At 43.9% G+C, this 72,089-nt stretch overlaps 1 protein-coding gene and 1 non-coding gene across 2 annotated transcripts; one reads left to right on the top strand and one right to left on the bottom strand.

The window, feature by feature from the left end:
* The first annotated feature begins 36,250 nt into the window (after positions 1-36,250).
* LOC123144940 (protein SHORTAGE IN CHIASMATA 1 homolog) lies at positions 36,251-43,932 on the top strand. The gene is made up of 10 exons (XM_044564214.1): positions 36,251-36,627; positions 36,790-36,873; positions 36,967-37,056; positions 37,146-37,202; positions 37,287-37,373; positions 37,846-39,803; positions 40,403-40,610; positions 41,107-41,841; positions 41,959-43,455; positions 43,541-43,932. Exons 1-10 carry the CDS (start codon positions 36,340-36,342, stop codon positions 43,658-43,660), a joined length of 5,124 nt encoding a protein of 1,707 aa, XP_044420149.1. The 5' UTR covers positions 36,251-36,339; the 3' UTR covers positions 43,661-43,932.
* Positions 43,933-45,636: 1,704 nt separating this feature from the next.
* On the bottom strand, positions 45,637-45,708 carry TRNAP-UGG (transfer RNA proline (anticodon UGG)). Its single transcript has one exon. It is a non-coding gene; the product is annotated as a tRNA-Pro (tRNA).
* Between the last annotated feature and the right edge of the window lie 26,381 nt (positions 45,709-72,089).

Below are 72,089 nucleotides of genomic sequence, written 5' to 3'. Positions count from 1 at the left end.
TATAACGGCATGAATACTTCATAAATTATAGATACATTGGAGACGTCTCAGCGGTCCACCCACATATCAAATTATCAAAGTAGAGAACACAAATCAAACCAACATGATGAAAGTGACTAGATGAAATTCCCGTGTATCCTCAAGAACGCTTTGCCTAAGAGACCGTTTTAGCCTGTCCTTTGCCTCAAAAGGATTGGGCTACCTTGTTGCACTTTTGTTACATTATCGTTACTTGCTCGTTACAAATTATCCTTCTATCAAACTACTCGTTACTTATAATTTCAGTGCTTGCAGAGGATACCTTGCTGAAAGCCACTTGTCATTTCCTTCTGCTCCTTGTTGGGTTCGACACTCTAACTTATTGAAAGGACTACGATTGATCCCCTATACTTGTGGGTCATCAAACCTTGCAACCAAAATACAAGAAATCTCTTGTGTCCCCAACACACCCAATACAATGGCAAATTGTATAGGTGCACTAGTTCGGCGAAGAGATGGTGATACAAGTGTAGTATGGATAGTGGATATAGGTTTTTGTAATCTGACAGTAAAAAAAACAACAAGGTATCAAATGACAAAACGGAGCACAAATGATATTGCAATGCTTAGAAACAAGTCCTAGGGTTCATACTTTCACTGGAACAATCTCTCAACATAACATAATTGAATCATATAACAGTCCCTCAACATGCGAAAAATAATCACTCCAAAGTTCTTATTAAGCAGAGAACATAAGATGAAATTATTTGTAGGGTATGAAATCACCTCAAAGTTATCCTTTGTGATCAATCTATTGAGCTATTCCTATAAGTGTCACAAATAGCCCTAGAGTTCGTACTAAAATAACACCATATCATACACATCAATCAACGCTAATGTCACCTAGATACTCCAATGTCACCACAAGTATCCATGGGTCAATTATACGATATGCATCAAACAACTTCAGATTCATAATATTCAATCCAACACAAAGAACTTCAAATAGTGCCCCAAGATTTCTACCGGAGAAAGTAGGATGAAAACGTGCATCAACCCCTATGCATAGATTACCCCAATGTCACCTCGGGAATCCGCGAGTTGAGTGCCAAAACAAACATCAAGTGAATCAATAGAACACCCCATTTGTCACCACGCACTGGTACGCGTCGGTGCTATACAAACGGTTTTTAACCCCTTTCCGTGACGGCATTTGGAACCGTCGCCTAGTGAGTGACGGTGATAGGGGGGTCCTTCCTACACGACCCAGAAACCGTCGGGGATAGGGAGCCAAGATGCATATACAGTACTCCTACTCGTTTGTGCTCGCATTGCCATCGCAGTCAGTATTCTGTGGTGCTACGTTTACGATGCGCGGCCCATCACATACGGTTCACTATTATAGAACGTGTATGATAAGCATACAATCAGACACATTCGTTTTTCCCAAACCGTATGCGATAACTAATTAAGAATGTTAACTAATCATCGTACGAGTGTCGGACAGGATTACAAAACGGCAGACCGTCATAACATCGTCGTACACGACAATTATCGCACACGCTATTTTGTGGTGCAATGTTTACGATGCATACTTCATCAGAAACAGTTCATGGTTGCGAATCGTGTACGATAAGGCAACTAACACAAATGTTTACTTTGCCCGCACCGTTTGTGATATTGTTTGACATCGCACACGCTTTGCAAACGGCAACTGTGTGCATGCTTGCACACGTTTCCTCTCTGTGAACCGTCTCGGATTATGGTGTATATCGCAAATGTTTGTGTTTTACCAACCGTGTGTGCCGTAATGACCTGGAGAGCGTAATTTCACCGTGTTTTAATTGCTGCCATTTCAAATTGTACCGGATTTGAATTTGAATGTATGCTACAGCTTTATTCATATCCATCAGGTTCAAACAACCAATGCATTATTCGATTCATAGGTACATATTATCAACAATTACATAAGAACCAGATAAAGAATGATGAACCATAGTTGTATACTCATACTATTAAAGACGGTAAAGAAAGAGGCGAAATACATTCTGGTTGCTGAACAAGGTGAAGCGGAATGCCCATATTGTGCCCTCCTGCATGCAGAAGGCACGCACGACTCTAGCCCAACCCCTTGTGATGGCCGACCACGCATCCTTCACGGTCTTCATGAAACCATCTAGATAATCATCATGTTCTGGTAGAAATACTTTAACCTTTGCATGCTCACCAATCATGTAGTTTGAGAGGTAATCTTGAGTAAACTGCTTTGGCAACCACTGCAAAGGAAAAAGATTCAAACATTGTCATCTAACACAACTCATTATGGGCAGTAAAAAGAAGGCTGTAGAGTTCTTACTTACCATCCTGCAGTTCGCTGTTATCTTGGATAAAGTGTAAACAAATAGTTTAACTGCCATCTTTGGACCCATTTTACTAACAATCTTTATCAGCTTCCTCACTTGATGCTGGTTCATCGATATCTCATTGCCCCATACGCAGAAAGGGTCGAAGCGCGGATCTTTACCAATGACATATGTACCTAAAAGCACCAAGTTAATATTAGATGCTAAACAGCAATTGCATAATGATGTACTACAACACTCTTTTATAATATCTTATAACATCCAATATACTCACATATTAGATGAATTAACATCTTATATTATGGGTCGGAAGGAGTTTAGTGCATTCTTACAAATTATTGGTTGGTTAACTGTTGTTGTATCCAGGGTTACAGTTAGTTTGATCTAGTTCGGCCTCAAATAGCCCTAAAGTATATCTAAACATGAGGGCTAGTTTGGGCTAGTTGCATCTATAACCCACCAATAAAAACTATCCAACCCAAGAGGTGCTAATTGGAGCTAGTTCTCCTAGTGCATTTATTGTCAATCTAACCCTGCCATCCAAACAACTCTTTGGATGGAGTTAGTTCAGGGTTAGTCATGAGCTAGAAACTAACTCTAACCTCTAGCTAAGTCGAGTATCCAAACAGGGTTTTGTTGTTGTTGTTGTTGTTGCTGCTGCTCTTCTACGTATATCTAGACATCATCAGAACATTAATGTAACACTCTTCCTTATTGCTATGTAGCCTAGGATTGCATATTTAGACATTAAGTACAGTGCATGTTGCTATGTAGCCTCAGATATATTAAATATGGCCCTAGTTAACCTAACGATAAATGGGTTGCAGATATATTCAGTTAAAAGTCCGATTCACCGATTAGTCCCTTATCAGCCCCCGGCCTATACGGTACCAGATACCGATATCCTGAACAGTGAGCATATATAAGCCATGGGATGAAACTAACCTCGATGGGAACGGCAGACGTTCCCAAAATTGTCCTATGTAGGTACATCGAGAAGCATGTTAAGCACAACAGGCTAAACATCAAGCAAAATTATCCATGGCAGACAAAATAATCTCCAAAAGTTAGCTTTAGTGTGCAGGTTTAAGCATGCTAGTAAAGCAAAACAAGTGGAAAGGTGTGTTAACTGCAACAGGCCTAACATTTAACAAGAAGCAAACATAGTCATTCAAACTGGTATTGTGCCAGTCTAAGTACACTAGTTATTGTTAAATGAAAATGGAAAGGCGTGTTAACTACAAGATGCAGCAACCAAATGTAGTCATTCATAGTGGTATTGTTGAAACTTGTAGTGATGAAATTGAGCTGCACAGTTCATACTTGCACATATAGAACATCACGTTGTGAATAACTGGAATAAACAAGGCATGCTACGAACAACCAAAGATTGCATTTGAAACTGGACATATGCTAACTACAAACAACCGAACAATCAAAAAACTTTTAAAGAGGCATATGCTAGCTATAACAGGCTTAACAGCAAGCAAATATATGCATTCCTATCGGTATGTTTAAAACTGGATTGATGAAATGTACTGCACAGTAAATAATTGCGTATATAGAGCATCACATTGTGAACAACTGAAATAAACAAGGCATACTGCAAACAACCAGATATAGCAATTAAAATCGGGCATATTCTCACTACACTACAAAAGGGACTCGAGAAAACAAATCATGGATTTCGCCCTGTGAAGAGGCACGGCAAAACAAATCATGGGTTTCTTCACTTGTCACAGATGGGCTCGTTCCCGTGGGAAGAGCATGGACCCTGGATGTGCTCCATGTTGCCGCAGATGGGCTCCTTCCCCTTGGAAGAGCACGGCTATAGGGTGCCCTCCCTGATGTCGCAGACGGATGCTTTCCCCTTGGAAGAGCAGATGGGCTCTTTCCCTTGGAAGAGCCGGAGAGGGTGCCCTCCTCGTGGTCGCCGTCGATGAGGTCTGACTTGGAAGCTGTGGATCCCAAGCCAGCGTCGCAGAACATGTCCTTCAGAAATGACAAAAGGGGCTCGATGGCGATGTAGGATGGCAAATTGTTGACAGCGAGCCAGAGGAGATCAACGGTGGGGCCATGGATGAGATCGACGGTGGTTGAACCCGAGGCGTTGGGGGTGGGCCACTTACACTACTAGGAAAAAGCCTAGTAGTAGCGCGGGTTAGACAGCTAGTAGTAGCGCGGGTGCCCGCGCTACCACTACGGCGCTACAGCTAACTTGTAGTAGTAGCGCGGGTGCACCCGCGCTACTAGTACGCCTGTTAGTAGTAGCGTGGGTGCTACCCGCGCTACTACTATTAATTTCAAAAACAAAAAAATTCTCGATCCCGTACATGATGTCAATGGCAGCAATGGTTCGATCCAGCGCCAGCAGGGGTCACTGGAGGTGCGGAAGGGCGGCGGCTGCTGCAGAGGGCCCGGATCCATGGCCGAGCAAGGCGGTGGCGTGGGGCTCCTCTTCGTAGCCAAGGCAGTGAGCTCCTGGTCGTCCATGGCGACGACCTGCATGGGCAAGGACATGGGAGGGTGAGTTAATCCAGAGGGAGAGAGAGAGAAAGAAAAACAAGGAAGAGAGGAAGGAGATGGAGGTAGCAGCGGGGATGGTCGCCGGTGGTGAGGTGCTCCATCGTGGTGGCATAGAGGCGAGGGGGAAGACGAGCGAGCTCCTGGATGCCAGCGACGCGGGGAGGTGAACTCGTGCCATGGAGGAGGAGTTGTGCTTGGGCAGGAGCACCATAGGAGAGCCTATGGAGAGAGGGGGGGAAAGTGAGGGAGAGAGGAGGAATTCGGCCGAGGATATGGGGACTTCACCTACCTCGTACTTAGTAGTAGCAAGGGGTATAAAACCGCGCTACTACTATCAACTTAGTAGTAACGCGGGTTTATACCCCTCGCTACTACTATGGCATGTCCCGGGGGGCACGGTAGAGACCGCTTAGTAGTAGCGAGGGTTAAAAACCTGCTCTACTACTATCAGCTTAGTAGTAGCGAGGGGTAAAAATCCGCGCTACTAGTAAGTAGGAGTAGCGAGGGGTAAAAACCCGCGCTACTAGTAAGCTTCTGCCTATAAGATTTTCCCTAGTAGTGTTAACATGTGACATAGCCCGCCTCAGGCCGTTGCTGTCGATAACCTCGATGTTGTAGTCGGCGGCCGAGACATGTCCACATACTCTAGCCCGCTGCTTGAGTGCCTGCCGCCAGTAATGGTCGTCAGCTTCCTCGGCGACGTCGAATGAAGAGACCGCGATACACCTCTTTTGGGCCAGTCGCTCCTCGAGCTCCACGGGAAGCTTAGCCGGGCTTAGGCTGCGACGCTCTGGAGTGGGGGATGGGGATGGGGATCTGTGGGAAAGGGGGCGTTTGGCAGGCGTCATCTAAGAAACTCAAGGCGGCCTGGGTATGGAGATCAGTGGGTAAGCTGCACGGGCAAATGGGCAGATGTTGACAAGGGAGGCCTTGCGGCAGCGGCGGGGACCTTGCTAGGGTTTCGAGCGAGGGAGGGGTGTGTGTGTGTCTGTGCGCACGCCCGAGGAGGTTTTGATGTGTGTGTGTGTGTGGAGGGGGGTGTTTGAGCAAATGACGCGGGTACTAAAAATTTTACTACGCGGGAGTCAAACGCGGTAGTGAAATGCTGGGGCTATTGAAAATTTTGATGATGGTGCATCGCACACGGTCCAGAGATAACAACCGTGTGTTATGAAACAGAAAAACCCTCGAGCCGAACAGATATTTTTGAGGGATGCAGACGGGATTGGGAACAAGAAACAACACACACGGTCGAAACACAATAACCGTGTGTTATCAAACAGAAAAAAGCTGCAGGCGGGTAGATATTTTTGAGAGGGGAAGCCTCATGGAGCCCAATGCACACGGTTAGTTTGAGTGAACTGTGTCTGTTGCGTCATCCGACTTGTCTAATGTTCATAAATTTGGGGGAAAATGACGCGAGAGAGGGTCAGAACACGAACACACTTCCATGTGGACCAAATTTATGTATGAAAAGGGTGGTTTGATTTTCAAATACCAAATGCAACTTCGATGTGGCACCTATCTCGCAAAGTGCACGGTATTGCTTGCCCCCACCCCCTCGTGTCGGCACGAAGGAATCCTAAGCTACGAATGCATGCCCCCTCCCCCCAACCGAGGTTCACCTAGCAAAGTGCGAAGTAGCTAGCAGCCCCCCTCCCTCGTGTCGGCACGAAGGGAATCCTAAGCTATGAATGCATGCCCCCCCCAACCGAGGTTCACCTAGCAAAGTGCAAAGTAGCTAGCAGCCCCCCTCCTCATATCGGCACGAAGGGAATCCTAAGCTATGAATGCATGCCCCCCAACCGAGGTTCACCTACCAAAGTGCGAAGTAGCTAGCAGCCCCCCCCCCTCGTGTCGGCACGAAGGGAATCCTAAGCAATGAATGCATGCCCCCCCAACCGAGGTTCACCTAGCAAAGTCTGAAATAGTAGCTAGTAGCCCCCCTTGTGTCGCCACGAAGGGAATCGTAAGCTATGAATGCATGCCCCCCCCCAACCAAGGTTCACATAGCAAAGTGCGAAGTAGCAGCCCCCCCCCCCCACACACACACTTTCAGTCGGCGGGCCAGAGAGGCATATCTCACCAAGATGGATCGTAAAACGGACCAAGAATAATCCACCTTGGTCGTACAACCTCTCTCTTATTGTTGATCAAAGTGATGGCCGTCCATGCGACCCCGGAGATGGGCTAGCTCGCCAATAATAACGCAAGTAGCTAGTCCCAAAAGACAACCACTGCATGCGTGTGGTCCAAACATATGTATGGAGAGGTGTGTTTTTGAGTAACAATGGAACAACTTGATGTGGCACCGTGATTTCAAACTAGAAATCCCCACACAGAGTGAGGGTTAGATTGACGACGCATATGTATGTTACACCACACTTCAAGCTAATGACGGGGATTCATGCATGCATGCGTGCATAGTATATGCACTCAAACTTAATTAGGTCTGAATCTCACCATGACCTATACTATGATAACACAAACCAAATGAAGAATCCGCCATGGTAACCTATCTTGTTGTCGGTCAAGGTGATCATGGATGTCCACGCGGGCCCACGAATATATAGGCTTGTCGCCGATAACCACGCGAGGGAGTGTACCGTTCGAAGGCAACCACTACATGCGTATGTATGGAGGTGATGCGTGCATGCATGTTTGAATACCATTTCACATCATTGATGTGGCGCGTGCGTAAAAAATTGTACACTAGCTCCCCACACAGAGCGAGATTGGTTCATGACGTGTCATTGTACTAGCCACTTTGACTCGTTGGGAGGGATTCTTGCGTAGACATGCATGTGTGTGTGTTCAAACTATATCATGTGTGTCATCCCAGAGCATGACCTATATATATTGTATTACAAGCAAAAAATAATCCACTCCTAAGTCAAATTAACCTCTCTTGTGTTGTCACGCAAAAAGTAGTGATGGACCAAGTGGGCCCACACATGGAAAGCATCGATATCGCTGATAACCGCTTAAGTGGGTGCGAGAGGACAACCACCACCGCTTTGCATGTGGGCCAAACATATATATGTTGAATACCAAAAATGCACAACTTTGATGTGCCACATGCCTCAAAACCGTAAACCATGCACCCATACAGAGCGAGGTTCATGAACCGTACTACATATGATGGTCCCCTTCCCCCCTCTTCACCGCATACTATATGCTCCTGCCGTAATATGTACACCATATGATACACATCAATCAACCCTAATGTCACCTAGATACTCAAATGTCACCACAAGTATCCATGGGTCAATTATACGATATGCATCAAACAACTTCAGATTCATAATATTCAATCCAACACAAAGAACTTCAAGTAGTGCCCCAAGATTTCTATCGGAGAAAGTAGGATGAAAAACGTGCATCAACCCCTATGCATAGATTACCCCAATGTCACCTCGGGAATCCGCGAGTTGAGTGCCAAAACATACATCAAGTGAATCAATAGAACACCCCATTGTCACCACGCACTGGTACACGTCGGTGCTATACAAACAGTTTTTAACCCCTTTTCGCGACGGCATTTGGAACCGTCGCCTAGTGAGTGAGCCAATATGCATATACAGTACTCCTACTCGTTTGTGCTCGCATTGCCATTGCAGTCGGTATTCTGTGGTGCTATGTTTACGATGCGCGGCCCATCAAAAACGGTTCACTATTATAGAATGTGTATGATAATCATACAATCACACACATTCATTTTTTTCCCAAACCGTATGCGATAACTAATTAAGAAGATTAACTAATCGTCGTACGAGTGTCGGACAGGATTACGAAACGTCAAACCGTCGTAACATCGTCATACACGACAACTATCACACATGCTATTTTGTGGTGCAACGTTTACGATGCATACTTCATCAGAAACGGTCCATGGTTGCGAATCGTGTACGATAAGACAACTAACACAAACGTTTACTTTGCTCGCACCGTTTGTGATATTGTCTGACATCGCACACGCTTTGCAACGGCAACTGTGTGCATGCTTGCACACATTTCCTCTCTGTGAACCGTCTCGGATTATGGTGTATATCGCAAACATTTGTGTTTTACCAACCGTGTGTGCCGTAACGACCTGGAGAGCGTAATTTCGCCGTATTTTAATTGCTGCCATTTCAAATTGTACCGGATTTGAATTTGAATTGAATGTATGCTACAGCTTTATTCATATCCATCAGGTTCAAACAACCAATGCATTATTCGATTCATAGGTACATATGTTCAAGAATTACATAAGAACCAAATAAAGAATGGTGAACCATAGTTGTATACTCATACTATTAAAGACGGTAAAGAAAGAGGAGAAATACATTCTGTTTGCTAAACAAGGTGAAGCAGAATGCCCATATTGTGCCCTCCTGCATGCAGAAGGCACGCACGACTCTAGTCCAACCCCTTGTGATGGTCGACCACCCATCCTTCACGGTCTTCATGAAACCATCTAGATAATCATCGTGTTCTAGTAGAAATACTTAAACTTTGCATGCCCACCAATCATGTAGTTTGAGAGGTAATCTTGAGTAAACTGCTTTGGCAACCACTGCAAAGGAAAAAGATTCAAACATTCTCATCTAACGAAACTCATTATGGGTAGTAAAAAGAAGGCTGCAGAGTTCTTACTTACCATCATGCAGTTCGTTGTTGTCTTGGGTAAAGTGTAAACAAATAGTTTAACTGCCATCTTTGGACCCATTTTACTAACAATCTTTATCAGCTTCCTCACTTGATGTTGGTTCATCGATATCTCATTGCCCCATACGCAGAAAGGGTCGAAGCGCGGATCTTTACCAATGACATATGTACCTAAAAGCACCAAGTTAATATTAGATGCTAAACAGCAATTGCATAATGATGTACTACAACACTCTTTTATAATATCTTATAACATCCAATATACTCACATATTAGATGATCTAACATCTTATATTATGGGCCGGAAGGAGTTTAGTCCAATCTTACAAATTATCGGTTGGTTAACTGCTGCTGTATCCATGGGTTACAGTTAGTTTGATCTAGTTCGGGCTCAAATAGCCCTAAAGTATATCTAAACATGAGGGCTAGTTTGAGCTAGTTGCATCTATAACCCACCAAAAAAACTATCCAACCCAAGAGGTACTAATTGGAGCTAGTTCTCCTAGAGAATTTATTGTCAATCTAACCCTGCCATCCGAACAACTCTTTGGATGGAGTTAGTTCAGGGTTAGTCAAGAGCTAGAAACTAACTCTAACCTCTCGCTAAGTTGAGTATCCAAAAAGGGTTGTGTTATTGTTGTTGTTGCTGCTGCTCTTCTACGTATATCTAGACATCATCGGAACATTAATGTAACACTCTTCCTTATTGCTATGTAGCCTAGGATTGCATATTTAGACATTAAGTACAGTGCATGTTGCTATGTAGCCTCAGATATATTACATATGGCCCTAGTTAACCTAACGATAAACGGGTTGCAGATATATTCAGTTAAAAGTCCGATTCATCGATTAGTCCCTTATCAGCCCCCGGCCTATATGGTACCAGCTACCAATATCCTGAACAGTGAGCATATATAAGCCATGGGATGAAACTAACCTCGATGGGAAACAACAGTCATTCCCAAAATTGTCCTGTGTAGGTACATCGAGAAGCATGTTAAGCACAACAGGCTAAACATCAATCAAAATTATCCATGGCAGACAAAATAATCTCCAAAAGTTAGCTTCAGTGTGCAGGTTTAAGCACGCTAGTAAAGCAAAACAAGTGGAAAGGTGTGTTAACTGCAACAGGCCTAACATTTAACAAGAAGCAAACATAGTCATTCAAACTGGTATTGTGCCAGTCTAAGTACACTAGTTATTGTTAAATGAAAATGGAAAGGCGTGTTAACTACAAGATGCAGCAACCAAATGTAGTCATTCATAGTGGTATTGTTGAAACTTGTAGTGATGAAATTGAGCTGCACAGTTCATACTTGCACATATAGAACATCACGTTGTGAATAACTGGAATAAACAAGGCATGCTACGAACAACCAAAGATAGCATTTGAAACTGGACATATGCTAACTACAAACAACCGAACAAACAAAAAACTTTAAAAGAGGCATATGCTAGCTATAACAGGCTTAACAACAAGCAAATATATGCATTCCTATCGGTATGTTTAAAACTGGATTGATGAAATGTACTGCACAGTAAATAATTGCATATATAGAGCATCACATTGTGAACAACTGAAATAAACAAGGCATACTACAAACAACCAGATATAGCAATTAAAATCGGACATATTCTCACTACACTACAAAAGGGAATCAAGAAAACAAATCATGGGTTTCGCCCTGTGAAGAGGCATGGCAAAACAAATCATGGGTTTCTTCACTTGTCACAGATGGGCTCATTCCCGTGGGAAGAGCATGGACCCTGGATGTGCTCCATGTTGTCGTAGATGGGCTCCTTCTCCTTGGAAGAGCACGGCTGTAGGGTGCCCTCCCTGATGTCGCAGACGGACGCTTTCCCCTTGGAAGAACAAATGGGCTCTTTCCCTTGGAAGAGCCGGAGAGGGTGCCCTCCTCGTGGTCGCCGTCGATGAGGTCTGACTTGGAAGCTGTGGATCCCAAGCCAGCGTCGCAGAACATGTCCTTCAGAAATGACAAACGGGGCTCGATGGCGATGTAGGATGGCAAATTGTTGACAGCGAGCCAGAGGAGATCAGCGATGGGGCCATGGATGAGATCGGCGGCGGTTGAACCCGAGGGGTTGGGGTGGTCTACTTACACTACTAGGAAAAAGCCTAGTAGTAGCGCGGGTTAGACAGCTAGTAGTAGCGCGGGTGCCTGTGCTACTACTACGGCACTACAACTAACTTGTAGTAGTAGCGTGGGTGCACCCGCGCTACTAGTACGCCTGTTAGTAGAATATTGGGTGCTAGCCGCGCTACTACTATTAATTTCAAAAACAAAAAAAAAATTCTCGATCCCGTGCATGCTGTCAATGGCAGCAATGGTTCGATCCAGCGCCGGTAGGGGTCGCTGGAGGTGCGGAAGGGCGGCGGCAGACCAGATCCAGCGGCGGATGCTGTAGAGGGCCCGGATCCATGGCCGAGCAAGGCGGTGGCGTGGGGCTCCTCTTCGCAGCCAAGGCAGTGAGCTCCTGGTCGTCCATGGCGACGACCTGCATGGGCAAGGACATGGGAGGGTCAGTCAATCCAGAGGAAGGGGAGAGAAAGAAAAACAAGGGAGAGAGGAAGGAGATGGAGGTAGCAGCGGGGATGGTCGCCGGTGGTGAGGTGCTCCATCGTGGTGGCATAGAGGCGAGCGGGAAGACGAGCGAGCTCCTGGACGCCAGCGACGCGGGAGGTGAACTCGTGCCATGGAGGAGGAGCTGTGCTTGGGCAAGAGCACCATAGGAGAGCCTATGGAGAGAGGGGGAGAGTGAGGGAGAGAGAGAGAGGAGGAATTCGGCCGAGGATATGGGGACTTCACCTACCTCGTACTTAGTAGTAGCAAGGGGTATAAAACCACGCTACTACTATCAATTTAGTAGTAACATGGGTTTATACCCCTCGCTACTACTATGGCATGTCCCGGGGGCACGGTAGAGACCGCTTAGTAGTAGCGAGGGTTAAAAACCCGCGCTACTACTATCAACTTAGTAGTAGCGAGGGGTAAAAACCCACGCTACTAGTAAGTAGTAGTAGCGAGGGGTAAAAACCCACGCTACTAGTAAGCGTCTGCCTATAAGCTTTTCCCTAGTAGTGTTAACCTGTGACATAGCCCGCCTCAGGCCGTCGTTGTCGATAACCTCGATGTTGTAGTCGGCGGCTGAGACATGCCCGCATACTCTAGCCCGCTGCTTGAGTGCCTGCCGCCAGTAATGGTCGTCAGCTTCCTCGGCGACGTCGAACGAAGAGACCGCGGTACATCTCTTTTGGGCTAGTCGCTCCTCGAGCTCCACGGGAAGCGTAGCCGGGCTTAGGCTGCGACGCTCTGGAGTGGGGGATGGGGATGGGGATCTATGGGAAGGGGGTGTTTGGCAGGCGTCATCTAAGAAACTCAGGGCGGCCTTGGTATGGAGATCGGTGGGTAAGCTACACGGGCAAACCGGCAGATGTTGACAAGGGAGGCCTTGCGGCGGCGGGGACCTTGCTAGGGTTTCGAGCGAGGGAAGGGTGTGTGTGTGTGTGTGCACGCACGCCCGAGGAGGTTTTGGTGTGTGTGTGTGTGTGTGTGTGTGTGTGTGTGTGTGTGGAGGGGGGTGTTTGAGGAAATGATGCGTGTACTGAAAATTTTACTATGCGGGAGTCAAACGCGGGAGTGAAATGCCAGGGCTATTAAATTTTTTGATGATGGTGCATCGCACACGGTCCGGAGATAACAACCGTGTTATGAAACAGAAAAACCCTCGAGCCGAACAGATATTTTTGAGGGATGCAGACGGGATTGGGAACAAGAAACAACACACATGGTCGAAACACAATAACCGTGTGTTATCAAACAGAAAAAGCTGCATGCGGGTAGATATTTTTGAGAGGGGAAGCCTCGTGGAGCCCAATGCACACGGTTAGTTTGAGTGAACCGTGTCTGTTGCGTCATTCGACTTGTCTAATGTTCATAAATTTGGGGAAAAATGACGCGGGAGAGGGTCCGAACATGAACACACTTGTATGTGGACCAAATTTATGTATGAAAAGGGTGGTTTGATTTTGAAATACCAAATGCAACTTCGACGTGGCACCTATCTCGCAAAGCGCGCGGTATTGCTTGCCCCCACTCCCCTCGTGTCGGCACAAAGGGAATCCTAAGCTATGAATGCATGGCCCCTCCCCCCAACCGAGGTTCACCTAGCAAAGTGCGAAGTAGCTAGCAGCCCCCCTCCCTCGTGTCGGCACGAAGGGAATCCTAAGCTTTGAATGCATGCCCCCCCCCAACCAAGGTTCACCTAGCAAAGTGTGAAGTAGCTAGTAGCCCCCCTCCCTCGTGTCGGCACGAAGGGAATCCTAAGCTATGAATGCATGCTCCCCCAACCGAGGTTCACCTAGCAAAGTGCGAAGTAGCTAGCAGCCCCCCTCGTGTCGGCACGAAGGGAATCCTAAGCTATGAATGCATGCCCCTGATAACCCACAAGTATAGGGGATCGCAACAGTTTTCGAGGGTAGAGTATTCAACCCAAATTTATTGATTCGACACAAGGGGAGCCAAAGAATATTCTCAAGTATTAGCATTTGAGTTGTCAATTCAACCACACCTGAAAGCATTAATATCTACAGCAAAGTATTTAGTAGCGAAGTAGTATGGAAGTAACGGTAACGCTGGCAAAAGTAACAGTAGCAGTTTTTGTAGTAACCATAACAGTGTCAACGGAAAAGTGATGTCTACTACGCAACCTTCTTCTTGTAGACGTAGTTGGGCCTCCAAGTGCAGAGGTTTGTAGGACAGTAGCAAATTTCCCTCAAGGGGATGACCTAAGGTTTATCAATCCGTGGGAGGCGTAGGATGAAGATGGTCTCTCTCAAGCAACCCTGCAACCAAATAACAAAGAGTCTCTTGTGTCCCCAACACACCCACTACAATGGTAAATTGTATAGGTGCACTAGTTCGGCGAAGAGATGCTGATACAAGTGCAATATGGATGGTAGATATAGGTTTTTGTAATCTGAAAATATGAAAACAGCAAGGTAACAAGCGATAAAAGTGAGCGTAAACAGTATTGCAATGCGTTGAAACAAGGCCTAGGGTTCATACTTTCACTAGTGCAAGTTCTCTCAACAATAATAACATAATTGGATCATATAACTATCCCTCAACATGCAACAAACAGTCACTCCAAAGTCACTAATAGCGGAGAACAAACGAAGAGATTATGGTAGGGTACGAAACCACCTCAAAGTTATTCTTTCTGCTCAATCTATTCAAGAGTCCATAGTAAAATAACACGAAGCTATTCTTTCCACTCAATCTATCATAGAGTTCGTACTAGAATAACACCTTAAGACACAAACCAACCAAAACCCTAATGTCACCTAGATTCTCCATTGTCACCTCAAGTATCCGTGGGTATGATTATACGATATGCATCACACAATCTCAGATTCATCTATTCAACCAACACATAGAACCTCAAAGAGTGCCCCAAAGTTTCTACCGGAGAGTCAAGACGAAAACGTGTGCCAACCCCTATGCATAGGTTCATGGGCGGAACCCGCAAGTTGATCACCAAAACATACATCAAGTGAATCGATAGAATACCCCATTGTCACCACGGGTATCCCACACAAGACATACATCAAGTGTTCTCAAATCCTTAAAGACTCAATCCGATAAGATAACTTCAAAGGGAAAACTCAATCCATTACAAGAGACTAGAGGGGGAGAAACATCATAAGGTCCAACTATAATAGCAAAGCTCGCGATACATCAAGATCGTACCATCTCAAGAACACGAGAGAGAGAGAGAGAGAGAGAGAGAGAGAGAGAGAGATCAAACACATAGCTACTGGTACATACCCTCAGCCCCGAGGGTGAACTACTCCCTCCTCATCATGGAGAGCGCCGGGATGATGAAGATGGCCACCGGTCAGGGGTCCCCCCTCCGGCAGGGTGCCGGAACAGGGTCCCAATTGGTTTTTGGTGGCTACAGAGGCTTGCGGCGGCGGAGCTCCCGATCTATTCTATTCCCCGATGGTTTTAGGGTATATTGGTATATATAGGAGGAAGAAATACGTCAAGGGTGCCACGAGGGTGGAGGGCGCGCCCCCCTGCCTCGTGCTCTCCTCGTTGATTCCCTGACGTGCACTCCAAGTCTCCTTGATTGCTTCCGTTCCAAAAATAACTCTCCCGAAGGTTTCATTCCGTTTGGACTCCGTTTGATATTCCTTTTCTACGAAACACTGAAATAGGCAAAAAAAACATAAACTGGCACTGGGCTCTAGGTTAATAGGTTAGTCCCAAAAATATTATAAAAGTGATTAATAAAGCCCATAAACATCCAAAACAGATAATATAATAGCATGGAACAATCAAAAATTATAGATACGTTGGAGACGTATCAAAAAGTAACTAAGCAAAGATCAATATGTGAAAAGCTCGTAGGCAATGGATCAATGATGGATAATTACGTCGGATGCGATTCCTCATGCAACAGTTGCAAGATAGGGTGACACAAAACTAGCTCCAGTTCATCAATGTAATGTAGGCATGTATTCCGAATATACCCATACGTGCTTATGGAAAAGAACTTGCATGACATCTTTTGTCCTACCCTCCCGTGGCAGCGGGGTCCTATTGGAACTAAGGGATATTAAGGCCTCCTTTTAATAGAGTACCGGACCAAAGCATCAACACTTAGTGAATACATGAACTCCTCAAACTACGGTCATCACCGGGAGTGGTCCCGATTACTGTCACTTCGGGGTTACCGGATCATAACACATAGTAGGTGACTATTGATTTGCAAGATAGGATCAAGAACTCACATATATTCATGAAAACATAATAGGTTCAGATCTGAAATCATGGCACTCGGGCCCTAGTGACAAGCATTAAGCACAGCAAAGTCATAGCAACATCAATATTAGAACATAATGGATACTAGGGATCAAACCCTAACAAAACTAACTAGATTACATGATAAATCTCATCCAACCCATCACCGTCCAGCAATCCTATGATGGAATACTCACGCACGGCGGTGAGCATCATGAAATTGGTGATGGAGGAAGGTTGATGATGACAACGATGGATTCCCCTCTCTGGAGCCCCGAACGGACTCCAGATCAGCCCTCCCGAGAGAGATTAGGGCTTGGCGGCGGCTCCGTATCGTAAAACGCGATGAATCTTCTCTCTGATTTTTTCTCCCCGAATGTGAATATATAGAGTTGGAGTTGAGGTCGGTGGAGCCTCAGGGGGCCCACGAGGCAGGGGGCGCGCCCTCCACCCTCGTGGACAGGGTGTGGGCCCCATGGTGTTGATTCTTTCGCCTGTATTTTTTATTAATTCTAAAAATATTCTCCGTGAAGTTTCAAGTCATTCCGAGAACTTTTATTTCTGCACAAAAATAACACCATGGCAATTCTGCTGAAAACAGCATCAGTCCGGGTTAGTTCCATTCAAATCATGCAAGTTAGAGTCCAAAACAAGGGAAAAAGTGTTTGGAAAAGTAGATACGTTGGAGACGTATCAACTCCCCCAAGCTTAAACCTTTGCTTGTCCTCAAGCAATTCGGTTGATAAATTGAAAGTGATAAAAAAACTTTTACAAACTGTGTTTGCTCTTGTTGTTGTAAATATGCAAAGCCAGCATTCAGGTTTTCAGCAACGATTATGAACTAACCATATTCACAATAACACTTAGGTCTCATGTTTACTCGTATCAATGGCATAATCAACTAGCGAGCAATAATAATAAATTTCGAATGACAACACTTTCTCAAAACAATCATAATATGATATAACAAGATGGTATCTCGCTAGCCCTTTTTGAGACCGCAAAACATAAATGCAGAGCACCTCTGAGGACCAAGGACTGACTAGACATTGTAATTCATGGTAAAAGAGATCCAGTCATACTCAATATAAACTAATAGTAATGCATGCAAATGACAGCGGTGCTCTCCAGCTGGTGCTTTTTAATAAGAGGGTGATGACTCAACATAAAAGTAAATAGATAGGCCCTTCGCAGAGGGAAGCAGGGATTTGTAGATGTGCCAGAGCTCAAGTTTTGAAATAGAGATAAATAATATTTTGAGTGGCATACTTTCATTGTCAATATAACAACCAAGAGATCTCGATATCTTCCATGCTACACACATTATAGGTGGTTCCCAAACAGAATGGTAAAGTTTATACTCCCCCACCACCAACAAGCATCAATCCATGGCTTGCCCGGAACAACGGGTGCCTCCAACTAACAACAATCCTGGGGGAGTTTTGTTTGCAATTATTTTGATTTGAGCATGGGACTGGGCATCCCGGTTACCGGCCATTTTCTCGTGAGTGATGAGCGGAGTCCACTCATCGTGAGAATAACCCACCTAGCACGGAAGATATAGACAGCCCTAGTTGATACATGAGCTATTCGAGCATACAAAACAGAATTTCATTTGAAGGTATAGAGTTGGGCACATACAAATTTACTTGGAACGGCAGGTAGATACCGCATATAGGAAGGTATGGTGGACTCATATGGAATAACTTTGGGGTTAAAGGAAGTGGATGCACAAGCAGTATTCCCGCTTAGTACAAGTGAAGGCTAGAAAAAGACTGGGAAGCGACCAACTAGAGAGCGACAACAGTCATGAACATGCATTAAAATTAATAAACAATGAGTGCAAGCATGAGTAGGATATAAATCACCATGAACATAAACATCGTGGAGGCTATGTTGATTTTGTTTCAACTACATGTGTGAACGTGTGCCAAGTCAAGCCACTCGAATCGTTCAAAGGAGGATACCACCCTATCATATCACATCACAACCGTTTTAATAGCATGTTGGCACGCAAGGTAAACCATTACAAACTCGTAGCTAATTAAGCATGGCATGAGCAACTATAATCTCTAATTGTCATTGCAAACATGTTTCATTCATAATAGGCTGAATCAGGAACGATGAACTAATCATATTTACAAAAACAAGATAGGTCGAGTTCATACCAGCTTCTCTCATCTCAATTAGTCCATCATATATTGTCATTATTGCCTTTCACTTGCACGACCGAACGGTGTGGATAATAATAATAGTGCACGTGCATTGGACTAAGCTGGAATCTGCAAGCATTTAATACAAGGGAGAAGACAAGGTAATATGGGCTCTTGGTTAAATCAACAATAGTGCATATGAGAGCCACTCAACATTTTCATCATGGTCTTCTCCTCTCCACCCCCAAAGAAAAGAAAAGAGATAAAACTATTTACACGGGAAAGCTCCCAACAAGCAAAAGAAGAATGAGAAATCTTTTTGGATTTTCTTTTAATTACTACTATTACAGACATGAAAAGTAAACTAGCTAAAAGCTACGACTAATTTTTGTTTTTTGTTTTTCTTAAGGTTATTCAAACACACAAGAAGAAGCTTAGAAAAGAAAATAAACTAGCATGGATAGTACAATGAAAAATTATGAGCACCGACAACTAGAATGAGTGTGTGAACATGAATGTAACATCGGTGAGAAATACGTACTCCCCCAAGCTTAGCCTTTTGGCCTAAGTTGGTCTATGGCCACTGCTGGCCTGGCGGGTATCCAAAGTTGTAGTTGGGGTCGTACTGAGATGCAGTGGCTACTGCCTGACGAGCTGCAGCTTGGAGGCGAGCTGCCTCTGTCCTCCTCTCATACTCGTTCGCCTCCTCCCTGGTTATAACATATCTCCTTTTTGCCTGAAAGTCAAAGAAAGTAGGAGCAGGGAGAGCAATATGGACAGTGCGCCGTCTGTCAAAGATTAGTCAGTACTGGAGGAACTGTTCATTCCTCTCAACAAACTGATGGCGGACCATAGCGTTATAATCTAGATAAGCAGGGGGTAACTCCAAATCATTTCTATGTATGGGTACATAAAGATAATTAGCTACACGAGTTGTATAAATTCCACCAAACAAATCTCCACTTGTACCGTTATGATGCAACCTTCGTGCAACAATAGCCCCCAAGTTATATTGTTTATCACCTAATACTGCACTTTTGAGGACGCAAAGATGTGGAACGCACATGTGACAAGCTTCATCTTTACCGTTAATGCATCTACCTATAAAGAGAGCAAAATAATGTATGGAAGGAAAATGAATGCTCCATATGGTAGCTTGTGTGATTTCTCTAGATTCCCCCATAGTGATACTAGCAAGAAAATCTTTATATTCAGATTTGCGAGGTTCACTAACATTACCCCACTGCGGGAGTTTACAGGCAATATTAAAATCTTCTTGGTCCATGGTATATGATTTATCATAGAGATCAAATAAAACAGTGTGAGAATTGCGCGAAGATGTAAATTTAAACCTCCTCACAAAGGAATCAGTTAGGTAGTGGTATTGTAAGCACTTATCTGGCGCGAAGCCCTCAAGATCAGCATTATGCACATACGCGTCAAACTCATCCTTGATACCTGCTTGGACCATAAACTCCTCTGACGGCCATTCACAGGGCCGCACTTGGGATTCCCTCAGTGGTTCATCGTCTGGCTCACGTATCGCGAGCCTTGGCCCTTGCTTCCTTGAGGAACCACCTTGGTACATTTTTCTAAACATTTTTCTTTCTCTGAAAAAATTCTGAAATTTTTAGTGACTCAAAATAAAAGTGAAACAAACTCAACAAATTGATAGCAACTACTCCCACAAGTGCCTAGAGGCTATATCATGCATTAAAACTACTTTTGACCATATAAATTTGACATGCAAGCTCAAGAACAGGGTCACCTAAGCAGCAAAAATTTGCAATAAATAAAGCACTAGAACAAAAACTAATTGGACCATTGCAGGAGTTGCACATACTGAAGAACAAACTCCCCAAACAGTTTTTGTGAATGGAGCTTTGAGCAAGGAGATCGAAAATGGCAACAAGATGAGCTAGAACACGGGTTTGAGCTATGGGAGGATTTTTTCTGGAGGAAGACGAAGTGAGTGGGTGCTGGAATAAGTGGAGGGGGTCCACGAGGCAGGGGGCGCGCCACAGGGGGGTGGGCACGCCCTGTACCCTCGTGGCCAAATGGTGGCCCCCCTGGTGTGTTCTCAATGCTAGATATTCTTAAATATTCTACAAAAAAATCATATTTCATTTTCAGGATGTTTGGAGAACTTTTATTTTCGGGGTATTTTTATTGCAAGGATAATTCAGAAAACAGGCAGAAAATACTATTTTTGCTTTATTTAATCTAAATAACAGAAAGTAAAAGGAGGGTACAGAAAGTTGTGCTTTCTAACTTCATCCATCTCATGCTCATCAAAAGGAATCCATTAACAAGGTTGATCAAGTCTTGTTAACAAACTCTTTCCGAATCGCATGAAACCAGAGAATTTTCGAATAACACTAAGTTACCCCAACGGGGATATGCACATCCCCAACAATAAGAATATCATATATCTTCTTGACAGTAGGAAGAGGGAATTCAAAACCTCCAATGGTAATTGTTGGAATTTTTCCAATAGAATTGATACTGTGGACTTGAGGTTGTTTCCTCGGAAAGTGTACCGTATGCTCATTACCATTAACATGAAAAGTGACATTGCCTTTGTTGCAATCAATAACAGCCCATGCAGTATTCAAAAAGGGTCTACCAAGGATAATCGACATACTATCGTCCTCGGGAATATCAAGAATAACAAAGTCCGTTAAAATAGTAACGTTTGCAACCACAACAGGCACATCCTCACAAATACCGACAGGTATAGCAGTTGATTTATCGGCCATTTGCAAAGATATTTCAGTAGGTGTCAACTTATTCAAATCAAGTCTACAATATAAAGAGAGAGGCATAACACTAACACCGGCTCCAAGATCACATAAAGCAGTTTTAACATAGTTTCTTTTAATGGAGCATGGTATAGTTGGTACTCCTGGATCTCCTAGTTTCTTTGGTATTCCACCCTTAAAAGTATAATTGGCAAGCATGGTGGAAATTTCAACTTTCGGTATCTTTCTTTTATTTGTAACAATATCTTTCATATACTTAGCATAAGCATTCATTTTAAGCATATCAGTCAAACGCATACACAAAAAGATAGGTCTAATCATTTCAGCAAAGCGCTCAAAATCCTCATCATCCTTTTTCTTGGATGGTTTAGGAGGAAAGGGCATGGGTTTCTAAACCCATGGCTCTCTTTATTTACCGTGCTTCCTAGCAACGAAGTCTCTCTTATCTTGATTCTTTGATTGTGGGTTATCAAGATCAACAGCAGGTTCAATCTCTACATCATTGTTATTGCTAGGTTGAGCATCAGCATGAACATCATCATTAACATTATCATTAGGTTCATGTTCATTACTAGATTGTGTTTCAGCATCAGAAATAGGAATATCATTGGGATTCTCAGGTGTGTCAACAACAGATTCACTAGAAGCATGCAAACTCCTATCATTTTTCTTTTTCTTCTTCTTAGAAGGACTAGGTGTATCAACATTAGTTCTCTGAGAATCTTGCTCAATTCTCTTAGGGTGGCCCTCAGGATACAAAGGTTCCTGAGTCATTCTACCCCCTCTAGTCACAACTCTAACAACATTATCTTTTTTCTTATTATTTAATTCATTGAGCAAATCATCTTGTGCTTTAAGCACTTGTTCTACTTGAGTGGTAACCATAGAAGCATGTTTACTAATGAGTTTAAGTTCACCCTTAACTCTAGACATATAATCACTCAAGTGTTCAATCATATAAGCATTTCGTTTCAATTGTCTACCAACATAAGCATTGAAGTTTTCTTGTTTAACAATAAAATTATCAAACTCATCTAAGCATTGGCTAGCAAACTTAGTAGATGGGATTTCACCCTTATCAAATCTATAGAGAGAATTTACCTTTACTACCTGTGTCGGGTTATCAAGACCATGTATGTATTTAATAGGTGGTAAATTCTTAACATCTTTAGCTTTAATACCCTTTTCTTTCATAGATTTCTTTGCCTCTTGCATATCTTCAGGACTGAGAAATCGAATACCCCTTTTCTTCGGAGTTGGTTCAGGAAGTGTCCAATCATTATCATTACTCAATATATTATTCAATAGCAATTCATCTTGCTCAACGGTTCTTGCCCTGAAAACACAACCAGCACAGCTATCCAAGTGGTCTCTGGAAGCATCGGTTAGTCCATTATAAAAGATATCAAGTATTTCATTTTTCTTGAGAGGATGATCAGGCAAAGCATTAAGTAATCGGAGAAGCCTCCCCCGAGCTTGTGGGAGACTCTCTTCTTCAATTTGCACAAAATTATAAATTTCCCTTAAGGCAGCTTGTTTCTTATGAGCAGGGAAATATTTAGTAGAGAAGTAATAAAGCATATCCTGGGGACTACGCACACAACCAGGAGCAAGAGAATTAAACCATGTTTTATCATCACCCTTTAATGAGAATGGAAATAACTTAAGGATATAGTAGTACCGAATTTTTTCCTCATGAGTGAATAGGGTGGCTATATCATTCAGTTTAGTAAGATGTGCCACAACAGTTTCAGATTCATAGCCATAAAAAGGATCAGATTCAACCAAAGTAATTAACTCAGGATCGACAGAGAAATCATAATCCTTATCAGAAATACAGATAGGTGAAGTAGCAAAAGCAGGGTCATATTTCATTCTAGCATTCAGAGATTTTTCTTTCAGCTTAGCTAACAGTTTCTTAAGATCATATCTATCTTTGCAAGTAAAAAGTCTCTAGCAGTTTCTTCATCCATAACATAACCCTCAGGCACATCAGGCAATTCATATCTAGGGGGAGAATCTTCATCATCACTTTCATCAATATTATCAGTTTCAATAATTTCATTCTCTCTAACCCTAGCAAGTTGTTCATCAAGAAATTCACCTAATGGCACAGTATTATCAAGCATAGAAGTAGTTTCATCATAAGCATCATGCATAGCAGAAGTGGCATCATCAATAACATGCGACATATCAGAATCAATAGCAGGAGTAGGTGTCACAAGTTTACTCATAACAGAAGGTGAATCAAGTGCAGAGCTAGATGGCAGATTTTTACCTCCCCTCATAGTTGAGGGATAAATCTTGGTTTTTTCATCTTTCAAGTTCCTCATAGTGATCAACAGATATAAATCCCAAGTGACTCAAAGAATAGAGCTATGCTCCCCGGCAACGGCGCCAGAAAATAGTCTTGATAACCCACAAGTATAGGGGATCGCAACAGTTTTCGAGGGTAGAGTATCCAACCCAAATTTATCGATTCGACACAAGGGGAGCCAAAGAATATTCTCAAGTATTAGCAGTTGAGTTGTCAATTCAACCACACCTGAAAGACTTAATATATGCAGCAAAGTATTTAGTAGCAAAGTAGTATGAAAGTAACGGTAACGATGGAAAAAGTAACAGTAGCAATTTTTGTAGTAATCGTAACAGTGGCAACGGAAAAGTAACTAAGCAAAGATCAATATGTGAAAAGCTCGTAGGCAATGGATCAATGATGGATAATTACGTCGGATACGATTCCTCATGAAACAGTTATAACATAGGGTGACACAGAACTAGCTCCAGTTCATCAATGTAATGTAGGCATGTATTCCGAATATAGTCATATGTGCTTATGGAAAAGAACTTGCATGACATCTTTTGTCCTACCCTCCCGTGGCAGCAGGGTCCTATTGGAAACTAAGGGATATTAAGGCCTCCTTTTAATAGAGTACCGGACGAAAGCATTAACACTTAGTGAATACATGAACTCCTCAAACTACGGTCATCATCGGGAGTGGTCCCGATTATTGTAACTTCGGGGTTACCGGATCATAACACATAGTAGGTGACTATTGACTTGCAAGATAGGATCAAGAACTCACATATATTCATGAAAACATAATAGGTTCAGATCTGAAATCATGGCACTCGAGCCCTAGTGACAAGCATTAAGCATAGCAAAGTCATAGCAACATCAATCTTAGAACATAATGGATACTAGGGATCAAACCCTAACAAAACTAACTCGATTACATGATAAATCTCATCCAACCCATCACCGTCCAGCAAGCCTACGATGGAATTACTCACGCACGGCGGTGGGCATCATGAAATTGGTGATGGAGGAAGGTTGATGATGACGATGGCGACGGATTCCCCTCTCCGGAGCCCCGAACGGATCCCAGATCAGCCCTCCCGAGAGAGATTAGGGCTTGACGGCGGCTCCGTACCGTAAAACGTCATGAATCCTTCTCTCTGATTTTTTTTCTCCCTGAACGTGAATATATAGAGTTGGTGTTGAGGTCGGTGGAGCCTCAGGGGGCCCACGAGGCAGGGGGGCGCGCCCCAGGGGGTGGGCCCGCCCTCCACCCTCGTGGACAGGGTGTGGGCCCCCTGGTGTTGATTCTTTCGCCAGTATTTTTTATTAATTCCCAAAATATTCTCCGTGAAGTTTCAGGTCATTCCGAGAACTTTTATTTCTGCACAAAAATAACACCATGGCAATTCTGCTGAAAACAGCGTCAGTCCGGCTTAGTTCCATTCAAATCATGCAAGTTAGAGTCCAAAACAAGGGCAAAAGTGTTTGGAAAAGTAGATACGTTGGAGACGTATCACCCCCTCACCCCAACCAAGGTTCACCTAGCAAAGTCCGAAGTAGTAGCTAGCAGCCCCCCCTTGTGTCGCCACGAAGGGAATCCTAAGCTATGAATGCATGCCCCCCAACCAAGGTTCACCTAGCAAAGTGCGAAGTAGCAGCCCCCCCCCACACACACTTTCAGTCGGCGGCCAGAGAGGCATATCTCACCTAGATGGATCGTAAACGGACCAAGAATAATCCACCTTGGTCGTACAACCTCTCTCTTGTTGTTGGTCAAAGTGATGGCCGTCCATGCGACCCCGGAGATGAGCTAGCTCGCCAATAATCACCCAAGTAGCTAGTCCCCGAAGACAACGACTGCATGCGTATGGTCCAAACATATGTATGGAGAGGTGTGTTTTTGAGTAACAATGGAACAACTTTGATGTGGCACCGTGATTTCGAACTAGAAATCCCCACACTGAGTGAGGGTTAGGTTGACGATGCATATGTATGTTACACCACACTTCAAGCCAACGATGGGGATTCATGCATGCATGCGTGCATAGTATATGCGCTCAAACTTAATTAGGTATGAATCTCACCATGACCTATACTACGATAACACAAACCAAATGAAGAATCCGCCATGGTAACCTATCTTGTTGTCGGTCAAGGTGATCATGGATGTCCACGCGGGCCCACGAATATCTAGGCTTGTCGCCGATAACCACGGGAGGGAGTGTACCGTTCGAAGGCAACCACTACATGCGTATGTATGGAGGTGATGCGTGCATGCATGTTTGAATACCATTTCACAACATTGATGTGGCGCGTGCATCAAAAATTGTACACTAGCTCGCCACACAGAGCGAGATCGGTTCATGACGTGTCATTGTACTAGCCACTTCGACTCGATGGGAGGGATTCATGCATACACATGCATGTGTGTGTGCTCAAAGTATATCATGCGTGTCATCCTAGAGCATGACCTATATATATATATATATCATATTACAAGCAAAAAAATCCACTCCTAAGTCAAATTAACCTCTCTTGTGTTGTCACGCAAAAAGTAGTGATGGACTAAGCGGGCCCACAGATGGAAAGCATCGATATCGCTAATAACTTCTTAAGTGGGTGCGAGAGGACAACCACCACCGCTTTGCATGTGGGCCAAACATATATATGTTGAATACCAAAAATGCACAACTTTGATGTGCCACATGCCTCAAAAACCCTAAACCATGCACCCATACAGAGTGAGGTTCATGAAGTGTACTACATATGATGGTCCCCTTCCCCCCCCCTTCACCGCATACTATATGCTCCTGCTGTAATACGTACAACCCAAAAGATCCTCATCGATGGTGAAATTAATTAACCTCTCCTGATGTAGGTCAAAGTGATGCATGCATGCATCGACGATGGCCTCGTGGTCCCACAGATGGAAGCGTCACACGTGAGTGTCCTAGCTAGGATAACCACCGCGTGCATGCATGTGGTCCAAAGAGGTGTTGTGTGATGTTTGAATAGCCAATTTCACAATTTTGATGTGGCACGTGCCTCGGAAACCGAAAAGTCCCGACACTAAGGAGGTGTACTTGTTCACGGACGCATAAGTTTAGTATATATGCTAGTCCCCTCCCACCTCTTCGACGCGTACTATATACCACCATAACACAAACAAAAAAGATTCTACCTTGCTGGTCAAATTAACCTCACTGCCGGCTGTTCGTCAAAGTGATGGACGACGACCTCGCAGGCCCACAGAAAGCGTCACACGCGAGTATCGAGTGTCTTGTGTAAGACAACCATTGACTGCATGTAGCCAAAACATGTATGTATGAAAGGGTTGTGTAATGTTTTAAATAACGAATTCACGACTCTGATGTGGCACCGGCCTGCCTAACAAAATGGCCAACCCACACGATGGATCACAACTCGTAGTGTACTGCGAGACACCCGCCACCCCCAGACGCACACACCCACGCACACACGGCGAATCCACCGTAACTACAATGCATGTTAAATTAATTATCCCGCGGTGAACATATGTTACCAAAGGAGGGACGTTTTAATTTCGAAAAAATCACAGAGATCATTAAGATGTTTTAGTACATTAATTGATTGATTTTCTATGGGTATAATGTGCAAAAATCAAATTTGAGCTACATGCACACGTGACAGTGCACCTAAATGGATTGTCAAAACACATGTGTCTCACTGGGTGCATGTTTACTCCCCGTGCAACAAATTTCAAACATTAAGAATCTTGATTTTTAAATTCTAGTACATCCAAAACTTATTTGAAGTTCATGAAACTTATCGAGTTGTCATATGGACACCAATACAAAGTGGCATTGTACTTTTTTGTCAAATTTGAGACCAGTTTTGATGTAATCTTTATCTAATTACAAATGAGAGATTATTAATAATTGGGAACCAATATCCCAAACGGATTATTTATTCGAACCGTGAGCGTTAGACCAACAATGGATACGTGTCATGCTTCAGTTAAGCAATAAAGTGGCAGCATTAATCATCCAAATAGAAAAACAATATACATGCCGTCACGTGACCTGTGTGTCGTGCGAGCAGGCATGAGTTGACGGGACGCATGCGAGCAGTCCGCCGCGCAGGCAGACCGAGAGGCGTGCGTGCAGGTGTGTGAATTGACGGAGGCGTGCTCGCTGCGCAATGTCATCGGGAGGCATGCGAGTAGCTGTGTGAAACTTTGGTAGGCATGCCAGCAATCCGGTGCGTAGGCTCACCGGGAGGCGAGCCATAGGTTTGACCGTCGCCCGCCTCTCTCCCACAACTCACACTACTCCATATTAATGGTGCGCCTGAGCAGCCGCACCCCCCATCCTCGCCACACACACAATCCTCTCTCTCCGCTTGCATCCTCGACGCCGCTCTCAGTCCTCAAAGTCGTCAGTGTATGAGGATGCCGCCGAAGCGCCCCATCGGAGGGAGTGGCAACATCGGGGCTGCTAAAGCACCGGAGCACGGCGTGGAGATGGAGACAGAGGTTGCCGTCACCACCAGCGAGTTATCGCTACACCCTGACGTCGTCGACGGCGTCGAGCTTCCACAGCCGGAGGCGGAGTTCCACACTGACTCTGGTGACAACCCCGGCGACGACTCCGACGACCACTCCGGCGACGACTCCGATGACGAAGGACAACTGGTTAGTCATCTATACCCATTTATGTGTCAAATAGGTCATAGGGTTTCTCTGGTTACTCCTGCCTCCCCCTTTTTCGAATAGAAATCCTATGGTTATGTTCTCCCAATCCATGAAATCTGAGTAATCGTTAGATCCTTGTAGTGTATTGATTGTTTGAATGGTACAAGTGATAAGTGATTAGTTGTTTCATCTGTGCAAATGATTTCTGCTAGTAATCCGACTAGGGTTAGTGTTCGTGCTAATAATTCCTTGCCAGGACTTGACAATTGATTTTGAATGACCTACATATGTTTGTGTCATTATTTTCTTCAAGATTGGTCTATACATAGACGACTGTGCTTAAAAATCGAACCATAATCTCTGGATATGTATAAATAAATAGCCATAAATTCCTAATCCCACTTCACAGCATGTAATCATTGGTTTGATGCCAAATTTGTTTTACTATTTGTATAGGTGTTGTCTGATGATGTGGACAGCGAGGATGAAGATGGCCACAGGAGGTACAGGAGGCAAATTCTGAGGGAGCTTTATGCAGGAATGCATAACAGGCGTACTAGGACCTAGAACGGCAGCTATCGATGCCCATTTTGCAACCACAAGCTTCATGACGTGTATCTAAGTGTTCTGGCGCATGCAAGAGGACGGGCCGTTGGCTCCTTCAAGCAGAAATATTCTCGCAGGGTGGCGAAAGGCGCGTACGCCGAGTACCTGGAGAAGCTTCAGGATCGTGCCGGCATGTGAGATGAGATGTGGGATCGAACTATGTACACTTGAGTATGCTTAATGAAGGTTGAAGTATGTACTTATGGTTGAACTATGCTTGTGTACGTGTACGCTTATTATCTATGTCTGAGTATGTTTAATCTATGTTTACTTATGTCTAACCGTGGGATATGGATGCAATCAGTTCGGTTGATGGAATCTACCTTCGTCTTGGTTTATTGGTCCCCTTTGTAATTTGTGTTAAATTTTGACCAAAGGTTTAACTGACAAAATGTTAGTGCAGGTCAGTAAAAATTATATCGTTGGATGGGTATTTGAGCATAGTGTTCAATGATATAATTTTTGATGACATGCATAAACATTTCTTAGTTAAATATTTGGTAAAAATTACAAAGGGGACCAATAAACCAGGACGGAGGTAGTACGTCAATCACACACGGTTCCCAAAATTGGAACCGTGTGCAATGACTTTCATTTTTCCTGTTGCGTCAATCACACACGGTTGGCTCTAGCAAACCGTCGCCTCCAAAATTCTTTGTGGGACAAAAAAACCCTCACCACCCAATTCAAAAAAGAAAAAAACCTCGCCCCACCGCCACCCCCTCCAGTCCCCATTCACACCTGCACAAGCTCCTCCGCGTCTATACATGGCACCGCCTATCGCGGCGGTAAACACTTAGCTCGACGCCTGCCGCCGCTGCCAGGTTGCTGGCAAAGCACACCGCATTTCGCCACTTCCGCTCGCCACCGCCTATCGCCATCGACTTTCTCGACGCTGCTCGCGGTCGACCCAGCTCCGCTCGGTTGGAGAATCTGCCGTACTGAGGGTTCTTTCTCATGGACAACAAGGTAACCAATTTAATGAGATATTATCTCATCTCTTATCCCACTTCATCTGCCTCCTTTAATCACCCGGCCGAAATTGTCGTGAATTCATTTTTATTCGAACTGATTTGAGGGTTTTCTTCCGTTCATAGAGTGTACAGTGCGCGGACACATCAGGACCTTGCGGCCTCCGCCAGACATTCCATCTCACCGTACCAGATGACTTGAGGATGCGCGCGGTATGTTCAATCTCACCCTAAATCGGCTGGCATGGCCTACTTTTCTGAACATATTCTAAATATTACTACATTTGGATAAAAGGGGCCACATGCACCACATACGTCAAAGGGGATATTTTCCCCTCTTCTTTCTATATTAGGCAAATTAATGATGTATTGTTATTTCGATTACTCTCATATTTCTATGGCATCATATTTACCCTATATGTTTAATTAAAAAATTTGGTCCTTCGATTTCGAATGCTGTACAGTTCTTTCAATTTGGGCCCATATTTGCATGTTACCATATTTTCTTTAACAATCCTACCATTTTCTGCAGCGCGTCCCTTGCTATGCAACAGAATCTGTAGTGCACAATCTTTCCCTTTACATAAATCAAGACCGCAGGGATGTCATACTGCACACAAACCATGGATTTACAATCGTTGCTACTGTAAGACTTGATGAACGTGGTGACTCCTATTTTGGCACTAGCTTTTGGAAAGAAATTGCTAAGTTTTATGAACTGAAAGCTGACATTGGAATTGCACTACACATAAAAGGTCCTGGTCATGAGATATATGGTAACTTCCCCGACGATATCATCCGTCCAGACTTTGTTTGAAGTAAGTTTTCTTTTCAACTATCTGCATGTTGACTTACCCAGCAATATCAAATGAATTGTGTAGTATTTAAGCACCCAACTGTTATTCCCTTTTCTTACTATATTCCTACCTAATAACTTCTAGTTATCAAATGGGTTGTTGATCAGCGCTGGCGCCTGCGGCAGAATGGAATAGGCTCCAAAAATGCTGATTTTCATTTTGGAACTTCAGATGACAGAGTAATCGAAAGTCATTGTGTCAACCCCATACATGACTTCTCAGTGGCTGACCCCTTTGCAAAAATTGTGAGGTTTCGAAACCAGACTGAGAAGTGGTAATATTAGTTTGAACCTCTCTGATATCCATGTTCAGCGGATCAGCGCGAGCGTTTGCAGCTGATGAGCTGAATTTCATTTCTAATATTAGTTTGAACCTTGTAACCTTTGAATTTGAGCCATATAACTCTGGAATTTGAACCTTGTAATATTTCGAGCTTTTGTGGTACAATCGTTGAAATGGCATCGTATGAGACTCGTATATTGGTAGCACTATTTTGACCTTAATATACAATGGTCTTAGATTTTATTAACCATTCTTGAATCTGTTTACCTTGTCGATCTCACAGCACACGATCTGTATAGCTAACTCGACTGCGATCTTCGACATTATTGCACACAGTTGGTTTCTTCCACCGTGTGCCCTATAGAGCGCAGAATTAATTATCGCACTCGAGTGTCCATCATCACCCTTCTGTGTAACTTTGACCTCATCACCTGCAGGTAAACTTATGACCGAAGTCATTCCACACACTTTGCTTTTACAAAGCCTTTTGCCAATAAACGCCCACGGTTTGTCCCTCTTCTAGCTGACGCATGGCCAAACTAGCCGGGCGGGAAGCTTGCACGGTAAACTGTGCGGTAGCGGGGGAACAGGCTCACCGACGGTACATTTGGCGCCTCTTCGAGCCCACGTGTGCGGTGCGGTGTTGTCAAGCGTGCACTGGAATCCTCCGCTATGAACGCCGTGACAAGATGTGACGATTACAGGCCGGCCGGCCCCCATTTATTACAGCGGCCATTTAACCCTTGTGTCTCTTCAACCTTTCGATCGCGCCCCACCATTGCAAGAAGCACACCCACCATGAGAAATTCTTAGAGGGTATCCTGTGCGGCTCCAATGGCGCTCTGAGCGGCTGCCGACGACAAGTAGCAGTGCACCATGCGTGTCATGGTGGACACCCACAGAAGGTTCATGGACCTCTCGGTGGTGTACCCCAACGACCCGGTCTGGGTGGAGCACTCCATCCACATCATGGAGCTGTTGCTTGCCGAGGAGAAGTACAAGGTGGTCGGGTCCGACCTCAAGTACACCCGCGCTCATGCCGGGTATCGTCCCAAGGTTGCCGTCGCCCAGATGTGCGTGCACCACCACGTCCTCGTCTACCACTACTGCCTGGCCACAAGGCCTTGGGAGTGTTTCACGAGGTTTTTCAACAGCCCCCACTACATGTTCGCTCTGGTGGACATCACCAACGATGTAAAGGCGCTTGAGAATTCGGGCATCGCCTGCTAGAATCTTGTCGACATCCAGGGCCAATACAAGATCTGGGGCAGCAAGGAGCATGAGAAGGACTCACTGGTTCACCTCGCAGAGGCCATCATCAACCCCTACTACAGAGACATGAAGGATTCGTGCAACAAGGACAAGCGTGCCTGGCACTCGGCCTGGATGGATAAACTCGACAAAGCTCACGTCGTGTACGCGGCCAAGGAGGCATACACGAGCTACGAGATGTACAGGCAGATCGTTGACATGAGGAAGTGCCTCCTTGCCCAAAACGGCAAGGGATCCAGCCGAAATCAGAGCAATGGCAAGCGTCGTCGCAACAATAAGTAGATGATTAGATCCTCATTTCTCCTACTTTAGTATGCATGTAATTGCTTACTTTGGTGTGTGGAAATGTTATGTGTGTAGTCACTTGTGTAATTGTATGCTTAATTTAGTTATGCAATGCTGTCTTTTTAAGTATATATGTTGATGCTCTGTAGACAGAGCGTAGATGTTGTGCGGACAAAGAAAATCACATCGCACACGGACTAAACAATGGAACCTGTCGGTGATGTTTTCATCAATCACTCACAATTGTATACCAGCAATCGTTTGCTCACAACACACATGGCTTGTTAGCAGTAATCGTCTGTGTTGTTATCGGTCTTCTCACACGTTTCTGATTACAGACATGTTTGCCGCGTATCACACACATCTTGTTAAGTTGAACCGTTTCTGTTCTCTTGTCTCAACGCAAATAGTTCATCCGAGTGAACCGCATGCCGTATATCGCACACACCTTGATCTGGCTGACCGTTTCTTTTGTGTTGCCTAATCACAAACAGTTCATCCGAGTGAACCGTATACTGTATATCGCACACACCTTCATCTGGCTGCCCGTTTCTTTTGTTCCTCCTCAGCGCAAACAGTTAATTGAACTGAACCGTATGCCCTGCATCACACACGCAACTAAAATCTGAACCGTGTTTGATGCATCCTCCATCGCAAACGTTTTGCACCTTTTTGACCGTTTTTTTACACCACCGTTTGCGATTATTGCATCGCACTTAGTTTCGTCGAAGGGTATCTGATCGTAATGTCGCGTTAGCAGCATCGTGCAGTAGTGACGGGTAACCATATGCAAGACATACATCAAGTGTTCTCAAATTCATAAAAGTATTCAATCCGATAATAGTGAAACCTCAAAAGTAAAACCTCAATTCATCACAACAAGATAGAGAGGGGAAAACACCATATGATCCAACTATATTAACAAAGCCCGCGGTACATCAAGATCGTGCCAAATCAAGAACACGAGAGAGAGATCAAACACATATCTACTTGTACATACCCCCAGCCTCGAGGGTGAACTACTCTGTCCTCGTCATGGAGACCACCGGGACGATGAAGATGGCCTCCGGTGATGATTTCCCCCTCCGGTAGGGTGCCGGAATAGGGCTCCAGATGGTATTTCAAAGGTATAGAGGCTTGCGGTGGCAGAATCGAAGTTCTAGGGTTATTTCTGGTGGTTTCTCTATTTATAGAATTTTTTGGCGTCGGTCTCACGCTAAGATGGACCACAGAGGGCCCATAAGCGACCATGCCACGACCACCCCCTGGACGCGCCCAGGTGTGTTGTGGCCACCTCGTAGCTCTTCTGGCCTTCCCACGAAGCTTCTAGTGTCTCTTTTCTTCCAAAAAAATTGTCAAAATGTTTCTCTGCATTTGGAGAACTTTGATTTCTGCACAAAAAACAACACCATGGTAGTTCTGCTGAAAGCAGCATTAGTCCGGGTTAGTTCCATTCAATTCATACCAAAACCATATAGAATTGTTGTAAATATGGCATGAATACTTCATAAATTATACATACTTTGGAGACGTATCACTAGGGTATAAGGATTCTAGTTGGCTACGTATGAGGAGGTAGATACCTCCACGAATCCAGCTTCTTGTATTGTACGACAAGTCTTCTGGAATCTTACTCTTATCTACCATGGATCACCCAAAAGTGTCCTAGGTCGAAATCGACAAGGGGTCCTTAGCCTGGCCCACCAAGTCGGGACACCATCAGTACCCACTGAACTGATCTTCAATCTGGTAGCACCTCTGCTCATCTGAGTTGCTCGTCTACTTCAGTCGCCGGCCTTGAAGCTGGTTCAATGAAAGCATCCCCCGATCAGTATCTTCCTATAGCCGAGCTTGTGACACCGAGCTTCGAAGACTAGTTCGGGGGCTACCGAGGGTGTCCCGAACTAAGGGGTCCCCGGGCTGCCGGTTCATCTCTCATGGGCCGGACAGTTGGGCCACTATTGATCCATCATTGGAAGGCCGAGCTATAACCGATTCTGTGTTCGGGCAAGAAACCTCCGAAGCCTTGGCGTATCCTCCAAGTCAAGATAAGGAAGTTGGCATGTTTATCGCCTGATAGTAACCGACCATGTGTAACCATAGGTGCCCTTGGTGTCTATATAAACCAGAGGGTTTAGTCCGTAGAGGCTAGAACCATCATCCTATTCGTCTAGGGTTTTGTTCGCCCGATCTCATGGTAGATCAACTATCTAACTATCATACAAACGCATCAATACAATAAAGCAGGACATAGGGTTTTACCTCCTCGAGAGGTTCGCCAACCCAGGTAAATATTGTCTCTGCATTCCTTGTTCCCCGTCGATTCAAGATCTACAACTCGGGACCCCCTACCCGAGATCTGCCGATTTTGACACCAACAGCGAAAAAAAACTGCTTCACCACCAGACCGTAGCGAGGGTGATTAGAAGGAGCACAACAGTAGCAGCGTTGCGGCCTGTCCTGGACAAGCTCGCGGTGGACATGGCCTTCATGGACGAGCTCGTGGCGAAGGACAAGACAAGACAGAGTATCTTGCGTGCCGGCAGCGGTGCATGGCAAGTCGACAGACAGGGCGACGACGGCTTGGCCAAGACACGGAGCACGATTGGCTCGACGAGAATGACTAGTCTAGGGGTTTGGTTCGAATGAGGACTGCAAACTAGGGATTTGAAGGGTGATAATGAACGAGGCAATAGGGACCTAAGTGCAATGAACGCAACACTCCTTCCACATCAACCATGCCAGCTATGCATACGACCATTTTGCATAATGCAAGCAGCCAGTGCAATCATAAGAGCATCTCTAGCAGATCTCGTAGAAATGGTCAAACCTTTAAATTTGCAATATAAGTTGAAAAAACTCACCGAATAGATCCCGTAAAAAAAAGCTTACAGGCCCCCGTATATTATCCCCTACATACCTCATATTTGGAGGTTTCGAGGTCGTTTTTGAGGGAACCCGTAAACTGGTCAACGCCGGAGTAGGCGGCCTGGCGACGCCGCGCGAGCATGCGGAGGAGCTTGGCAATGGCCATCCGGAGTGCAGCCGGAGCATGCGGCCGGTCGGAGCATGCGACCTGCCGGAGCGGCGCCGGATCAGGCGGCCGAACTTGTGGCGGTCTAGCACGGAGCCAGCGGCGATTACGTGCGTGTGTTATGGCCGGCCAGTAACTGCATACGTGCATTTCGGCCGGCCGGAGTTCGAGTTCGTTCGTCCGTGCGTTACGTGGAAGAAGAAATGTGGGGAGAAAAAGAAGAAAAAAACTTTTACCTAGTTTACGAGGTCTTTTTTGCCCGATGCCGCACGGTACCACAAATTCGTTTTAGGGACCTATATACTATTTTTATGGGACGCGTTTTTGCAGGATCTGCTAGAGTTGCTCTACCAACTTTAATTTGTGATTTTCATGATACAACGATCAAAGTGAATTTGCACGAAGAGTACAGGTATCGTGCGTGTTTTTTAGAGGCACCGACGGCCCTGTTTGTTTCAGCTTCGCTTGGATTAAAATCACCTAAGGATTCACTTCAGTGTCAAAGCTGATTTTGCGAATCAGCTGAATCAGCTTCACCATGGAAGTACACTTTGAGGTGTTTCAGAAAGTTGCACTAAAAATGGCCCAAAGTCAGATTCAGCTTCACTGGCAAAGCTGATTCTAAATAGCCGTTTATTTCAAATTTCAGATTCAACTTCACTGGCTGCTCCCTGAAGCTGAAACAAACAGGGCCCCAGGCCAGAGCACGGTAACAACATCGCGACGACACAGCGAGATTCAATTTCAAACGTCTCCACTCGCCTTCCTCCTTCCTCCCACTTCGTTCCCCGCCTCCCAATGCGGACCCGCTTCCTCGCCGCCGACTACTTCTCTCCGGTGCCGGCGGCCTCCTGCTCGGACCTAGCCCTAGCGTCCCTGCGCTTCCCTCCTCTTCCCGTCCTCTCCCTTCCTCCCGACCCGCGTTTCCCGTTTCCCCTCCCTTTCCCCGCCGCGGCCGACCTCCCTGCAGTCAGCATCTCCGGCGACGGTCTCGACTCTCTCCCCATATCCTCCGCGCTATCCGAGTTCCTCGCGGCCGTCCTTCCGCAGCCCCTGCCTGTGCCGACTACCCCCGCCGCCGACGAGGTGAGTTGGCTTTTCTGCGGTGGTTCGCGTTCTCTACTCGTGTTGGTTTAATCTAAGTAGCTCGGATTGGGGGCGCTTCGTATTGTTTTGGTTAATTTGGTTATTCTGTGAGGCAATTCGTGCGGCATTTCTGAACTGCAACGGCCTGGATGCTTCACGCAGGGATTGGATGATTTCCTCTACGACAGGGGCGTGTATAGCAAGGGTTTTAGCTCGAGGGAGTCTGTTGCATTGAAAATTCCTGATGTAAGTGAAGCTTTAATGCTTGTATACCCTGCATTTGTGGTTTCCCCCCTCTTTTCATGTAACATCTATGGACAATTTTTGTGTTTATTGAAGGGATTGGACGAGATTAGCCGCGAGAAGCAAGGGGAGGGAGACGGATCCATATCCATGTCAGATAGATCGGGGACCTCCACTGATACAAAGGTGATTGCAGTTTGTTCCTGTGTTGTTCAATTGTGTTGTGACTGTTTCCTAGGAGACCAGTGTGTGATTTCTGCATTTGGTGATGTTAGAGATGGGAACTGCTGAAGGAGCACATATTTGAGGTTGCAGAGGTCGATCTCCCGCAGGTAAGCTTCCTTCATACATATTGGTTATGTCTTCTGTGGTTTCATTATTATGGCTCAAGATATGTTGTTTTCACGGTTTTTAAGGTTTTGGAAGGTGCATCCTTTGGTGGTGACCAGTCGGGTGATGGTGTTACCTTATCCTTTCATGTTCCAGATGTGAAAATCCACTTGGTACTTTACATAATCTCATCAAAATTTCCAGCAGTTAGTTTAATTTTTTAGAATCTACGTTGTGCTTGGACCTGCAGTTAGTTATAAGAGGCAGATCAAAATATTGTGCATAGAGTTTCAAGGTTGTGATACTGCTGTTCCTTTACTGCGTACTGTTACAGTTATATATGTATAATGGCGGGAAGCAGGGTTCCCTTGTACCTTATGTATCCAGCATGGTTTCAGATGTAAAAATTTACATTCATCTCGCCACTGTTCTGTACGCTATATATAGCAATCTCTGTCATTACCATAAAGTCATATCCAATTATGTAAACCAGTTAAGGTTGCTTGCACCCACCGATTAGTGGTTAGTATTAGTATGTTGTCGGTCTGCTTCCCTTGTATGGAGTAGTTCTCTTAAATCAAATCATCATGATATTTGTTAATACAATGTGCTCATAGTTCCATCTTCTATTTGAATTTATTGTAGGATTTCATTGATATTGACACCGAGATAACATTGAGATATCCAACTGAACTTGCGGAATCAATTTATCAAGTAGAGAAAATTCCTGTCAAGCATAATGATGAGGAGGACCTTTTGTCCGGAAGAAATAGTAACTTCTCAGAGATTGCAGCATTAGATTGTGGTGTAGCAATACCACAACTGGAGGTTAGTAGGCATTCTTGGGAGCTTAATGAGTGTCCCACTAAGGCAGAGGTATCCAATATTTTTCATAACCTTGTCGAACATTTGGGTGAAGCACAAGTTCAGCATCCAGTGTTGAACTCAACTGAGTTGTTGAGATCAACTGATATGGACATGTTGGCCTTTGTTTCCAAAGATGTCCCATGTGCAGACTATCAAGCAGATAAACCAATGACAGTCAAGGCTGCAGTACAGATGGATCTTGTGAGGATCAATGGTAATGTTCTACTTGAGAGAAACTCAGCATTATACCCTCTCAAGCCTGATGGGACTTTTTCAGACTTGCCTTGCTCAGTTCTTTTAGAAGAAGTACAGATCACTGATTTTCCTTCAGAGAATGTCTTCAGAATGCTTGTTCAGTCAGATGCAGCTGAGCTGAATACATCTGATGAAATATTCAAAGACGACTTTTATCAAGCAAGAAGTTTCTATGAATCAGTGGTTAGCTCTGAGTTGGTGCTGGTTGACGATACATTCAGATCACTACCTACACCTATTTTAACTGATGAAGATATGACACTGAGGTCTATGGTCCCCCCCATGGGAGAAATACTTAACTCCCTGAAACCACATTCTCTCTCTACAGCTGACAAAATTTATTTGGACTGGCATCTTTTATTGGAAGGTCCATGCAACCGGGAGATCTGCTCTACCTATGCCAGCATGGTTGAGGAGGTAAAAAGCTGCCAGTTAAACTCTGAGCTGCAAGTCAGTTGTCAGCAGACATCCGCACTTGGCTTTGATTTTCTCGAGTATTTTTGGAAAAGTGTAAAGCACCAAGATGAGGACAAACAGAACAATATTTATGTTCCTATCCCTCTACCTCATGATCCACCTGCTGTAGTGGAAAAAACTCAGAAATACAAACAAGAAAGTGATACTGGAGGCCACAGCCACATGGAAAAGTCGAGTTCAGAAAAGGCAACTTCCTTATTTGAGTCAATGTCACAATCCAGTGAACTAAATTTCTACTTGAATGTCAGAAGCGGCACCAAGAGAGGAACTAGTGCTCAAAATGTTTCTACTTTGGATATCCCTACTTTAAATGAAGAAGCAGTTTCGTTTCCAAGCAGGCCAAAAGTTGACAAGCTCATAGAAATTCATCCTGTCAGCCTCTCAGATTCTATTCGAGTCCTTATCAAACACATCCATACAAGCTATACTTCTGCTTTGCAAGAAAGTGCATATTTGAGGCATACTTTCTCAGATGGGGGTTTAAGCATTTCAAAGCAGAAGCTTCTTGGACTGATAACTGGAGGAGGTTCAGATGGCCTTGATAGTCACTGTAAACACGAAGATAAGATGGAACTCATTGTACTCTATGGATTAAAACAGGTTGCATATTATCTATGTTTCTTTGGTTTGCATGCTGCCCATCTGTACATGAACAACCTTATTGGAAGCTTTGAAAATATTCCTGAGAGATTAAAAAGTAGTCATTGTTTCATCAGCGAAGCACTGTGGAAAGCTGAGACGCATCAGATTGACTCTCACCCATCATTGCATGACATTGAGATGATCCTGAGATCTAATATGCGTATCAGCCAAAAGATCCTTGTAGTTGCCGATAGAGCTTTCTGGCTGCCATTGGGTCAAAAATTAACTTCGATGAAGATGACATTTGTTGAGCTAGGAAAACACCCTGCTGCATCTTACTTAGATCCGGTGAACAGGACAAATCCTACACCTTGGGTACTGGGAGGATTACCAAAATCAGACTGCATTCTGCTAGATAATAAGTAAGTACAGATGATAAACAAATTATGCCAATTATCTGCTCCAGTTCTTGTTTTACTGAGTTCTACACACCAAGTTACTTCTAGAAACAAATAATCTGGTTAACCTTGATGAAAAAAATTCATGCAAGCACTACCAAAATGTTCTATCCCATTTAGCATCCAGAATGAGTAAACCATCTTAAGGGAATTCATATAAGTATAAGATCCAATCAGCTGTGTCATTGCGGTATTGCAATCCACTTGTCATCTTAAAATTTACAACTCAATAAGTATATTTTTGAAAGGATTTGGATTTTTCAGAAGGATCAATTCTTTGGTACTTAATGAGCCATCTTGCATTTTTTGTTCCCATTGATGATTAAACTGCCCTCCCAAAATACTTTTGAGCCTTCACTTTTTCTATTTATGTATAGATTTTTTATGGTATATCATAACACATAAATTACAGGACATGCACAAGAGACAAAGAACTTAACTTTTAAGGTGTGGAAATTTGTAGCAGAGTTCATTTGTATATCTAGGTAGGTAGCTTTTTTTTCTGCACACATAATAATTTTAGCGTGACTTGTCAAATATTTTTTTTGGTCTCAATTTTGAAGGGACATTCCAGATTCATTCCCTTTCAGCGAGTTTGGCATCATACTGGAATACGGAGGTCCAAATAAATCATCTACCCTGTTGTCTCTGGCTCCTAAGTTAGAGGGTTTTCCACCACTACATTTCCTGTGTGTCAAAGTGGATGTTGAAGACCCTTCGGTTGCACTTGTTGAGGACAACCCTACAGACCGGGAGTTGAAAGCCACATTGGTGATTGTCGATTACTTCTTCACACTTGCATTAGTTCGGTCTTTCTTATGTTGGTCATGATATTAGGAACTTATTGATGTTTTGGTTTTACCATATGTTGGTCAAGCTGTTTGGAACTCACTACTGTTTTACCATGCACATGTTAAATATGAAAGGCCAACTGCAAAATGGAAGGTAGATGATTAAAGCAATAATGCAAGCTATTATTATTTTTGAACTTCATACACATCTCACTTAAATTTGCAGAAATAAGCGACCGGTAATATGCAAATAATTATAGGTTTCTTAACTCATTCATCAATGGCTGCATACTTTTGTTGAGCACTGGTTTTACATGCCGGATCTTGTGGGTGGTGTACATTTCATTTGAATTCTTCAGATTTTGTTTCTGAGACCCTCATTAGGGTGCTACCAATGGTTGATGGGGCAGCAAATGATCTCCTATCAAAACATAAATGCCTACGAAGAAATAAGAATCCGTGCTGATTATTTGCAGGATACGGTTCTGCATGCACTTAAGAAGGATCTGCAAGAGAAGATGAGCAAGATGCGGATTGTTGATTCATTGAACTTCGTACCAGCAACTACTCAACTGCAAGAACGGCAGGAAAATCTGTGCAAACATCTCACTGCTGATTCAACAAAAAAAATATCTGCAGATGACCAACTGCTCAAACTAGAAAATTTGGAGAAAAAGAATATTGTCAATGCACATAATTTTGTGCCTGCAGCTGAAGAGCGGCACATAGAGGAAATGTTGAGCAAAAGAACTGTTCTCCATTCACGACATTTTGTGCCTGCACTTGCGAAGAGCAGCTCGACTTCTTCTGTATCTGCAAATGTGATAAAAGCCCCACAAGACAATCTATCTGCTACTGACTTGCCTTCAAGTGTAAAAGTTGGCAGCATCATTCCGGGAAGATTATCTAACCCGGTGATTGTTGTAAATACTGGAAGTCACGGAAAGAATATGATTTTCTCTCGGAGATCGTCTTATCAGCAGATACTATCTTTGGAGAAAGGAGGAATGCAGGTTGTGGAACGAGATGTTGATCTTCCCGTGGACCTAATACTCAGTGCTTCAGTTTGCTTAGTATGGTTTGAGACCAAAATCTTTGAGAGCAATGAATTCACAGCGCCAACAGAGACATCTAGTATAACAAATTTTGTAGAGACCATCGCGACCAACATTCTGATGTCAATTAGTTTCTGTTTCTGTGGTTGCATAATGGTAATTGGTTTTGAACTCCTGAGGTTTTTGCTTTTTCCTGATAGAGTTATCATGGTATACCTGTCTTTGAGTTATATCTGCAGTAACTGAACCGTTTCACTGTGTCTACTTTTGTAGGTCTTTGAAGGCGAACCTCACTCCCTTTCTTCTGTAATGGAGTCATCTGATTCTCTATATGCTGCAGCTGCTAGTCTGGGCATGAACCTGCAGCTATTCTTCTCACACACACCCAAGTCGACAGATGAGATAATTCTCAGTTGCATTAGGAATGTGAATAGGTTGAATAAAGCTCCTTCTCCAGATATACCTGAATCAGAAAGCTTGGCTGAATCATTTCTCACAAAATTCCCTTCAATCAATCCCTTGTCTGCATACATTATTCTTTCTTGTGGAGGCAGCCTTGTGGAGTTCCTCGGCTGGTCACATGAGCGCCGTATTCAGGCTGTTGGGAAGTACCTGTTGTCTCCGCAGAGCATTTCTCTGTTCAATGCTTTGTGCAAATTTGGTGAGTTAGGTGAATCTAAGTCTGTAATGACCGAATGCTCTTCTGTAGATTCAGACATCTGTAGTGCATTGTTGCAGTCTCCAAGGAAAAGGAAAAAGTGTGCCTCACAAGCTTTTGCAGTACCAAATAGTGATCGCTTCCATCCCGGTCCTCTAAACCGATTGCCTGGTAACTACGTGGAACATAACAATGTGTTCTCACAGCCGACGTTCAGGAGGTGCTCCGATGTGGAGGATGAAATGCCTCAGCTCCCAGAGGTCTTTATGTTCGATCGAAGTTTGAGTAGGGGAGGTGAAGGGGGCTCTTGTCTACCAAGAGAGCACGATATTGATGCAATAATTGGCCATCAGATCATGAGTGATCATTTCAGCAATGGTTTGACTACAGATATGAGGCATTATGACCGAAGGGCTGGCAGTATGGTCGACACATACGACTTCTCTTGGCAACCCGAATCAGTGGGTAAAGAACCAACCAAAGACTCTTTTCCCGCGAGCAAACCATCAGTCAGAAGAACTTATAGTCATCTAGTATTTCCAACTGCATTGGAGATCAATGATGATACTGGTGACTGGGACATTCCAGGAGGTACACATCACACGTGGAAGGGTGGGGATATTGCGTCAACCCCTTTCAGAAATGATATGGGCAGCAGATATCATGAACCAAGAGAGGAAATAATTCAGAGTCCAGGAAGTTCGCTTGCTTTTCTGAAACAGGATTCTGGCTCTCATGCAACTTCACACGGCTCAGGCTGGGAAATGGATTATCTAAGGCAAATGAACGAGAAAAGAAGAGCGCGCCAGGAGAGATCAAGATGTAATACACCAGCAATGATGTCAAACTCGAGGATGAGGGATGGTGCTTCAAAGATTCCAAGTCCTCCACCTATTGACTCCTTCAGATACCGAGGGGATAGAGAAACTCCTTTGAGGGATCGGAGCCCATCTGTTGGGATTCAACGTTATGGGAAAGCCAGAGAAGGAACTAAAGCCCATACCCATAGGGCAAGAAAAGATTTCAAGATGCAACCAAGTGCAAGTCATGAAAACAGGAGGGAGCCGTCCATTGATCCAACATGGACTCCCGTCGACAAGAGAGCGAGACAGGTATGTGCTAACAGTAACAGACTCTGATGCCATAAAACTGCTGCTAGTGTTTATGCATAAAGTTAATCTGGATGAGTTTGTGCAGAAACTTATATTTGCAACGCACGGGAAGGAAAAACAAAGCAAGCTGATCTGGAGAAATCAAAATAGCCCTGGTATTGGGTGTGGCTTCCGGAAAAGATACCGGGAAGAAGAAGGTATGTAGATTAGAGGTCCCCGGTCCTTGATGTAAATTAGTGGTGATGTTTTAATTGATAAAATATATCCCGTGGAAATAGTATGTGTTAACAACACTTTTTAGTATGCAAGTATGTATGAACTTTGTTGGAGGTAGAATGTGCACAAAGTAATACTCCCTCCGATCCATAATAAGTTTTTGGATGGGAGGGAGTAGTATATTGTTTATGTTGTCTGACACAACACAATTTGTTTTGAGACATTGAGGGTGAACCCAGTGAATACGGTGTCATTTGTCCACCATTTGGTAGAGGGGACAGGGAATGTTTGTCTTGTTCATTGTTCAAGCTGCAAGGTTGATCTGGTGATTGTACTGAAAGATGTCTCCCATTCTCAAGCTCACCCTAGCTATTTGTGTCAAGAAAGCAAAGCCACTATGTTGGCATTACGTACTGTTAATTGGATATATGTTGGTCTACCTTGTCCAGCTACAGGAACGATTTGAAATTGTTGTGACTCGCGTCCGACTTGCGTAAGACTCAACTTCTCGAACCAGTCACCGGCTGGGAGTCGACTATCTGCACTGCTCGTCAGGCTGCGAATCCGACACCGACTCGTGTTTGTGCTACGAGCCTTTAAAATCACGAGCTGTATCGGCCCTCCTGGCAACGCTGACATCTCTCGTCGAGTTCGATCGTGTCGAGCTACATCGCTTCAAGCTGCGCGAGCTTTGCGCTCGGCGACCAAGACCGATGCAGCCCGGAGGAGGCTACGCGCCCCGTCCCGGCACGGCCCCATACGGCGCGTACTACGTCCACGGCGGCGCCTGCTTCCGCGACGGGAGCAACATGGCTAGCGCTCCGCCCTACCGCCAGCCGCCGCCACAGCAGCAGCAGCAGCAGATGACGCCACAGAGGAGGGAGGCGGTGCTCATGGAGGCCGGCCGCCTCGCCGCGGAGCACCTGGTGGCCATAGGCGAGCTGCCCCCGCACGTGCTGCAGCACCAGCACCGCCCGCCGGCGCCGCCCACGTTCCAACTAGGACCATTTGCATTACCCCGGCCACGGCCGTTCCAGGAACGCCCGCTCGCGAGGCAGCGCTTCGGGTTTCTGCCGCCGGTTTCGCGCGACCTGGGACGTCCGTTCCAAGGCCGGGCCATCGCCAAGCGGCCCCGCCCGTTCCAGGGGCGCCAGCCACCGTTGCATCCAGGACGGCTCCTGACGCAGGCCGCTTTGAATGATGCGCCGGCGGGGGATGGGAGCGCCAGCCAGCCGGTGTCGCAGTCGGGTGACACGGATCAGAGCTCCCAGATGAACCAACGCAATGCCCAGATGGTATTCTAGCGTTTGGTAGTGATATCGGCCCAGCTATATATATGCTCACAAGCCGCACGCAGTGGCACAACTCTGTAGGCTGCTATTCAGTATTCTTCACTTCCTTTTCCTTGTCTTCACTTCCTTTTCCTTGTCATTGTCAAAGAACTCTGAATCTGTTGTGTGCATACACCTTCGGACTGTCTTCGAGGATATAGCAGTAGCACACATATGTAAGATAGCTACAATCACAAAATATTTAGTGGCAAATTATTGACATGTTATTACGAATCTATATTGTTTTGGAATGCACGTTTCTGATCACAAGTTTGAACAGATGACCACATGGTTTCCATCTACTATATGGGGTTCTGCTTAAGATGCAAGGCAGAACAATGGATTGTACCTTGGCATTGTCTTCGAGGATACCACATATGTGTAGTACGGCTACAATCACAAAAAAATTTGGTGGCAAATTATTGAGATGTTATTAGTAGGAATATATATTTGTTTTGGAATGCACGTTTCTGATCACAGCTTTGAACAGATGACCACATGGTTTTGATCTATATATGGGGTTCTTATCAAGGATTTAATAGTACTCGGTAGGAGACTCCTTGCCTGAATAATGGTTAATCCTATCCAGGCAAAATAAATAAAATTGAAAAAAGAAGAAAAAAAAAGAAAAAAAGGGGCATTCCGAGAATCGAACTCGGGACCTCTCGCACCCAAAGCGAGAATCATACCACTAGACCAAATGCCCTGGTTTGTTAATTAATAAGATGGATCTTAATTGAAATATTCCCAGATTGAGCTGACTTCAAGTGACCTAAACGACTGGCCACACATCCCCTCATTCAAGAGAATACAAGTGCATCATAGAGCACGACTATCCATCTCCGACCACCGCGCGCGCACACACGCACGCCACCTTCTATGCTTTTTAATAGACTTTTTTTTAGGAAACTTTTTAATAGACTTTGACATACCTCCGCCAGTCTCATTTTTAGGCTTCATTCGGTTCTCATACAACCTTTTGCCATTCCGTCCTGATAATTTCTTTCCCTTCTAATCCTCCTGAATCCCTGTCCATGGTACTTTAGGAAATCGCTCATTCGGTTCTCATACAAGCATTCAAACATTATAGTATGGTGGAGTACATCGAACAAATCTCTAAAAACAATGCAACACAAAAAAAATGAACAAATCTCTAAACAAAACAATGAACAATTTCATGACCCTATGCTTTCATACTTCTACTTCTACTTCTGCTACAAAGTTTTTTTATAGCGGTACTTCTGCTACAATATTACCGTGGTAGAAGTAAGATATATCCCGCAAAAAAGTAGGATACGAAGGCATTAGGCTAATTCACGCGTGCGTGTAGGCATACTCGATTTCCGACAGGTTGTTTATTCATGATTTAGAAAGTGTGTACTACTAGGATTACTTGGGGGGTTTAAATAAGGGTCGGTCCCTTCAGGGGAAGATTAGTTGTGGATTGGTTGGGTGTGCATTACGTGAGGGGTTAAACACGATCCCACCCTGAAATTCAGGGGGAGGATGTTTTTCGACAAAGGGTGAATTTTATTGACTCACAATGGAGCATCAAGATGATACAAACACAATGAGCATACACCGACCTCTGCATAACTAGGATGCACACAGCCAACAACACACTCACACAAAAAACACGCCAGCAAATAGCAAAGTCATATAAGGCCAAAGCTATGCGTAGGCAAGAAAAAACGACCAGATCCACGATCAGCAAACTACAACAATGACCATATCCGCACCAATCATCTTATGATACCACACAATGAGGAGGTTCTTCAACAGCAACGCCTTCAGGCAGGGAGCGGCACTCAAGCGCCGCCATCACCGGATCCAACCACCAATGGCTAGATCTAGATTTTCACCCTGAAGAACAAGTCTAAGCATATCTGAGCAATGCCTTCAACAAGGTAACAACGTAAAAACGTCGTCATTGCCATGTATAACCAACTCGGTCAGACCTAGGCTTTCACCTCGGAGCTCGAGATCGGGTGCGCGATAGCACCACCATCGACATCACTCATGTGTTGTGTTGTAGGGTGAAACCCTAGAGGGGATCTTTTCACACTAGGAGGGGGGAAAGAGGAAGAACACACAAGAACACAAGGAGGAAATCACTCAAACAAACCCAAATAACACATCCACTAGAGTAGCATACATGAGATCCATAAGTATACAAGGACAATTCAAGGAAAATAGCACTAGGGTAAAAGTTCTTCCCACTAGGCGAGGTCTTGATATCCAAGAGGATCTTCTCCAAGAGGAGGGTTTGATCTCCAAGAGGAGCTTCTCCAAGAGGAGGTCTAGATCTCCAAGAGGAGGAAGATGAGCAAAGCTCTCTCTTTGTCTATGTAATACTTTGTTGACCCCTCAAATGAGCTAGGGAAGGAGTTTATATATCCTAGGAACAAAGTAGAAGTGAGAGAGGGATACAAGGGTCGAAACCCCAATTGCACACAGGCACTCTCGGAGGGGTCCAGGCACCCGGACCGGACAAGAACATGCGCTCAGGTTCGGCCGGGCACCCGGACCGGTCAGGAGCCGACTGATGGTGGGCCGGGCACCCGGGGGTCCCAAGCCCGGGCACCCGGGTGGTGCTAGGTGGCTGGAGCAGGGGGGCGGGCACCCGGGGCTCCAAGGACGGGCACCCGGGGTCGTCTGGGAGCAGCGCCCAGGGGGCTGCGGGCACCTGGGCCCTCCATGGCCGGGCACCCGGGGCTGGCAGGGGCCGCGCCTAGGTTGGGGCCGGGCACCCGGGGCCAAAGTGGCCGGGCACCCGGAGTGTCCAGTCCCCCCTCTTCTTCATTCTTCTCGCTCCATTCTTCCTTCTCCTCGTCCATAGGTGCTCGGGTCTCCATGCTAGCCTATTCACGATCAACACTTTGGTACCTAAGCATGCATAACACTTCCGTTTGAGGTAGGACCCAACTCTCGTGTGAATTTGAATGGAGCTCGAAGAGGAAGGAGTTAACCTCGTTCTCAATGGCGCATGCACGTGCTCTTGTCATTGGTCCTCTCGGTGATTGTGGTGGTGATGGGGTGTCCATGTGGATGGACGAGGGATGCTCCGCATCATCTCCCCCCCTTGGGAGAGATCCGTCCACGGATCACCATCATCATCACCATGGTACTTGGCTAAGTCCTTGACGTTGAAGATGTCGCTTACATTGTACTTGTCACGTGGAACGTCAATCTTGTAGGCGTTTTCGTTGTAGCTTGCGAGCACCTTGAATGGTCCATCGGCTCTCGGAAGTAGCTTGGACTTGCGCTCCTTGGGGAAAAGGTCCTTGCGGAGATGTAACCATACTAGATCGCCCGGTTGGAACACCATCGGTGACTTGTTGATGTTGAGCTTGGAGGCGAGTCGGTGTACTTGATGCTCGATTGTGGAACGTGTTTCTTCATGAATCTTCTTGAGGTAGGTGGCTCTTGCGCTAGCGTCCATGTTTGCTCATTCTTGAAGCGGTAGAGGAAGGATGTCCAACGGCGACAAAAGGTTGAAGCCATAGACAACCTCGAAGGGGGACTTGCCGGTGGTTGAAGGAAATATGCCCTAGAGGCAATAATAAAGTTTTTATTTATATTTCCTTATATCATGATAAATGTTTATTATTCATGCCAGAATTGTATTAACCGGAAACTTAGTACATGTGTGAATACATAGACAAACAGAGTGTCACTAGTATGCCTCTACTTGACTAGCTCGTTGAATCAAAGATGGTTAAGTTTCCTAGCCATAGACATGAGTTGTCATTTGATTAACGGGATCACATCATTAGAGAATGATGTGATTGACTTGACCCATTCTGTTAGCTTAGCACTTGATCGTTTAGTTTATTGCTATTGCTTTCTTCATGACTTATACATGTTCCTATGACTATGAGATTATGCAACTCCCGAATACCGGAGGAACACTTAGTGTGCTATCAAACATCACAACGTAACTGGGTGATTATAAAGATGCTCTATAGGTGTCTCCGAAGGTGTTTGTTGAGTTGGCATAGATCGATATTAGGATTTGTCACTCCGATTATCGGAGAGGTATCTCTGGGCCCTCTCGGTAATGCACATCACTATAAGCCTTGCAAGCAATGGGACTAATGAGTTAGTTACGTGATGACGCATTACGGAACGAGTAAAGAGACTTGCTGGTAACGAGATTGAACTAGGTAGTGAGATACTGACGATCGAATCTCGGGCAGTAACATACTGATGACAAAGGGAACAACGTATGTTGTTATGCGGTTTGATCGATAAAGATCTTCGTAGAATATGTAGGAACCAATATGAGCATCCAGGTTCCGTTGTTGGTTATTGACCGGAGATGAGTCTCGGTCATGTCTACATAGTTCTCGAACCCGTAGGGTCCGCACGCTTAACGTTCGATGACGATCGGTATTATGAGTTTATGTGTTTTGATGTACCGAAGGTTGTTCGGAGTCCCAGATGTGATCACGGACATGACGAGGAGTCTTGAAATGGTCGAGACATAAAGATCGATATATTGGAATCCTATGTTTGGACATCGGAATGGTTCCGGGTGAGTTCGGGCATTTACCGGAGTACCGGAGGGTTACCGGAACCCCCCGGGGAGTATATGGGCCTTATTGGGCCTTAGTTGGAGAGAGGAGGAGGCGTCCAAGGTGGGGGCGCCCCCCCAAGCCCAATCCGAATTGGGGTTGGGGGCCGGCCCCCTTCCCTTCTCCCTCTCTCCTCCTTCCTTCCTCTCCTACTCCAACTAGGGAAGGGGGAATCCTACTCCCATCGGGAGTAGGACTCCCCCCTTGGGCGCGCCATGAGAGGGCCGGCCCTCCCCTCCTCCACTCCTTTATATACGGGGGAGGGGGCACCCCATAGACACACAAGTTGATTGTTTAGCCGTGTGCGGTGCCCCCCTCCACAGATTTCCACCTCGGTCATATCGTTGCAGTGCTTAGGCGAAGCCCTGCGTCGGTAACTTCATCATCACCGTCATCACGCCGTCGTGCTGACGAAGCTCTCCCCTGACACTCAGCTGGATCTAGAGTTCTTGGGACGTCACCGAGCTGAACGTGTGCAGATCGTGGAGGTGTCGTACTTTCGGTACTAGGATCCGTCGGATCGTGAAGACGTACGACTACATCAACTGCGTTGCCATAACAAGAAAATAAAGTTTCTACGATCTGATCGTGGAGGAGAATATTTGGGTTACGAGTTTGGTCTTCATTTGAAACAATGCAGAATAGTTTTGCAACTCACGCCACCCGGAACACCACAGAGTAATGGTGTGTCCGAACATCATAATCGTACTTATTAGATATGGTGCGATCTATGATGTCTCTTACTGATTTACCGCTATCATTTTGGGGTTATGCTTTAGAGACAACTACATTCATGTTAAATAGGGCACCATCTAAATCCGTTGAGACGATACCTTATGAACTGTGGTTTGGCAAGAAACCCAAGTTGTCGTTTCTTAAAGTTTGGGGCCGCGTTGCTTATGTGAAAAAGCTTCAACCTGATAAGCTCGAACCCAAATCGGAGAAATGTGTCTTCATAGGATACCCAAAGGAGACTATTGGGTACACCTTCTATCACAGATCCAAAGGCAAGACATTCGTTGCTAAAAATGGATCCTTTCTAGAAAAGGAGTTTCTCTCAAAAGAAGTGAGTGGGAGGAAAGTAGACTTATTGGAAAGTAGTTCATCACAGAAATCAGTTCATGTGATTACTACACCAATTAGTGAGGAAGCTAATGATAATGATCATGTAACTTCAGATCAAGTTACTACTGAACCTCGTAGGTCAAACAGAGTAAGATCCGCACCAGAGTGGTATGGTAATCCAGTTCTGGAGGTCATGTTACTTGACCATGACGAACCTACGAACTATGAGGAAGCGATAATGAGCCCAGATTCCGCGAAATGGCTTGAGGCCATGAAATCTGAGATGGAATCCATGTATGAGAACAAAGTGTGGACTTTGGTTGACTTGCCCGATGATCGGCAAGCCATCGAGAATAAATGGATTTTCAAGAAGAAGACTGACGCTGACGGTAATGTTACTGTCTACAAAGCTCGACTTGTTGCGAAAGGTTTTCGACAAGTTCAAGGAGTTGACTACGATGAGACCTTCTCACCCGTAGCGATGCTTAAGTCCGTCCGAATCATGTTAGCAATTGCTGCATTTTATGATTATGAAATTTGGCAAATGGATGTAAAGACTGCATTCCTGAATGGATTTCAGGAAGAAGAGTTGTATATGATGCAACCCGAAGGTTTTATCAATCCAAAAGATGCTAACAAAGTGTGCAAGCTCCAGCGATCCATTTATGGACTGGTGCAAGCATCTCGGAGTTGGAATAAACGTTTTGATAGTGTGATCAAAGCATATGGTTTTATATAGACTTTTGGAGAAGCCTGTATTTACAAGAAAGTGAGTGGGAGCTCTGTAGCATTTCTAATATTATATGTGGATGACATATTGTTGATTGGAAATGATATAGAATTTCTGGATAGCATAAAAGGATACTTGAATAAGAGTTTTTCAATGAAAGACCTCGGTGAAGCTGCTTATATATTGGGCATCAAGATCTATAGAGATAGATCAAGACGCTTAACTGGACTTTCACAAAGCACATACCTTGATAAAGTTTTGAAGAAGTTCAAAATGGATCAAGCAAAGAAAGGGTTCTTGCCTGTGTTACAAGGTGTGAAGTTGAGTCAGACTCAATGCCCGACCACTGCAGAAGATAGAGAGAAAATGAAAGTCATTCCCTATGCTTCAGCCATAGGTTCTATCATGTATGCAATGCTGTGTACCAGACCTGATGTGTGCCTTGCTATTAGTTTAGCAGGGAGGTACCAAAGTAATCCAGGAGTGGATCACTGGACAGTGGTCAAGAACATCCTGAAATACCTGAAAAGGACTAAGGATATGTTTCTCGTTTATGGAGGTGACAAAGAACTCGTCGTAAATGGTTACGTCGATGCAAGCTTTGACACTGATCTGGATGACTCTAAGTCACAAACCGGATACGTATTTATATTGAACGGTGGAGCTGTAAGTTGGTGCAGTTCTAAGCAAAGCGTCGTGGCGGGATCTACGTGTGAAGCGGAGTACATAGCTGCTTCGGAAGCAGCAAATGAAGGAGTCTGGATGAAGGAGTTCATATCCGATCTAGGTGTCATACCTAGTGCATCGGGTCCAATGAAAATCTTTTGTGACAATACTGGTGCAATTGCCTTGGCAAAGGAATCCAGATTTCACAAGAGAACCAAGCACATCAAGAGACGCTTGCTACCTCTTGAGCATGCGTTGGTTTTCCCTTGAAGAGGAAAGGGTGATGTAGCAAAGTAGCGTAAGTATTTCCCTTAGTTTTTGAGAACCAAGGTATCAATCCAGTAGGAGACTACACGCAAGTCGCCTAGTACCTGCAAAAACAAATAAGAACCTTGCAACCAACGCGATAAAGGGGTTGTCAATCCCTTCACGGCCACTTGCAAAAGTGAGATCTGATAAAGATTATAAGATAATATTTTTGGTATTTTTGTTGTATAGATTGGAAAAGTAAAGATTGCAAAATAAACGGCGATAGAAATAACTAGTTGGCGGGAAACTAATATGATGCAAAATAGACCCGGGGGCCATAAGTTTCACTAGTGGCTTCTCTCAAGATAGCATATTTTATAGTGGGTGAACAAATTACTGTCGAGCAATTGATAGAAAAGCGCATAGTTATGAGAATATCTAGGCATGATCATAAACATAGGCATCACGTCCGTGTCAACTAGACCGAAACGATTCTGCATCTACTACTATTACTCCACACATCGACCGCTATCCAGCATGCATCTAGAGTATTAAGTTCATAAGAACGGAGTAACGCATTAGGCAATATGACATGATGTAGAGGGATAAACTCAAGCAATATGATATAAACCCCATCTTTTTATCCTCGATGGCAACAATACAATACGTGCCTTGCTGCCCCTGCTGTCACTGGGAAACGACACCGCAAGATTGAACCCAAAGCTAAGCACTTCTCCCATTGCAAGAAAGGTCAATCTATTAGGCCAAACTAAACCGATAATTCGAAGGGACTTGCAAAGATATCAAATCATGCATATAAGAATTCAGAGAAGAATCAAATATTGTTCATAGATAATCCTTATCATAAACCCACAATTCATCGGATCTCGACAAACACACCACAAAAAGTATTACATAGAATAGATCTCCAAGAGAATCGAGGAGAACTTTGTATTGATATCCAAAGAGAGAGAAGAAGCCATCTAGCTAATAACTATGGACCCGAAGGTCTGAGGTAAACTACTCACACATCATCGGAGAGGCTATGGTGTTGATGTAGAAGCCCTCCGTGATCGAATCCCCCTCCGGCAGATCACCGGAAAAGGCCCCAAGATGGGATCTCATGGTTACAGAAGGTTGCGGCGGTGGAAAAGTGGTTTCGTGGCTCCCCCCGATGTTTTCAGGGTATGAGAGTATATATAGGCGAAATAAGTAGGTCGGTGGAGCCACGAGGGGCCCACGAGGGTGGGGGGCGCGCCTACCCCTCTGGGCGCGCCCTCCTACCTCGTGGCCGCCTTCTTGCTTCCTTGACGTCCACTCCAAGTCTCCTGGTTGCGTTTGTTCCAAAAAGATCCTTGCGAAGGTTTCGTTCCATTTGGATTCCGTTTGATATTCCTTTTCTGCGAAACACTGAAATAGGCAAAAAACAACAACTGGCGCTGGGCCTCCGGTTAATAGGTTAGTCCCCAAGATAATATAAAATAGCATATTAAAGCCCATTAAACATCCAAACCAGATAATATAATAGCATGGAACAATAAAAAATTATAGATATGTTGGAGACGTATCAGCATCTCCAAGCTTAATTCCTGCTCGTCCTCGAGTAGGTAAATGATAAAAACAGAATTTTTGATGTGGAATGCTACCTAACACAATCATCAATGTAATTTTCTTTATTGTGGCATGAATGTTGAGATCCGAAAGATTCAAGACAAAAGTTTAATATTGACATAAAAATAATAAAACTTCAAGCATACTAATAAAGTAATCATGTCTTCTCAAAATAACATGGCCAAAGAAAGCTATCCCTACAAAATCATATAGTCTGGCTATGCTCTATCTTCACCACACAAAATATTTAAATCATGCATAACCCCGATGACAAGCCAAGCAATTGTTTCATACTTTTGATGTTCTCAAACTTTTTCAATCTTCACGCAATACATGAGCGTGAGCCATGGACATAGCACTATAGGTGGAATAGAATGGTGGTTGTGGAGAAGAAAAAAAGGAGAAGATAGTCTCACATCAACTAGGCGTATCAACGGGCTATGGAGATGCCCATCAATAGATATCAATGTGAGTGAGTAGGGATTGCCATGCAACAGATTTACTAGAGCTATAAGTGTATGAAAGCTCAACAAGAAACTAAGTGGGTGTGCATCCAACTTGCTTGCTCACGAAGACCTAGGATATTTTGAGGAAGCCCATCATTGGAATATACAAGCCAAGTTCTATAATGAAAAATTCCCACTAGTATATGAAAGTGACAACATAGGAGACTCTCTATCATGAAGATCATGGTGCTACTTTGAAGCACAAGTGTGGTAAAAGGATAGTAGCATTGCCCCTTCTCTCTTTTTCTCTCATTTTTTTATTTGGGCCTTTCTCTTTTTTATGGCCTCTTTTTTTCGTCCGGAGTCTCATCCCGACTTGTGGGGGAATCATAGTCTCCATCATCCTTTCATCACTGGGACAATGCTCTAACAATGATAATCATCACACTTTTATTTACTTACAACTCAATATTACAACTCGATACTTAGAACAAAATATGACTTTATGTGAATGCCTCCGGCGGTGTACCGGGATGTGCAATGAATCAAGAGTGACATGTATGAAATAATTATGAAGGTGGCTTTGCCACAAATACGATGTCAACTACATGATCATGCAAAGCAATATGACAATGATGGAGCGTGTCATAAATAAACGGAATGGTGGAAAGTTGCATGGCAATATATCTCGGAATGGCTATGGAAATGCCATAATAGGTAGGTATGGTGGCTGTTTTGAGGAAGGTATATGGTAGGTGTATGATACCGGCGAAAGGTGCGCGGTATTAGAGAGGCTAGCAATGGTGGAAGGGTGAGTGTGCGTATAATCCATGGACTCAACATTAGTCATAAAGAACTCACGTACTTATTGAAAAAATCTATTAGTTATCGAAACTAAGTACTACGCGCATGCTCCTAGGGGGATAGATTGGTAGGAAAATACCATCGCTCGTCCCCGACCGCCACTCATAAGGAAGACAATCAATAAATAAATCATGCTCCGACTTCATCACATAACGGTTCACCATACGTGCATGCTACGGGAATCACAAACTTTAACACAAGTATCCCTCAAATTCACAACTAATCAACTAGCATAACTCTTATATCACCATCTTCATATCTCAAAACAATTATCAAGTATCAAACTTCTCATAGTATTCAATGCACTCTATATGAAAGTTTTTATTATATCCATCTTGGATGCCTATCATATTAGGACTAGTTTTATAGCCAAAGCAAATTACCATGATGTTCTAAAGGACTCTCAAAATAATATAAGTGAAGCATGAGAGATCAATAATTTCTACAAAATAAAACCACCACCGTGCTCTAAAAAGATATAAGTGAAGCACTAGAGCAAAATTATCTAGCTCAAAAGATATAAGTGAAGCACATAGAGTATTCTAATAAATTACGATTCATGTGTGTCTCTCCAAAAGGTGTGTACAGCAAGGATGATTGTGGTAAACTAAAAAGAAAAGACTCAAATCATACAAGACGCTCCAAGCAAAACACATATCATGTGGTGAATAAAAATATAGCCTCAAGTAAAGTTACCGATAGACGAAGACAAAAGAGGGGATGCCTTCAGGGGCATCCCCAAGCTTAGGCTTTTTGTTGTCCTTGAATTTTACCTTGGGTTTCCTTGGGCATCCCCAAGCTTAGGTCTTGCCACTCCTTGTTCCAATATCCATCAAATCTTTACACAAAAACTTGAAAACTTCACAACACAAAACTCAACAGAAAATCTCATGAGCTCCGTTAGTATAAGAAAACAAACCACCAGTTTAATGTACTGTAATGAACTCATTCTTTATTTATATTGGTGTTAAACCTACTGTATTCCAACTTCTCTATGGTTCATACCTCCCGATACTAGCCATAGATTCATCAAAATAAGCAAACAACGCACGAAAAACAGAATCTGTCAAAAATAGAACAGTCTGTAGCAATCTGGATCAAACAAATACTTCTGGAACTCCAAAAATTCTGAAATAAATTGGTGGACGTGAGTAATTTATCTATTAATCATCTTCAAAAAGAACCAACCTAAAATCACTCTCCAGTAAAAATTGGCAGCTAATCTCGTGAGCGCTAAAGTTTGTGTTTTTTACAGCAAGATCACAAAGACTTCACCCAAGTCTTCCCAAAGGTTCTACTTGGCACAAACACTAATTAAAACATAAAACCAAATCTAAACATAGGATAGATGAATTATTTATTACTAAACAGGAACAAAAAGCAAGAAAAAAAATAAAATGTGGTTGCCTCCCAACAAGCGCTTTTCTTTAGAGCCTTTTTAGCTAGGCATTGATAATTTTAATGATGCTCACATGAAAGACAAGAATTGAAGCACAAAGAGAGCATCATAAAACATGTGATAAACACATGTAAGTCTACCATACTTCCTATGCATAGGCATTTTATAAGCAAACAAATTATCATAGCAAGCAAAAAATTAGCATATGCAAGGAAGAAGAAAGAGATGATAGCAATCTCAACATGACGAGAGGTAATTTAGTAAGATAAAAATTTCTACAACCATATTTTCTCTCTCATAATAATTACATGTAGGATCATAGGCAAATTCAACAAAATAGCTATCACATAACATATTCTCAACACGATCCACATGCATGCGAAGCTGACACTCTTCCAAAATAGTGGGATTATCATTAACTAAAGTCATGACCTCTCCAAACCCACTTTTATCAAAAATACCATAAGATTGAACATTCTCCAAGTATGTGGGATCTAAAGTTGACACTCTTCCAAACCCACTTTCAATATTATTGCAAACACTATTATCAATCTCATATTCATCATGGGACTAAAATAAATTTTCAAGATCGTAAGAAGAATAACCCCAATCATGATCATTGCAACAAGTAGTAGACATAGCAAAACTAGCATCCCCAAGCTTAGGGTTTTGCATATTATTAGCACAATTGACATCAATATAATTTATAGTAAAATCATTGCAATCATGCTTTTGATTCAAGGAACTATCAAGTATAGGTGCAATAGCAATAATCTCATGTTTAACATAAGGAACTATAGCAAATTCATCTCCATAAATATTGGCATCATGGCCATAAGAATAGCAAGCATCATGTTCATCAAGGGATAAGTCAATCAAATCATCGAAATCATAATTATCTATAGATTCGTGCATATCATTATTTTCTTCCAAAGCAACAGTCATTCTCTCAATAAATTCCTTAACATAGGCATTATGAGCATAGTTTTCATAGCAATATTTAAGTATGTCGGAATTTTCAGATTTGTAGAGAATAATATCATACTTTTCAATCAAAGAAGCAACTTCATGAGCACCCTTAAAAACGACAAATTCTTCAATTTGTTCGATATTATAGTAACTATAAACACCCTTTCCATAAGAAGATAAGATTTCATTATCATTAAACTCACATAGGTAGGGAAGGTGTTTTTTAGGGTTCTTAGAGCAACAAGTAAAGTCATAAATTTCACAAAGATCCCAAGCATAGCATAGCAAGCTATTTATTTGATACCATAAGAGCTTCCCCGTTTCAGACAAATGATGACGCACAAAATGAGCATGCTCCTCTAAAGATTTTCCCTCAACTAAACTAGTTGGGGTTTCTGCACGAGCACATATAGATCGAAGATGATCCAAGTAGAACACTTTAAGTGGATCCATATCAATAGATTTTTAGCAAGCAAAGATGCAAGAAAATAGAAGGCACATGGAAACACAAACAAAAAGACATACGGGAAGAAGACGAAGAAAAGGCAAAGGTGAAGTGGGGGAGAGGAAAACGAGAGGCAAATGGCAAATAATGTAATGCGAGGGATAAGAGTTTGTGATGGGTACTTGGTATGTCTTGACTTGAGCGTAGATCTCCCCGGCAACGGTGCCAGAAATCCGCACGTTGGCAGGAGATCAAATCTTGACTTGACTTGGCGTAAACCTCCCCGGCAACGGCGCCAGAAATCCTTCTTGCTACCTCTTGAGCATGCGTTGGTTTTCCCTTGAAGAGGAAAGGGTGATGCAGCAAAGTAGCGTAAGTATTTCCCTCAGTTTTTGAGAACCAAGGTATCAATCCAGTAGGAGACTACACGCAAGTGGCCTAGTACCTGCACAAACAAATAAGAACCTTGCAACCAAGGCGATAAAGGGGTTGTCAATCCCTTCACGGCCACTTGCAAAAGTGAGATCTGATAAAGATATTAAGATAATATTTTTGGTATTTTTGTTGTATAGGTTGGAAAACTAAAGATTGCAAAATAAACGGCGACAGAAATAACTAGTTGACAGGAAACTAATATGATGTAAAATAGACCTGGGGGCCATAGGTTTCACTAGTGGCTTCTCTCAAGATAGCATATTTTACGGTGGATGAACAAATTACTGTCGAGCAATTGATAGAAAAGCGCATAGTTATGAGAATATCTAAGCATGATCATAAACATAGGGATCACGTCCGTGTCAAGTAGACTGAAACGATTCTGCATCTACTACTATTACTCCACACATCGACCGCTATCCAGCATGCATCTAGAGTATTAAGTTCATAAGAACGGAGTAACGCATTAGGCAAGATGGCATGATGTAGAGGGATAAACTCAAGCAATATGATATAAACCCCATCTTTTTACCCTCGATGGCAACAATACAATACGTGCCTTGTTGCCCCTGCTGTCACTGGGAAAGGACACCGCAAGATTGAACCCAAAGCTAAGCACTTCTCCCATTGCAAGAAAGATCAATCTAGTAGGCCAAACTAAACCGATAATTCGAAGAGACTTGGAAAGATATCAAATCATGCATATAAGAATTCAGAGAAGAATCAAATATTGTTCATAGATAATCTTGATCACAATTCATTGGATCTCGACAAACACACCGCAAAAAGTATTACATCGAATAAATCTCCAAGAGAATCGAGGAGAACTTTGTATTGAGATCCAAAGAGAGAGAAGATGCGATCTAGCTAATAACTATGGACCCGAAGGTCTGAGGTAAACTACTCACACATCATCGGAGAGGCTATGGTGTTTATGTAGAAGCCCTCTGTGATTGAACCCCCCTCCGGCAGATCGTCGGAAAAGGCCCCAAGATGGGATCTCACGGGTACAGAAGGTTGCGGCGGTGGAAAAGTGGTTTCGTGGCTCCACCCGATGTTTTCAGGGTATGAGAGTATATATAGGCGAAAGAAGTAGGTCGGTGGAGCCACGAGGGGCCCACGAGGGTGGGGGGCGCTCCTACCCCCCTAGGCGCGCCCTCCTACCTCGTGGCTGCCTCGTCGCTTCCTTGACGTCCACTCCAAGTCTCCTGGATTGCGTTTGTTCCAAAAAAGATCCTCGCAAAGGTTTCATTCCGTTTGGATTCCGTTTGATATTCCTTTTCTGCAAAACACTGAAATAGGCAAAAAACAGCAACTGGCATTGGGCCTCCGGTTAATAGGTTAGTCCCAAAAATAATATAAAATAGCATATTAAAGCCCATTAAACATCCAAAACAGATAATATAATAGCATGGAACAATAGAAAATTATAGATACGTTGGAGACGTATCAATGCTTCAATTCCATCCGCGATCAAGTCAAGGAGGGAGACATAGAGATTTGCAAGATACATACGGATCTGAATGTTGCAGATCCGTTGACTAAGCCTCTCTCACGAGCAAAACATGATCAACACCAAGACTCCATGGGTGTTAGAATCATTATTGTGTAATCTAGATTATTGACTCTAGTGAAAGTGGGAGACTGAAGGAAATATGCCCTAGAGGCAATAATAAAGTTGTTATTTATATTTCCTTATATCATGATAAATGTTTATTATTCATGCTAGAATTGTATTACTGGAAACTTAGTACATGTGTGAATACATAGACAAACAGAGTGTCACTAGTATGCCTCTACTTGACTAGCTCGTTAAATCAAGGATGGTTAAGTTTCCTAGCCATAGACATGAGTTGTCATTTGATTAATGGGATCACATCATTAGAGAATGATGTGATTGACTTGACCCATTCCGTTAGCTTAGCACTTGATCGTTTAGTTTGTTGCTATTGCTTTCTTCATGACTTATACATGTTCCTATGACTATGAGATTATGCAACTCCCGAATACCGAAGGAACACTTTGTGTGCTATCAAACGTCACAACGTAACCGGGTGATTAGAAAGATGCTCTACAGGTGTCTCCGAAGGTGTTTGTTGAGTTGGCATAGATTGAGATTAGGATTTGTCACTCCGATTATCAAAGAGGTATCTCTGGGCCCTCTCGGTAATGCACATCACTATAAGCCTTGCAAGCAATGTGACTAATGAGTTAGTTATGGGATGATGCATTACGGAACGAGCAAAGAGACTTGCCGGTAACGAGACTGAACTAGGTATTGAGATACCGACGATCGAATCTCGGGCAAGTAACATACCGATGACAAAGGGAACAATGTATATTGTTATGTGGTTTGACCGATAAAGATCTTCGTAGAATATGTAGGAACCAATATGAGCATCCAGGTTCCGTTGTTGGTTATTGACCAGAGATGAGTCTCGATCATGCCTATATAGTTCTCGAACCCGTAGGGTCCGCACGCTTAACGTTCGATGACGATCGGTATTATGAGTTTATGTGTTTTGATGTACCGAAGGTTGTTTGGAGTCCCGAATGTGATCAAGGACATGACGAGGAGTCTCGAAATTGTCGAGACATAAAGATCGATATATTGGAAGCCTATGTTTGGACATCGGAATGGTTCCGGGTGAGTTCGGGCATTTACCGAAGTACCGGAGGGTTACCGGAACCCCCCGGGGAGTATATGGGCCTTATTGGGCCTTAGTGGGAGAGAGGAGGAGGCGGCCAAGGTGGGGGCGCCCCCCCCATGCCCAATCCAAATTGCGGTGGGGGGCCGCCCCCCTTTCCTTCTCCCTCTCTCCTCCTTCCTTCCTCTCCTACTCCAACTAGGGAAGGGGGAATCCTACTCCCACCGGGAGTAGGACTCCCCCCTTGGGCGCGCCATGAGAGGGCCTGCCCTCCCCTCCTCCACTCCTTTATATACGGGGGAGGGGCACCCCATAGACACACAAGTTGATTGTTTAGCCGTGTGCGGTGCCCCCCTCCACAGATTTCCACCTCGGTCATATCGTTGCAGTGCTTAGGCGAAGCCCTGCGTCGGTAACTTCATCATCACCGTCATCACGCCATCGTGCTGACGAAGCTCTCCCCCGACACTCAACTGGATCTAGAGTTCGTGGGACGTCACCGAGCTGAACGTGTGTAGATCGCGGAGGTGCCGTACTTTCGGTACTAGGATCGGTCGGATCGTGAAGACGTACGACTACATCAACCGCGTTGTGATAATGCTTCCTCTTTCGGTCTACGAGAGTACGTGGACAACACTCTCCCCTCTCGTTGCTATGCATAACCTAGATGGATCTTGCGTGTGCGTTGGAAATCTTTTGAAATTACTGCGTTCCCCAACAGTGGTAGAGTGTCTTGAGCCGTTGTAGGTGTACTCGGCATGGGTAAGCACTCCTCCCACTCCTTGATGTTCTTCTTGATCAACACGCATAGGAGAGTGGCAAGCGTCTGGTTGGTGACGTCCGTTTGGCCATCGGTTTGAGGGTGATATGCCGTCGAGAAGAGTAGCTTGATTTCGAGCTTGGCGTATAACGTCTTCCGAAAGTAGCTTAAGAACTTGACATCTCGGTCCGACACAATTGTCTTTGGCACTCTGTGTAACCTAAAGATTTCCCTATAAAAAGGATTTGCAACATGTGAAGCATCGTATATCTTATTGCATGAGATAAAATGAGCCATTTTAGAGAATCGGTCCACAATAACAAATACGGAATCCTTGCCATTTTGAGTCCTAGGTAATCCAAGCACAAAATCCATGCTAATACCTTCTCATGGTTGATGTGGAATAGGAAGTGGCATATGTAAACCATGAGATTGAGATTGTGACTTAGCTTTGCGGCATGTAGAGCACCGGTTGGTGAAGCGTCAGACATCGCGGAACATCTTGGGCCAAAAGTAGTTCTCGGAGAGCGTGGCAAAACTCTTGTCGCGTCCAAAATGTCCCATGAGTCCGCCTCCATGATCCTCTTGCAAAAGTAACAAACGAAGAGAAGACTCGGGGATGCATAGTTTGTTAGCTCTCATTAGATAACCATCTTTGATATAATATCGTTCCCAAGATGTATGCATCACACACTTAGCAAAAGGAGTAGCAAAAGTCACATCGTGCTCATACAAATCTTTGATATGATCAAATCCAACAACATTCAATTCAAGTTGAGTAATTAACACGCATTTGCGGGAAAGAGCATCCGCCACAACATTCTCTTTGCCCTTAATGTACTTGATCACATAGGGGAAAGATTTAATAAATTCACTCCATTTAGCATGCCATTTATTCAACTTGGTTTGGCCTTTAAGGTACTTAAGTGTCTCATGATCGATATGTATGACAAACTCATGTGGGCGAAGATAATGCTCCCAAACCTGCAACACACGCACTAAAGCATAAAATTCTTTGTCATAGATGGGATAGTTAAGTTGGGCACCGGAAAGTTTTTCACTAAAGTATGCAATGAATCGCTTCTCTGGCATCAAAACTCCACCAATTCCGTTACCACTAGCATCACAATGAACCTCAAAAGTTTTGTCAAAGTTACGCAAAGCAAGAATCGGAGCATGAGTAAGCAAAGATTTGAGCTCATCAAATGCGGTAGATTGCAAAGGTCCCCAAACAAAGGGTGCATTTTTCTTAATCAAAGCATGCAACAGTGCGGCGCTAGACCAAGGAAACTACACACTTGTTGCAAATTAGTTGGTTGTGGCCAAGTTTTAATTGCTTCAATTTTTGATCCATCAACATGAACACCCTTTGAAGAAACAACGAAACCCAAGAAAACAAGTTTGTCAACACCAAAAGTGCATTTTTCCATGTTGGCATAAAGACGTTCCTTGCGAAGAGTTTGCAATACGGCCCTAACATGATTTACATGATCTTTGATGGATTTGCTAAATACAAGTATGTCGTCAAAGTAGACCACAACAAACACTTCAATGTATGGACGAAGCACGAAATGCATAAGACGCATGAAAGTACCGGGAGCTTCCGATAAACCCATAGGCATAACTAACCACTCGTACAAGCCAAATTTAGTTTTCAAAGTGGTTTTCCATTCATCACCTTCTTGAATGCGTATTTGGTAATAGCCACTTTTAAGATCAATTTTTGAGAAAATGGTGGCACCGCTAAGCTCATCTAGCATATCATCAAGGCGAGGAATGGGGTGCCTATAACAAACGATGATAGCATTGATGGGTCTACAACCGGAGCACATGCGAAAACTACCGTCTTTCTTAGGCACAAGGATAACCAGAACGACACAAGGACTTAAGCTTTCACGTACATGACCGTTGTCGATGAGTTGTTGTACTTGTTGTTGGATCTCCTTAGTTTCTTCGGGGTTGACGCGGTATGGAGCCTTGTTAGGAAGAGGTGCACTGGGGATGAGGTCGATCCGATGTTCAATGCCACGTAGAGGAGGAAGACCGGGAGGTAGCTCATCGGGAAAGACATCCGCAAATTCCCGCAACAAGTTAGAGAACACTAGAGGAAGAGGATTAGGAGTGTTAGTTTTTGCCACCTCATCTTTGCATAGTAGGACATAGTGGATGACACTCGATGGGTTCTCACACACTTCTCTCATCTCTCTTTTTGTGGCTAGGAGGACTAAGTTTTTCTCTCTTGGCGAAGAGTCACTCAATTTGGGCTTGTGGCGCTCACTTTCTTTGTGGTGGTTCACTCTCTCACTAGTATCTCCACGATGTGTGGATGCTTGCTTGCCGGCGATCACTTGGCTTGGTGACATTGGTCGTAGTACGTACTCCTTGCCCTTCATCTTGAAGCTGTAGTGGTTAGTTCTTCCATTGTGGATGACGCCGCAGTCGAATTGCCAAGGTCTTCCCAAGAGAATATGGCACACGGAAATAGGAACCACGTCGCACTCCAAGGTGTCCTCGTAGGCGCCGATCTTGAAGGAAACTTGCATCGTATGCTCCACTTGAATAGTGCCGGAGTCGCTCAACCATTGCATCTTGTAGGGACGAGGATGCTTCTTCTTGGAAAATTGCAGCTTGGAACATAGCTCTTCACTTGCCAAGTTGTGGCAATTTCCTCCGTCGATGATGACTTTCACGGAGCGCCCATTGATGCCGGCCTTGGTGTGGAAGATATGTCACCGTTGGTCTTATTCTTGGTGGTGTTGGAGCGTCAAGACCTTGGAGACCACGAGAGAGACTTGAATCGTTGTCACAAAAGACTTGATCATCTTCATCTTCATTCACGCGCCGGTTCATGGCCACGTTCTCAAGGGCTTCCATTTCTTCTTCACTCATGGAGTCGTATGTGCCATCATCGTTGAAGATCATAGTTCGCTTGTTGTGCATGATGACCCACAAGTATAGGGGATCAATTGTAGCTCTTTTCGATAAGTAAGAGTGTCGAACCCAACGAGGAGCAGAAGGAAATGACAAGTGGTTTTCAGCAAGGTAATGTCTGCAAGTGCTGAAATTGTAAGTAGCGGAGTAGTTTGATAGCAAGATAATTTGTAACGAGTAAGTAACGATAGTAGTAACAAAAGTGCAGCAAGGTAGCCTGATACGTCTCCGTCGTATCTACTTTTCCAAACACTTTTGCCCTTGTTTTGGACTCTAACTTGCATGATTTGAATGGAACTAACCCGGACTGACGCTGTTTTCAGCAGAATTGCCATGGTGTTATTTTTGTGCAGAAACAAAAGTTCTCAGAATGACCTGAAACTTCACGGAGATTATTTTTGGAAAATATAAAAATACTGACGAAAGAATCAAGGCCAGGGGGCCCACACCCTTTCCACGAGGGTGGGGGCACGCCTGCCCCCCTGGGCGCGCCCCCTACCTCGTGGGCCCCCTGGAGCTCCACCGACCTCAACTCCAACTCCATATATTCGTGTTCGGGGAGAAAAAAATCAGAGAGAAAGATTCATCGCGTTTTACGATACGGAGCCGCCGCCAAGCCCTAAACTCTCTCGGGAGGGCTGATCTGGAGTCCGTTCGGGGCTCCGGAGAGGGGAATCCGTCGCCATCGTCATCATCAACCATCCTCCATCACCAATTTCATGATGCTCACCGCCGTGCGTGAGTAATTCCATCGCAGGCTTGCTAGACGGTGATGGGTTGGATGAGATTTATCATGTAATCAAGTTAGTTTTGTTAGGGTTTGATCCCTAGTATCCACTATGTTCTGAGATTGATGTTGCTATGACTTTGCTATTCTTAATGCTTGTCACTAGGGCCCGAGTGCCATGATTTCAGATCTGAACCTATTATGTTTTCATGAATATATGTGAGTTCTTGATCCTATCTTGCAAGTCTATAATCACCTACTATATGTTATGATCCGGCAACCCCGAAGTGACAATAATCGGGACCACTCCCGCTGATGACCGTAGTTTGAAGAGTTCATGTATTCACTATGTGTTAATGCTTTGGTCCGGTACTCTATTAAAAGGAGGCCTTAATATCCCTTAGTTTCCAATAGGGCCCCGCTGCCACGGGAGGGCAGGACAAAAGATGTCATGCAAGTTCTTTTCCATAAGCACGTATGACTATATTCGGAATACGTGCCTACATTACATTGATGAATTGGAGCTAGTTCTGTGTCACCCTATGTTATGACTGTTACATGATGAACCGCATCCGGCATAATTCTCCATCACCGATCCAATGCCTACGAGCTTTTCACATATTGTTCTCCGCTTATTTACTTTTCCATTGCTACTGTTACAATCACTACAAAACCCAAAAATATTACTTTTGCTACCGTTACCGTTACTTCCATATTACTTTGCTACTAAACACTTTGCTGCAGATACTAAGTTATCCAGGTGTGGTTGAATTGACAACTCAACTGCTAATACTTGAGAATATTCTTTGGCTCCCCTTGTGTCGAATCAATAAATTTGGGTTGAATACTCTACCCTCGAAAACTGTTGTGATCCCCTATACTTGTGGGTTATCAAGACTATTTTCTGGCGCCGTTGCCGGGGAGCATAGCTCTATTCTTTGAGTCACTTGGGATTTATATCTTCTGGTCACTATGAAGAACTTGAAAGACGCAAAAATAAAAATTTATCCCTCAACTACGAGGGGAGGTAAGGAACTGCCATCTAGCTCTGCACTTGGTTCACCTTCTGTTTTGAGTAAGCTTGCGACACCTAAACCTGCTTCTACTATTAATTCTGATATGTCACATGTTATTGATGATGCCACTTCTACTATGCATGATACTTATGATGAAACTACTTCTATGCTTGATACTACTGTGCCACTTGGTGAATTTCTTGATGAACAACTTGCTAGGGCTAGAGAGAATGAAATTATTGAAAATGATAATATTGATGGAAGTGATGATGAAGATTCTCCCCCTAGATATGAATTGCCTGTTGTGCCTGAGGGCTATGTTATGGACGAAGAAACTGCTAGAGACTTTCTTGCTTGCAATGATAGAAGTGATCTTAAGAAATTATTAGCTAAGCTGAAACAAAAAACTCTGAATGCTAGAATGAAATATGATCCTGCTTATGCTACTTCACCTATCTTTGTTACTGATAAGGATTACGAATTCTCTGTTGATCCTGATATAATTACTTTGGTTGAATCTGGTCCTTTTTATGGCTATGAATCTGCTGTTGTGGCATATCTTACTAAATTAAATGATATAGCCACCCTATTCACTAATGATGAGAAACTCGCTACTATTATATCCTTCAAATATTTTCGTTCTCATTAAAGGGTGATGCTAAAATATGGTTTACTTCTCTTGATCCTGGTTGTGTGCGTAGTCCCCAGGATATGATTTATTACTTCTCTGCTAAATATTTCCCTGCTCATAAGAAACAAGCTGCTTTAAGGGAAATATATAATTTTGTGCAAATTGAAGAAGAGAGTCTCCCACAAGCTAGGGGGAGGCTTCTCCAATTACTTAATGCTTTTCCTGATCATCCTCTTAAGAAAAATGAAATACTTGATATCTTTTATAATGGACTAACCAATGCTTCCAGAGACCACCTGGATAGTTGTGCTGGTTCTGTTTTCAGGGAAAGAACACCAGATGAAGCGGAAATTCTATTGAATAATATGTTGACCAATGAAATAATTGGACACTTCCTGAACCAACTCCTAAGCCAACTCCGAAGAAAAGGGGTGTTCTATTTCTCAGTCCTGAAGATATGCAAGAGGCAAAGAAATCTATGAAAGAAAAAGGTATAAAAGCTGAAGATGTTAAGAATTTACCTCCTGTTGAAGAAATACATGGTCTTAATTTACCGCCCGTTGAAGAAATACATGGTCTTAATGCATCACCTATTGAAGAAGTACACGGTCTTGATAACTCGACACAGGTAGTGAAGGTAAATTCTCTCTATAGATATGATAAAGCTGAAATCCCTCCTACTAAGTTTGCTAGCCAATGCTTAGATGAGTTTGATAACTTTATGGTTAAGCAAGAAGATTTTAATGCTTATTTTGGTAGACAATTACAAAATTCTTATATGATTGAACACTTGAGTGATTATATGTCTAGAGTTAAAGGTGAACTTAAGCTCATTAGTAAACATGCTTCTATGGTTACCACTCAAGTAGAACAGGTACTTAAAGCTCAGAATGATTTGCTCAATGAATTGAATAGTAAGAATAATGAATTTGCTGTTAGAGTGGCTACTAGAACTGGTAAAATGACTCAGGAACCTTTGTATCCTGAAGGCCATCCTAAGAGAATTGAGCAGGATTCTCAGAGAAATAATATTGATGCACCTAGTCCTTCTAAAAAGAAGGAAAAGAAAAAATGATAGGACTTTGCATGCTTCTAGTGAACCTGTTGCTGACACACCTGAGAATCCCAATGATATTTCTATCTCTGATGCTAAAACACAATCTAGTGATGAACATGAACCTAGTGATAATGTTCATGTTGATGCTCAACCTAGCAATGATAATGATGTAGAAGCTAAACCTGATGTTGATCTTGATAACCCACAATCAAAGAATCAAAGTTATGATAAGAGAGACTTTGTTGCTAGGAAACACGGTAAGGAAAGAGAACCTTGGGTTCAGAAACCCATGCCCTTTCCTCCTAAACCATCAAAGAAAAAGGATGATGAGGATTTTGAGCGCTTTGCTGAAATGATTAGACCTATCTTTTTGCGTATGCGTTTGACTGATATGCTCAAAATGAATCCTTATGCTAAGTATATGAAAGAAATTGTTACTAATAAAAGAAAGATGCCAGAAGCTGAAATTTCCACCATGCTTGCTAATTATACTTTTAAGGGTGGAATACCAAAGAAACTTGGAGATCCAGGAGTACCTACTATACCATGCTCCATTAAAAGAAATTATGTTAGAACTGCTTTATGTGACCTTGGAGCCGGTGTTAGTGTTATGTCTCTCTCTTTATATCGTAGACTTGATTTAAATAAGTTGACACCTACTGAAATATCCTTGCAAATGGCTGATAAATCAGCTGCTATACCTATTGGTATTTGTGAGGATGTGCCTGTTGTGGTTGCAAATGTTACTATTTTAATAGACTTTGTTATTCTTGATATTCCCGAGGACGATAGTATGTCTATTTTTCTTGGAAGACCCTTTTTGAATACTGCAGGGGCTGTTATTGATTGCAACAAAGGCAATGCCACTTTTCATGTTAATGGTAATGAGCATACGGTACACTTTCCGAGGAAACAACCTCAAGTCCACAGTATCAATTCTATTGGAAAAATTCCATCGATTATTTTTGGAGGTTTTGAATTTCCTCTACCTACTGTCAAGAAGAAATATGACATTCTTATTATTGGGGACGTGCATATCCCTGTTGAGATAACATAGTGTTATTCGAAATTTCTCCGGTTTCATGCGATTCGGAATGAGTTTGTTAACAAGACCTGATCAACCTTGTTAGTGGATTCCTTTTGATGAGCATAAGATGGATGAAGTTAGAAAGCACAACCTTCTGTTATTTAGTTGAAATAAAGCAAAAATAGTATTTTCTGCCTGTTTCTGAATTATCCGTGCAATAAAAAATACCCCGAAAATAAAAGTTCTCCAAATGCCCCAAAATTGAAATATGATTTTTTCTGGAATATTTGAGAATATCTGGCACTGAGAACACATCAGGGGGAGCAAGCACCTGGCCACGAGGGTCTAGGGCGCGCCCACCCCCTGGGCACGCCCCCTGCCTCGTGGGCCCACGGTGGCTCCCCTCCACTTATTCCTGCACCCACACACTTCTTCTTCCTCCCAAAAAATCACCAACCAGCTCAAGCACGAGTTCTAGCTCTTTTTGCTGCGATTTTCGATCTCCTTGCTCAAAGCACCTCTCATAAAACTGCTTTGGGGGATTGTTCCTTGGTACGTGACTCCTCCAATGGTCCAATTAGTTTTTGTTCTAGTGCTTTATTTATTGCAAATTTGTGCTGCTTAGGTGACCAGGTTCTTGAGCTTGCATGTCAAATTTATATGGTTCCAAGTAGTTCTAATGCATGATATGGTCTCTAGGCATTTGAGGGAACAGTTGCTATCAATATTGTTGAGCTTGGTTCACTTTTATTTGAAGTTACTAAAAATTTCAGAAATTTTCAGAAAATGATGAAGAGATTTTTGAGGGGCTCTTCGAGCCGAAGCTCGAAGGATAAGCAAAGTGAAGAAGCAGAGAGGCCCAAATATAATCTGCCTCGCACCGCGGAGGTTCGGCCGTGTGAATGGCCTTGCGATGATTTCTTGACAGCCAGCCGAGATTTATGATGATTTTTATGAGTTGGCTGAGAATGCAGGCCTCACCGACTTCCTCCGCGACCAACGCGAACAGTATCTCTTACTCACCAATACCTTTGTGCAAAATTTTCATTTCCATTTTAGGAGGTCACCACCTACGGTGGATTTTTATCTATATGATGAGTATAAGGAGATGACCCTTCGTGAATTCTGTGAACCAACTTGTGACGCCCCCGATTTGACCGTACACTAATCATGCACGCAAATGTGTACGATCAAGATCAGGGACTCACGGGAAGATATCACAACACAACTCTAAAACATAAATAAGTCATACAAGCATCATAATACAAGCCAGGGGCCTTGAGGGCTCGAATACAAGTGCTCGATCATAGACGAGTCAGCGGAAGCAACAATATCTGAGTACAGACATAAGTTAAACAAGTTTGCCTTAAGAAGGCTAGCACAAACTGGGATACAGATCGAAAGAGGCGCAAGCCTCCTGCCTGGGATCCTCCTAACTACTCCTGGTCGTCGTCAGCGGGCTGTACGTAGTAGTAGGCACCTCCAGTGTCGTAGGAGTCGTTGTCGACGGTGGCGTCTGGCTCCTGGACTCCAGCATCTGGTTGCGACAACCAGGTAGAAAGGAAAGGGGGAAAAGAGGGAGAGAAGCAACCGTGAGTACTCATCCAAAGTACTCGCAAACAAGGAACTACACTACATATGCATGGGTATATATGTAAAGGGCCATATCAGTGGACTGAACTGCAGAATGCCAGAATAAGAGGGGGTAGCTAGTCCTGTCGAAGACTACGCTTCTGGCCATCTCCATCTTACAGCATGTAGAAGAGAGTAGATTGAAGTCCTCCAAGTAGCATCGGATAGCATAATCCTACCCGGCGATCCCCTCCTCGTCGCCCTGTTAGAGAGCGATCACCGGGTTGTATCTGGCACTTGGAAGGGTGTATTTTATTAAGTATCCGGTTCTAGTTGTCATAAGGTCAAGGTACAACTCCGGGTCGTCCTTTTACCAAGGGACACGACTATTCGAATAGATAAACTTCCCTGCAGGGGTGCACCACATAACCCAACACGCTCGATCCCATTTGGCCGGACACACTTTTCTAGGTCATACCCGGCCTCGGAAGATCAACACGTCGCAGCCCCACCTAGGCTCAATAGAGAGGTCAACACGCCGGTCTAAATCCTATGCGCGCATGGGGTCTGGGCCCATCGCCCATTGCACACCTGCACGTTGCGAGGGCGGCCGGAAGCAGACCTAGCCTAGTGGCGTTCCAGTCCAATCCGGCGCGCGCCGCTCCGTCGCTGACGTCAAGAAGAGCTTCGGCTGATACCACGACGTCGAGTGCCCATAACTGTTCCCGCGTAGTTGGTTAGTGCGTACAGACCAAATGGCCAGACTCAGATCAAATACCAAGAACTCGTTAAGCGTGTTATGTTGAAGTAACCGCGGACGCCGTCCAGGGCCAGGCCCACCTCTCACCTAGGCGGTCTCACCCTGCCCTGTCGCTCCGCCACAAAGATCCACTTGCGGGTACTCCTACGAGCCGACCCGACTTTAGTCACCACAGGTATCATGTATAGAGTATATAAGTATATACCCGTGATCACCACCCAAGTGATCACGGCTCGATAGTATAGCATAGCAGACGGACAAGAATGTAGGGCCACTGATGGAAAACTAGCATCCTATACTAAGCATGTAGGATTGCAGGTAAAGGTAACAACAGTAGAAGCAAGGACATGCTATGCATCAGGATAGGATTAACGGAAAGCAGTAACATGCTACACTACTCTAATGCAAGCAGTATAGAGAAGAATAGGCGATATCTGGTGATCAAGGGGGGGCTTGCCTGGTTGCTCTGGCAAGTAGGAGGGGTCGTCAACTCCGTAGTCGA

The sequence above is a fragment of the Triticum aestivum genome, chromosome 6D, assembly GCF_018294505.1.
Source record: "Triticum aestivum cultivar Chinese Spring chromosome 6D, IWGSC CS RefSeq v2.1, whole genome shotgun sequence".
In the NCBI taxonomy this organism is placed as follows: domain Eukaryota; kingdom Viridiplantae; phylum Streptophyta; class Magnoliopsida; order Poales; family Poaceae; genus Triticum; species Triticum aestivum.
The sequence above is the reverse complement of the archived record's forward strand: the minus strand, read 5'-3'. Positions and strand labels throughout refer to the sequence as shown.

What these genes read in the sequence shown, in the direction of transcription:
- LOC123144940 (XM_044564214.1), top strand. Translation starts at nt 36,340, where the DNA reads ATGCGGACCCGCTTCCTCGCCGCCGACTACTTCTCTCCGGTGCCGGCG. An exon ending in TTGCATTGAAAATTCCTGAT is followed by an intron (nt 36,874 to 36,966) that starts GTAAGTGAAGCT and finishes TGTTTATTGAAG; the next exon opens with GGATTGGACGAGATTAGCCG. An exon ending in CAGATGTGAAAATCCACTTG is followed by an intron (nt 37,374 to 37,845) that starts GTACTTTACATA and finishes AATTTATTGTAG; the next exon opens with GATTTCATTGATATTGACAC.